The sequence below is a fragment of the Apium graveolens genome, chromosome 3, assembly GCF_009905375.1.
Source record: "Apium graveolens cultivar Ventura chromosome 3, ASM990537v1, whole genome shotgun sequence".
Taxonomy (NCBI): Eukaryota; Viridiplantae; Streptophyta; class Magnoliopsida; order Apiales; family Apiaceae; genus Apium; species Apium graveolens.
The window spans coordinates 261,150,162-261,222,250 of NC_133649.1; positions in this window are offsets into that span (position 1 = coordinate 261,150,162).

Consider the following 72,089-nt stretch of genomic DNA (forward strand, 5'->3'; position numbering starts at 1 on the left):
GTCAAAAATATGTCATAGATGTCAGTGAGAATTTCATCAGGCTTGGCCTCAAAGTGTTCATATTCTTGAATCAGAACAGCCCTTCTGTTGTTCTTGATGGCCATGGTTCCTTGACATTGAGTTTCAAGAGCATCCCAGATCTCTTTGGCAGGCTTGTAGGCTATAACCCTGTTTGACATCACAGAATCAAGACTGTTATGCAAAATATTTCTCACCTTTGCATCTTTCAGCACATCTACTTTCTCTTCTGGTGTCCATTCTGTCTTGTCCTTTAGTTGATAATGTTCAACAACCGTAGGAGTTACAGGCACCAGTTTTGTTGGCATGAAGGGTCTATCATTGATTACGTCTTGATAATCTGGATCTGTAGCTTCCAGGTACATGAGCATCTTCACCATCCATGTTGGATATTCAGTCTTTTTCGTAATGAGAATTTTAATGCTTTCATACTTGCTTAGAGACATGTTTAGATCGTTTCTGATTGTAAATTTATTAGTGTGCTCTGATACCAATTGTTGCCAAGTAAAGATACAATTGTTTAAGGGGGGTTGGATACAATTGTATAAATGTTTCGAACAAGTAATAAAATATAACAGCTTTTTATATTTCTGATAAAAACTGTTACAAAATCCTCTCAAAAAATACTGATGTTCTTGAGAGCTGCTAGGTCGAATAATCCTCGAGTGTGATCCCCTAAGTGATAACCTAAACTATGTTTATATACTACACAACTACAACAGATTAATCTAAGATATGTATTATCAAAAATTTACTGAAACTGATACATATCTTAAACTAAATAGATAAAGTCCTATAACTCAGACGTAACAGATATCTGCTCCACAGTATAAGGAACGGAACAAATCATCTAATGCTGACTGTCTTCAAATACTGATGTCATACAAATGCTGATGACATACCAAATCCGTACGGTACATCAGATCCCGAGGACACCCGAACAACCAAATCCTGAGCTTCTTCTGATCATTGAGAATTCAATATGTAACAGGAAATTAACTGAAATATGAACTATAAATATTTCAGAAAACTCTGCATATTTATTTTTTCAAAATTCTAAATTCAACTTGGAATTTTTTAAATTCTAAGTAAACTACTTAATTGCTAATTTACATCTTTAATATGTAAAATTAACACAAGGCAGAACTGTAATAATTAGAAGTATATAGAGAACTGAGTTCTCGGTAAGTCTAAGTGACTTCTCGACAAGTCATTTTAGGACTTCTCGAGTGAGTTCTCGAAAAGTCAATTTATTGACTTCTCGATTGACTTCTCGATAGGTTAAAAATGACTTATCGATAAGTCCTTATAGAGTTCTCTAGTAGTGTAACTAATGTTAATTCATAGAGTTCTCTACAAGTACAATGTTGACTTATCAATAACTCAGAACTGAAATAATTTAATTTAATAAATTATTTTGGTAAAATACTTTTGGAAAATTTATTCTAATTTTATTTTGAATTTATTCAAATAAAAGTTGGAATTAATTCAGTCCATTTTTGGACAAACTGGGTATTTATTTGATATCTCGATAAGTCAATTTTTAGTTTTCTATAAGAGTAATTTAAAATGACTTCTCGATATATATTTCATTTCTTAAAATGACTTCTCAATAGACAAACTCTATACGTCTATTTTTGAGTTCTCGACAAGTCATTTACTTTTACTATAAATACCCAGACTTCTCGATACATATACATACTTACAACTTTCGAGATCTTAAGTGACCTAGCTTTCAATCCAAAACCAATTTCTCTCTCGTTTTTTATCCTTTCTCAGAAATTTTTCTTCTCCACTCATTCTCATCAATCAGCAATGGCTCTAAATGTTGCAAGAACATTTATCCCAGAGAGAGGAACCAATTATCTTGCTTTTATTGATACAAACCAAGCCTTTGATAGGTTTCAAGGGGTTTGTGAAACTGTTGGCTGAATCCTATCTTGCAGGTACTTTGACTGCAAATCCAGTACTGTATCTAGATGTGTTGCATGAATTCTGGACTACATCTGTAGTGAGGACTGATGTAAACAACAACTATCTTTCTATGGTGGTGTCATGCACAATTAGAGGCCAACTAATAGAATTCAATGACAAAGATGTGAATAGAGCTTTGAGGCTGCCAACTGAGAATCTGGTGGAGGTACCAACTCCTGATGAGCTGACTGAGTTCATGGACTTCATCAACTATGGTGGAAGAATCAACCTGTCAAGCTTAAACATGACCAATATGAGGAAGGAGTGGTCTTTCATATTTGACTCTGTGGTAAGGGTCTTCACTTGCAGGAAAACAGGATATGACAACATTTCAAGTATTGTGCAAAAGCTGGTGTATTCAATTGCACACAACAGACACTTGAATGTTGGTCCATTGATCCTAGAAGAGCTTGCAACCAGGCTAACAATGCCCCTGTCAGCTAGAGGTAAGGAAATTTTCTTTCCTAGATTTATTATGACCACTTTAAATCATAAAGTAGCAAACATACACTTACTGAATGGAATAGATAGCACAAAAATAGGCAATTGTAAGCAAGTGTCCAAAATAATATTTGACTCACTTACTACAAAGAATAAGGTAAATGTAAGTCTGAAAATCACTCAATTTATGTTGGAGAGGTTTAGGACTTACCCCTATCCTATGCCTGACATGAGATCTAACATATAATCTAGCTCAGCTATGATCCTTGAACCTGTGGAAGTACAAGCACATGAACACCAACATGGATCCTCCCAAGCTGCAACCATTCCTCCAAAACCTTTAAAAGTTAGGCAACTAACCACCTCATCTTCTCAAAAGGATGAGGTGAGAGAAGAGAAAGGGGGCAACCTTAACTATAGTAACTGAGAGTAGTGAGGACATAGCTGAAAAAAGTCACCCTTGGTCAAGAAATCCAAAAGGAGTAAACAAACTGAGCTGACCACTCTAGCCACCTCTGCATCCTCCCAATAGAATGCAGTTATAAAACCAACCAGTAGTGAGTCTGCACAAGAAGCAATTCAAGTGTATGGTAGGAGAAACAAGGAAGGCACACACAGTGAGGGCACATCTCTTGAAGCTCCCTCATTCATTCAGGGGGGAGCTGCCAACACTCACAACTGAGCACCAAATTCTTACGACTCAAAATTCTTCTATTCCAATATTATTTGAATCCACTTCTCAAGTACAACAAAAATCAAGTGACTTAGCTCAAGAAGCTTTGCTCACTACCCAGACACTCCATTTAGATGGTGAGAGGCTACATGCTGGGGTAGACCTTGATGACACCATCACAAACATGGGGGATTCATCAGTTATTACTGAAGACCCCATGAATACTTCTAATGCACCTTCATGTGCAAAACAATATTCAAAGACTGAAATGTTTGAGGGTACTACTCCTGAGGGGGAGCTATCTAAATCCTCTCCAATTAAATTGGAGGCCCCTCATGTAGGAGCAACTCCCCTCACAACCCTAGCAGAAATTGCCTTGGCAGTTGAAGCTAGGAGTATAATTGCCCATGATTTTTTCATAGAGGAGGCAAGTATAGCACATTCAAGTGCCAGTGTGCTGCAAGACACACAAGGGTTGGAGGTTGGTGTACATGACAGTAACCCAGTTAAATCCCTCCCAATTCAATTGGAGGTTCCCACTACAAATGGAGGACACCACACTGTCAAAACCACAGAGCAATCTGTGAGTCAAACTGTGACTTCAGTTACAGGTATTTCTGAACCATCCTCCTCATAACCTCATATTCTCTCTTAGTGGCTGCAAGAATTTGGCTCTCAACCAACTTCTGTAGATGATCTATTAGTGGATCAGATTTCTGGACTGGCCAACATCTCTCAGCATCTTCTAACTTCCAACATGAGCAATCAAGATTATCAAGCTATCATGCTTATATATAATGAAGAAGTTGAGAAGCAGAAAGAGAAAATTGTAAATGATGTAGAGAAAGATGGAAATGTGGATGCATGGCTATCTGATGACTTTATGTTAGAAATGGATCAAGTCTTGGGCAGATTCAGGGAATAGTATGTTACTATCCTTGGAAGCAATGTAAAGGCCTTGACTCTACAAGAAGTGTATGATGCAGTCACAGAAGTGCACAAAGCTCAACTCAAGGCTTTTCACCTCTTTGGTAAAGCTCTTGAAGTCAAATTGACTAGTCATGAAGACAAGATCAGAAAGATGGTAAAGGAAAAGATGGATGAAATCATTCCCTCTCAAACTGAGATCAAAAATCAATTCAAACACTTCTCAGACCAAATGTCCAGATATGAACTCAGTGAGGTAGATAAAAGCATGACACAACTCAAGGACTCCTTTGTTGCCTTGCACAAGCAAGGTCAAAATCATATCATTAAATCTAATGACACAAGGTTGAAGCTAGATCAGATGCACACTACAAGATACACTGCTTCTCCCTTGGTCATGGATGAGATGTAAAAATTTGTGCACGCTACATTTGGGTCATCTACTGTTGTCTCTACATCAAGCTCCCATCAACCTGCATCTACTTCAACAAATCTTCAGATTCAATCTCTACAAGGTCAAGTCACAGCATTGCAAGACTCCAACTCTTCTCTCACTGCACAAGTTCAGGCCTTGACATCTCTTGTTAAGAGCCAACAAACAGATATCCAAACCCTGGTGGACTCCCACAAGCATCTTCAAATGTATAATTCTATAGCTTTGGGAGCCATCATGGGTAAACTCAACATACCACTAGCTTCTCTACCTGAACAGGTAAGGCCTGAAATTCCTACTCCCCTCCTCATGCCTGTCAACAAGACTAAGGGGGAGATAGAGACTATATTGGCATAATCAAGGTCATCTCAACAACAAGTCCAGGGTGCTGAAAAGAAATTATCTAAAAAAGTTAATCTTGACATGGAGAGACTTATTAGGGCTGCTGAAGGACCTAGTCTGAGCAGAGAGTTTGATGAACTACTCAAAGCCTTAAAAGCTTCTCTCAACAACAATCACTACACATACAAAAAGGCCCTGGAAAATAAAATTAATTTCATAAGAGTGATCATGGTCAATCAGGACAATGTTTTGCACAAGATAATAGTGATCAATGCAAATGACTCAGGGACAGACAGATGTATGCAGGTTTCCCTCAATTACCTTGTCTCAAGGAGGGCATCTAAGTTAGATATCTTCATCAGCAAAGTTAAAGTTATAACTCGTGAAGATACTGTTCTATTAACTGAATTGAGAGATTCTCAAGTGACTACCTTTCCTGAAGCATATCTACAGTTAAGCAAGGGTATAACATACATCTGTCCAAACACTAAACAATTCAAACATTTTAATATCCCAAAAAAGTGTGTCATGAGTAACAAGAAGCTTATCATGATCCTTGGAACTGGTTTAAAAACCAAGTAAAACAGAACAATGATGATATGGAAATGATAAAGCTACTGAGGAGATATCTGGATAATGTAGAAGCCAACTTGCCCTAAAACACGGATCAACAAGGATGATTTGGATGATGATGAGCAGAAGAAAGATGATCAAAATCCTTATGGCTCAAATCCAAGTCAATCCAGTAAGCCATCTGACAGCAAGAGTGGAGAGAAGAAGAAGGAGGATGACAAGATAGTTGAAGAAAAGAAGAGAAGAAATGAGAGGAGAAGCAAAAAGCTTTATGATGGCTCAGAACCACATCAAACCCTAAAAATCCAAACACAACTAACTTAAACCTCAGCTCAACCTAAAACAGCAACTATCTCAAACATCAAACCACCTCAAACCTCAAAGCCAAAGTTTCTGTACAAATAAACAGCCAACTCTTTCCTAAAAATTCCAATCACCTCAAGCCAAACTAACCTCAAGAAAATGACAACCCTACCTTTAGCCAAACCTTCACTAAAATTCAAGCACAAATCTGTTGGGAGAAAACCTAAGAAAGTCAAGTCTACAAAGAAAGAAGAAGCCACTGAAAGGGCCATCTGGAATTGATTTAAAGAGTTTGACTTTCTACCTCTAAATTGGTGCACCTCAAATGAAGACCATTTCCAACATCTAGCTGAGGAAATTGTTAGAGTCTGGGTTGTATCCCTGAGAGAAGTTAGAATTTATTTTGAAGATGGGACATTCACTTTTCTTGGCAATGACTTACTGGATTCCTTGTCTCCAACAAAAATTAAGAGGGTGATAAGCTTGTTAAAGGACAGGGATACTGCTACAAGGGCATGAAGATCAGTTCTAGCTGAATGGTTGATTGAAAAGGAGGAAACAAAGAAAAAATGAGGCTTAAGCTGAAGAAAGAAGAATAAGGTATGATGAAGAGATTGAGATGTACATAAAAAGATCTGAAGAGTTGAAAGCAAAAGAAATGAGCAGAATCTCCAAAGATGGAAGATTTCTAAACATCAAAACTGGTGGATTCTCAAGATTCTGCATATAATTTCTAGACAGTGGTTATCCTAAGGTATCAAGATAAAAACTTGTAGGAGCTCTAAGTGGAACACCTATTATAGAAGAACTTGAACTTCTTGACCACTTAAAGGATCAACTTAGAGAATAAGCAGACACAAAAATTGTCTTTACCTGATACTTGTAACCATTGAACCTTGTAAATCTTATGATATACAAAAATTGTAATTCTATTAAGCTTTGTGTATTAATTTTATTTTCCATCATTTTAAACTTGGGGTTAGTCTTGTTAACAGGTATGAATTTATGTTAAGCAATCTTCTCATAAATTGGGGGAGATTGTTGTATAAGACATGCATGTACCTTAACAAGACTAAGACAATTTGTCAACCCTAAGTAAGTTGTATTGTTATCTTAGTTTGTATTTGTACTTGTAACACTTAAAGTCTGTAAAAATGCAAAGGAGCAGACTGAAGTATTTTTCCTGAAAAAGTATCAAGCCTAAGGATTCTATCTGGAAGAAGATCAAGGGGATCATGCCTCAGAAATTTTTGAAGAAGCTTGGAGTTGAATAAATCTGTATGGTTAAAAATATTCTAAGTCAAGATCTCTACAAGTCACAGATTTAGTGTTATAGAGAAGTTTTTCGAGAACTCCAAATGACTTATCGAGAAGTCAGGAAAGCTACTAGAGAACTCAGAGAGATATCGACAAGTCAAGAAGACATGAAGGTTGGAGATATCGACAAGTCATTTCTTTACTAGAGGACTTAGAGTTATCGACAAGTCTACAATCATTAGAGAACTCTGAGTTATCGATAAATTAAAGTTCACTAGAGAACTCAGAGATATCGATAAGTCAAAATTCACTAGAGAACTCTAAGTTGTCGACAAGTCAAAGTGAAGACATGATGCTGAGAGATCTCGACAAGCCAAAATTTCATTCGAGAACTCAGAGACCTCTATAAGTCAAATTCACTAGAGCATTAGAGATCTTGATAAGTTATTATACTTATCGAAATGTCAAGATCTCTATATGCCTAATTGGAGATCTTGAGTGAAATTCTCAAAGTAAAAAATCACAGACCAGTTCAATATTCAAGATAACCAATCAACAAACAATCCAACCAGCTGGATTGACAAGTCTACAAAAAGCAGATTGAAGAATGTGCAAGATCAATGGTGAAGATTAAGTGATAGAGGAAGATCAAGATAATCACAGGATGCTAAAGATATGCTAAGCCAGAAATGGAAGAGTTACTTTTCTATAAATAGAAATGACAAGTGACAGTTTAGAAAAGCTAATAACATGTCTTATTGTACACTGTATAAACCGGCAGTTAACTGAATTATAAAGTTAACACTGGTCCTTTAGTCAGAAGTAACAATTTAGATAGAAATCTTGTAACTCTCTCAAGAAGAAGCTAAGCTCTTTATCAACAAAGAGCCTAAAATTTTTGTAGAAAAATATTCTTAATTTTAATATAAAATTAAGTGAGTTTTAAAGATTTGTGTTCTTTATTTTCTGCAAGCTTAATTTCTGCATGAACACATCTTACTACAAGATTTCATTTACTTTGTTCAACCATAAACATTCAAGAAAAGCTCAAAAATAGAAAAACACATTCACCCCCATCTGTGTGTTATTCATTTCTTAACAAGGGTTCTCAGATAGAATTCTCACAACTCTTAAGAAGATCAATCCAAACTTTGTATATCAAATGTCAAAATAGAATGACAAGGTTCTCGTTTAAGTTTTCTTATACCTTTAAAAAGTTTAATCAATACTATTCAATTTGAAATCCGAATGCAATGAACGATGCTCTTTGCATAAGTAAAAATCTTTCATATTTATTTTAACAACATAGAACCCTTGACTGGAATATCCATCTTTCAATTATTATATTGGTGATCAGCCCGTACTGACCTTCATCCGGTCATTAAGGTATTTATGACATTATTTCAGCCTATAATACTGGACTATCCCTGCTAGCCTCTTACGTGACCGGACTATCCCTGCTAGCCTCTTACGTCTCTATCCAATCTTTAGGAATTCATTGAAAACCTTTACATTGGAAAACATAGAAGTTTTAACTAAATTCTTTTGAACATTACCAGTATTTGAAATCATTTGGACTCTTTCAAGTCGAAAATCATTCTTAGGTTCAATTCAAGAATTCAAGAGGATTAAACAATTGGAAACGAAGGGAACGTAAGTTGGGAAATGATCAATCATTAGGAATAGGTATTAACAAGGCTATTATCTGGATAGATTTAAGGAACAATACATTAACAAGGCACAAGTTTACTATCATAAGAATCTAGGTTAACAAGGTATTGGGTAGGAAAGATACATTACATCACTTAGGGTCAAAGGATCGTAAGGATAACAAGGAATAAAAATAGGGAAAATATACTTAACACAACGATCTAATAACAGGATTTATCACAAGGTTCAATAACAGTATTAAGAAGATCTTTTACTTTCTCAATGCATAACATCAACATCTCTCTATGATCAAATTACAATAGAAGGCAGAGTTACTTGCCTCACAAAACTTTCCTTTTTTCACGAGATTTGAGGTACTGCCACCTAAGGCCTCTTTTCCTTTCCTAGCCTGAATGCCTTCGCTCTCCAAATCTACAATACAAAACGAACCCTAATTAGAAACCTTATCAAATCCTGACATTTCTCAGAACGCCTAACTTTCTACCCCAATCGTAATATCTTACTCCCTATAATAACTCATATCATACTTAACACAGACAAATAACCATTCTTATATTCTTTATACCTTCGATAAATCATGTACTTTACATTAACACGTAATCACAAATTCACATAACCTGACACATTCAATCATAACCAAGTCTTATTAAAACTTTACATTTATACTTCTCATATATATACTTTTTTTCCCCGAAAATAGGGTATGTCGTATTCGTAAATACGCTAACCCTTTATTCAAAAACAACAATCAACCACAACCTTTTTTCACTTATACTTAAAAATGTAACATGCAATTCACCTTATACGATTACTGCTAACGACCTAACATATCGATTTAAATTATTACACTAGACTCGAAATCAAGGACTCAATTCTCATTTTCTTTAAAACCTGAATATAACTTAGTAACCAACTTTCACAATGAAACCACATCTTATACATGCAAATCTAATTCACCTCATAAATCACAAAAATTACATATTCATACCCGATTATTTCAAAACTCGAATTCAACAACGATAATTCGATTTTTTAAAATTCTAAAATTATTTGCTAAGCAAAATACGATTGGTCACATATCAATTTTCCTAGCTTTTAAAATTATAACTCATCAACTCGAATCAAAACTTTCGAATTTAAACACAAATTTTGAACTAAAACAAGAATTTGAAAATCATATAATTCGAACTCCATTTAACTAACATGCATCCATTAATCGTTGATTTAAGATTTTAGAGCTCACGCATAGCATCACGGCTCACCATCGACTCATCAGAGTTCATCTCCGGTGGCGGAGACTCTTGGTGGTACCCTAAAATAGAGGGTTTCCTACCAAAAATCACCGATTTCTCAAGAACTCACATACTTTGTTTTCATAAAAATCGAAACCTAAAACCTTCAAATTCGAAGTTAAATTCGAAGTGGGTTTTCGTGTTTTTGAATTTTATCAACACGAAACCGACATGCAAACTTGGATCAAAAAAGTAGAAGCAAAACGAGTCTCCACAATTAAAGAAGGGGGTGGGGGAGTATGTGTGGCAGGGGCACTTCAGTCCTTTCACAATTAAAAACAAAATCTCATTTTCTTTTCTATTTCCTTTTTATGTAGAATTCTATATTTGCATTTGATTAATAATATGAAAGTTACTTTTTAAAAATCTAAAAGTTCCACAATTAAAATGTTAACTCAAAGAATATAAAATTATCTCTCTCCCCATATTTTTAAAATAATTTTTTAAGGCATACTTTATTTTTTACGATTTTTCTAAATAAAGCACTAATAATAGAAATAAACTTCTAAAAAATCATTTTAAAATACCAAAACGTCGAAATAAATCCAGCTCTTATTTTTAAAAAGTCTTTAGGACTATTCTAAAGATAATAAAACAGATTTCACACCTTGATCATATTCAGATAATTTTATAAAATATATAAAGGCCAATTAATCCCTATTTATACCAACTAAATTTCCTCAAAACTATTTATAGACTCCCGAATCACATATTTACATATGTAAATAGAAATAACATGTCTTCACATAATGACACCAATCACATCATATGATTATACACTTTTACACATAATTTTTCTTATATATATATATCAGCGTCGATACTCAATACCCGTTACTTTCTAAAATAACAAAACACTTCGCAATTCGAATCTAAACTATCACAAATACACAAAATACTCATTATTCCCATATCTTAACACAACCCACATATTACCTCATTCTTAATCATTTTCATTAAATCTATCTTTTGTATAACGGTTCTCGTTCTACCTGACGGCCCGACAACAACTAACTCAATTATGCTTTTCAAAACATAGGTTATGCCTTTTACCGAATCATCAAACTGGAACGAGACATTTTACATTCTCATTTACTATTTCACAGAAATTACACATAAACCACAAAATTATATACTTTATTTTTGTCCACAGAATTCACAATAGACCTCAAAATTATATTTTATTCATATAATTACATTGCAAAAATCCATGTCAGTCATAATCTACCCCCCTTAAAAGGATTTTGTCCTCAAAATCTGACCTAAACAAACAAATGGGGATATTTCTCACACATTTTGCCTTATAATTCCCAAGTTGATTCTTCGATCTTAGGATTTCTCCACAAAACTCTTACTAATGGTACAATCTTATTTCGAAGCGTTTTATCTTTACGATCTAGAATTTGAACCTGTCGTTCCACATAAGATAAATCTTGCTGAATTTCCATGGGTTCCAACTCAATTACATGACTAACATCTGCATTATACTTCTTTAAAAAAGATACGTGAAACACGTTATGGAGATGTTACATATGCGGAGGTAACGCTAACTCGTACGCCACTTTTCCGGCTTGCTTTAATACTTTGAATGGTCCAATATATCTGGGACTCAGCTTTCTTCTCTTCCCAAATCTAGATAAGCCCTTCCATGGAGATATCTTTATCAACACTTTGTCTCCGGGTTCGAACTTCATATCTTTTCTATTCTGATTTGCATACTTCCTTTGTCGATCTTGAGCATCTGTCAACCTTTTACGAATCAATTCCACTTTTTCCTTCATTTGCTGGACTAATTCTGGACCCAACAGTTTATGTTCACCAACTTCATCCCAATACGTAGGAGATCTACATTTCCTTCCATACAATGCTTCATAATGCGACATGCCAATACTTGTGTGGTAACTATTGTTATATGAAAATTCTATTAATGGCAAGTGGTTATCCCAATTTCCTATGAAATCCAATGCACAGGTTCTCAACATATCTTCGATCATTTGAATAGTCCTTTCGCTCTGTCCGTTTGTTTGCGGATGATATGTTGTACTCATTTTCAACTTTGTACCCAATGGTCATGAAATTGTCGCCAAAATCTTGAATTAAATCTTGGATCTCTATCAGACATGATAGATACTGGTACTCCATGACGCATTACAATTTCGTCTAGATACAACTTGACTAAATCTTACAATGAGAATCTTTCGTTGATTGGTAAAAAATGTGCGGACTTCGTTAGTCGATCAATAATCACCCAAATTACATCATGGTTATCCTTTGTATTTGGTAATCCTACCATAAAATCCATCACGATATGTTCCTACTTTCATTCAGGTATGTCTAGTGGCGAAAGCAATCCACTTGGTCATTGGTGTTCTGCTTTTACTCTTTGACAAGTATAACACTTATCTATCCATTTAGCGATTTCCTTTTTCAGGCTTGGCCACCAATAGTTCTCTTTCAAATATTTGTACATTTTCGTACTTCCAAATGAATCAAAAAACCTCAAATTATGCACTTCGTGTAAAATCTCATGCTTTAGCTCTGGAATATTAGGAATCCAAATATGTGAACAAACTATGTATATTCCCTTATCATACTTTTGAGCCTTAATCTCTTTTCCCAAAAGTTTATCCTTCTCATGATCCATTACTTGTTCCTGACAACGTCAAATCTTTTCCATAATCTCTGGCTGAAATGCCATTGTATAAATCACTTCATTTTCTAACTCCGAAATTTGTATCTATATTTCCAACTTCTCGAATTCTTTGATCAACTCTGCTGACGAAGTTAACATCTTGAACTTTTCTTTGCGGCTTAATGGATCTGCCACAATATTTGCTTTTTGGGATGATAACTTATCATGCAGTCGTAGTCCTTGATCAATTCCCACCATCTCCTTTATCTCATATTAAATTCTTTTTGTGTAAGGATGTACTTCAAGTTTTTGTGGTCTGTATAGATTTCACACTTTTCTTCGTACCAATAGTGTCTCCAAATTTTAAGGGCAAACATAATCGCTGTCAATTCCAAATCATGCGTAGGATATTTCTGCTCATGAGGCTTTAAATGACGACGATCATATGCTATCACCTTTCCGTGCTGCATCAATACGCAACCTAATCCCTCATACGAAGCATCACTGTAAATTACAAACTCGCCCTTCTCATCGGGTAGAACCAATACCGGTGTAGAGACTAGCCTACTCTTTAACTCCTGAAAACTTTCTTCACACTTATTCGTCCATATAAAATTCTCATTTTTTCTTGTCAAGTTAGTCAATGGAATTGCTATTTTAGAAAATTCTTGTACAAATTGTCAATAATATCCAGCCAATCCCAAAAAGCTTTTTACTTCCGTTGCAGTCTTTGGTCTTTCCCAATTCGTGACAGCTTCAATCTTTGCAGGATCTACTTTGATGCCTTCACTATTAACTACGTGTCCAAGAAACTGAACTTCTTTTAACCAAAAATCACATTTCAAAAATTTCGCATACAACTTTTCTTTCCTCAAGGTTTCCAAAGCACTTCTCAAATATTCCATATGTTCTGCTTCCGACATAGAGTAAATCAGAATGTCATCGATGAATACTATGAGGAACTTATCCAAGTATTTCTTAACCACTCGATCCATAAAATTCATAAAAGTAGTTGGCGCATTCGTCAATCCAAACGCCATTACCAAGAATTCATAATGTCCATATTTATTTTGTTCGAAACGCCATTTTGGGTATATCTTCTGCCTTAATCTTCAATTGATGATATCCCCATCTTAAATCAATCTTCGAGAAACAAGTAGCTCCTTGCAACTGATCAAACAAATCATCAATTCGCGGTAGAGGGTACATATTCTTGATAGTCAACTTATTGAGTTCATGATAATCGATACATAACCTCATACTTCCATCTTTCTTTTTCACGAACAGTACTGGTGCACCCCACGAGGATACACTCGGTCGAATAACTCCTTTATCTAATAATTCTTGCAATTGTGTGGCTAATTCCTTCATCTCTACATGCACCATCCGATAGGGAGCCTTTGAAACTGGTTCCGTTCCTGGAGCTAAATCAATCGTGAATTTGATTTCTTGATCCGGAGGTAGTCCAAGTTATTCATCGGGAAATACATCCGAGAATTTTTTTAACCATAGGAATTGTAATAACCCCAATTTTTCGAAATTTTTGAAACACTAATGAATAGTAACTTTTGCTGATGATGCTAATTAAGGAAAATTATCAGACCACGCTATATAGGAGTACTGTTATGGAAATTCTAAGATCATATTAGTATTCCATAAAGTAAATGAGTGTATGTAAAGGTCGTCAGAATTCAGATTCGAAAACTTTGATTTTTCCTGAAAATCCACCAGATACCGAAAGAATTGAGTATAAGGTAACATGATTAAAAGGATTTAAATTCAAGAATTATAAGAGAGGATCATAAAAGGAATATAAAATATTGATAAAGGTTAGGGGAACCCAAGTAATAAAATCACGGATACATTTCCTCGAACGACCAACGAGAACGAACGATAAGAGAATCGTATAACCATTAAGCGATTAAGAAATGCAAGAGAGATTAGTGCAAACATCAAGGCTATAAATCAAACACATAGGTAAGGAGTAAGCCAAGGATGCTTCCACCACCAAACATGGACAAGTGGCAAAGAAATAAGGCCATCATTGTGATACCAAGCTTAATTATAATCCACTCACTTAATCAAGCCATTAACCACACAAATATCAACCACACTTCATTTCTCACCACACAATCTACCAAGACAAGTCAAAATACTCTCTTCCCCCTTTTTAGCCAGCTCTCCCCCATCTTTTTTCAAGAAACCCGAGAGGAGAAAGAAATGAAAAATGTAGGAAGATAAAATGCTTGTATCTTGAGTTTCCCTTGGCCATTTTGCGCATTCTACCTATCAAATTGAAGCCCTCGAGAAGCTCTACACAATTAGGGTAACCAATATCCTCACCATCTTGATTTCCATACCCGTGTTTAACGTTTTACAGTTCAGGGAAATAGTGTTTCAAGAATTAACTTTGTGTTCTTGATTTTGTTTTTGAGGTTTTAATCATTATAAGGCTAGTTAAGGATCATCTAAGGTTGGTTAAGCATTACACACTCTCCAAGGAAGGTATCACCTCTTCCCCTCTCTGTCTTTAAGCCATACCATGAGTTTTAAACTTGTTTTTTAAGAGTTCCTCGATGTTTGTATGATTCTAGAGTAGTTATGAACTTTAAATGGAAGTTATGAGTTATTATGTAAATGGATGATTGTGAGGAACTTGTTTTGGTGTATGATGAAGTTGAGGGGCTTTTTGGAATGTTATAATGTAGTATGTTGATTGTTGGGTTGGTTTGGTATGGTTGTGGTCTTGTAATAAAATTTGGTAATCGCGTAAACATAGCCGTCGTAATGCCCGTTTTCATTCAACTGCTTGTTTTAGTATTCGGGAAAGAAAGTTAACTGAACAATCTGTAACTATGCCATGTTTAGTTATATTGTTCCGTAAGCTTCGTTTTGATATGTGGTTCTCTTGAATCCGATGTACGGTTTAGGGGAAACGACCGTTTTAAGTAACGGTGTTTCACGAATGTACCATTACCCCTCTCCTTACTTTGAAACCTTGGTTAAGGTTCTTAAATGACTAATTGGAGTATGAAAAAATTATTTAAGGTTAATGGGTCAGTTGATAGAGTATTCGCGAAGGCGTAGCCTTAAAATTCGTAACGGTTAATTTATTAAAAATGGCGGAGCCGAGGGTACTCGAGCGACTTATGTGAATCATTAAGCGCAAAAGCGACGTTAGGGTCCAATTGGTTAAAGTCTAGTTTCTTAAGTGACCGTGGTTTAATTCCAACTTATATGTTGTTTATAGGTTACCAGAATGGCCCCATGCCTTTTACCACCCCCAGTCGGTCAGGCAAGTTTTCTACCCGTATAATTGTTGTTGTGATGCATATGTGTATATGCATTATCTTGTGATAAGTGCATGATTGTTATCAGCAAATCTTGCGATATATTGGAGCATGTTGATATGATATATATGCATGCCTGTTTCGCAATCTTGATATTCTATTATCAATTCAAATGCTTATAAACTGATAATACCTATGCCAGTGATAAGCAGTAGTTGCGTATACCCCTAGTATAGGGGATCTGAAGGTGAACATTTTTCTAAATCGGGAGTCGATGTTCCCGAGTATAATATATAACTATTAATAGGATAAGTTATATTCGATAGTTTTGAATAATAATCAAACTTATTTTCGATTACTCAAATAATGATCGTACTTTCGTATAAGTATATCATTTGTTATTTATTATTCATTTCAAGTACGAGTTTTAAAACTTCTACTTCAATTATTTTTATAAAGATTATCCTTATGGGAATATTATTTAAATAATAATATTCAGATTTTTTCTAACATATCGGGAATGATTTATTTCATTAAATCATCATTACTCTAAACATTCTTTAAAATGTTTTCGAGTCTTCAAAATGATTTTAAAAGCTAGAGCGGATCCCAAAACTCATTTTCAGTTTTAAGATCTTCCTTTCGAAGGAGATTTAAATACTCGCTCAAAACCTAAGGGATCCGGCTCCATGGTGTATTTTTGGAGCAACGAAGTTTCTAACTTGATAAAAGAGTTGATTAATTGCCCAATATTCGGGAAGTAAGCCCAATCGAAATGTGTCGGCATAAACAACATGGGCTCAGCGGGGTCCATGAAAGTGTAAGTGGCTCAGTGGGAGTCCATCAATGCGTAAGTGGCTGACTGGCAGTCTAACATAGGTCCTAATGCGGCCAGGGTGATGACCAGTGGGGAATTCGTCCATCTACTAGTAGAAAAGGTGACTTAATTGGTATCTTTGCCTGATCAGCAAGATATCAGGTTTATGTCAAAGTTTCTTCTTTCCAAAATTCTTGGGAATGACAACTCTGCTTATACTTCCATAGCAGAAGGGTGTATGAAATGTATTTTATATATATATATATAGGTCTATATATATATCAAGACTTAATGAAGTATCTCGTAACTTCATTCTTTATAATGATATTTTAAAGATTGAATCTATTCAAGTCTTATCTTATAGTCTCATATATGTGATGAACTTTTGAAACTGATTATACCTTGAACAGTGGTAGTTCAAGTAGTATTCGGAAAAGATATAAGTATATTGGAGTATCTTGTAACTTCATCTTTTCAACTTATATATGGTTAATGATTATCTTATGCATGACAAAGATTTTCAGAAAAATGTTGAGACAAGGTTAGATATATGAGATCACCTAGCAACGATACTTTTATACAGTTATAAACTGGAACTCTGTGTATATTATGCATGGAAGAGGACTTCCAAGATTTTGAAAAGTATATATACATATATACTGAATATTTTGCGACTTTGTCGCATTAAGATATCAAACTTGGTTCATTTCTTCTTGACCAAGACTTTCATGAGTACTATGAGAATGTTCATATATTGTTAATTATTATACATATTATTTCGGTGGGATTGTTGCTCACCCTTGCTTTCTTCTTTCATCACACAACAACAGATAAACAAGATGAACAAGACCAAGCTCCCAATTCGGAAGCGGATAGGAAATGTTTCGCAGTTTCCTGTAAGCGTTAATGCCGCTGTAGCTGAGTTAAGATCTACTAATAGGCTAGGGTTTCAACTGTTGATTACCAGACTTATGTATATTTATGAATTGTAATAATGGCAAAGAATATGTAAATTTATTCAGAAACCCTTTTGAGGTGTAATGACTTATAGCTGTGGAATAAAATGACTTGTGTTATTTTTAGTATTCATTTCTGAGACTATAACTTGTGGTATGTTTGTATATTGTGGGGTCACAGTATGCAGTAGTTGGTTATTTATTAAGATTAAGTGTTAATAAGGGAAATGGAACTCGTGACAACCCGGATCTCCGACACCCGGATTTGGGGGTGTTACAGAAATGGTATCAGAGCTAAGCAATATAAATCTCAGAGATGATGTGACGTTAAAATAATAAGTTCACTAAGATAATCAGAACTCTTGCCAAGTTCATAGTCCGACTACCTAGCGTAGTATTGACAGTTAAAACCCTTACGAGAACCCTTATAAATATCGTGATAGAAGCGTAGTTCGTTACCGTATGTGGTAGTGGGACTCTGAACCCTGAAGTTCAAGAGCAATAATACGATGATGTTTTACTATATATTAGGGATCAGATTGTGGATCCGATGGAGCACCCTAACGAGGGACCAGATGATGTTCATATTAAGGATGTTATCCAAAATGGGATTGTTGCTGAGAAGGATCCCGTGGAGGATCCTGACAAGAATGAAGAAAAGACTGATGACTGTGGTTAGGGCGACTACCAGAGGTAGGATTGGCCGGTTATTACCGTAGGTTCGTTCAAGTTTGCAAAGATAGCAGCCCCTTTAACGCGGCTTACTTGTAAGACTGAGAAGTTTGAATGGGCATAGAAATGCGAGAACAGCTTTCAAGAACTGAAGCAAAGATTTATGATGACCCCTATATTGGCGTTGCCGGATGGAAAAAGAAATTTTGTGATTTGTAGTGACGCTTCGCATAAGGAATTAGGGTGCTTCGTATACAGCACAACAAGGTAATCGCGTATGCGTCAAGATAATTAAGGTAATATAAAATTCGATATCCCACCGATGAACTTGAGCTTACGGTAATAGTTTTTACCTAAATATTGGAGGCACTACTTGTATGGATTGAAGTACAAGATTTACACAAACCATAAGAGCTCAAGTATATTTCCACGCAGAAAGAGCTCAACATGCGCCAGAGGAGGTGATTAAAACTAATCAAGTATTACGATTATGAGATTCTTTATCATCCAGGGAAAACCAATATGGTTGCTAACGCCCTTAGTAGAAAGGAGAAACTTAAGATGATAATGTCTTTGGGAGAGTTGATAAGAGATTTTGAGAAAATAGAAATAGAAGTGAAGGTAACCGGAGCCGGTACCGAAAAGCTGTTAGAGATTGTAATGCAACCCAAATTATTGGAAAAGATCATATTGTGCTAAGAAAAAGTGATGAATGAAGGCAGAGAGCCAATAAATAGGGAAGAGATTAATAACGAGAAAGATGATAAGGGAATAATGAGGTATTCCTACAGAATTTGGGTTCCAAATGTTCAAAAGCTTATGGACGGGATCTTAGATGAAAGCCATAGTTCGAGGAATAAGATTTATGGCAAACCCTGAATATGATAGTTAGGGAGGTCACCATCAAGAAAGAAGGAACCCATAACATAATGAAGTGGTAAACAAGGATTTTAACGTATAAAATTACCTCGATTATGGGAGAAGGATGAAACATTTTATAATGAGAAAATAGAAGTCGAGAAAGATCGGAAGAACCAGGATGGGGACCTTCCTAAACAAAACTTATACTTTTATCCCCAAACACCACCCTGAGGAAACAATGTGGTGTGAAATTCTTTCAAGACCTTTAAGTCGCTAAAGCTCTCCGAGTTCCAAGGAACAAGTTGACCCAACGAGGCAAGAGCCTGGAAAAAGGGAATAGAGGAATCATTTGAGATTCTAAATGATTGACGAAGTACAAAAGACTGTTTTTTCCACTTACCTTCCTAAGAGAGAGGCCACTCGCTGGTGGAAGGCTAAGGAAGATAGAGAAATAGTGTAGAAGTTTTAAAACCAGGCCAGAGGCGGACAAGTATGATGAATCATGAATCTAGGTTGTGAAAGTCGTCAAGGTTCGTGTAAAGGACACGAATCCAGAATGACGAGATGTTTAAAATCAATGCTTATGTTCTGTTGGTTCATGAAATGGTTGTAATAGAAACAAAAATAAAAGACTGAAAGGGGAAGGAGTATAAAGGGATATAAAGAAAATAAAGTTGAGAAGCGATAAGGGAGTTAGGTATGTGAAACCCTAGCAATAAATATAGAGAAGTGTGTCATCATCAGCGTAATGGTGACTGATCATGAGATAAAGTCAAGGTTTGAAAGCGTAGGCAATACGTGTAATTGATCCCCTTTTAAGTTAAGAGTATTCGATGAAACTTTGAGATAGACCGATGAATTAATAAGGAAACACGAATGGACTGAGGAGACATGATAACAAGAAATTAGGAAAATGGGATGAAGGAAGTGACCTTCAAGAATGTGAAGTGTATGTAAGACCTGACTTGATGCCCAAAAAGGGAGACACCAAGTATAGAAGATATCTCAACATTGAGATGACTGTTGAGATGAACAACAAAAGTAAATGAGGATTTAGTAAAAAAGAAGTTCATGTTGAATACGACCAATATCTTCCAGAATATCCATGTTATCATTACCAAATCAGGAAAGAAAAGCGGATAACCATTTTTATCTTTTGGAGGGCATATGGTTTGACCTCAACTTGAATAAGGATGCTATTGTGAAATTTGGTATAGACTATCGAGGTGGAAATGATTGAATAAGATACCCTTATCAGGGATATATGACTTGATTTATCCATGGAAGGATGTAAGTACCTTTTTAAAGGTGGAATTAAGGATATAACCTCAATAACTTGAGATGAACCATGGGGGAATGCATAAAGGTTGGCATTTCACCCTTAATAGGGATATTATGAGTTTGGGTAATACATAATGAAGGATTAAGGCAACAACAACCTTTAAGGATCAGTGGAGAAATTTTTCAGAAGTACATAGATAATGGTTCTAGTATTAGTAAATGGTATTTTGATATGCCCTGTATCTAGGGAATACATGAGGGACGATTCAAGGATAACCTTATAGGTTTTACAAGGAGATAGGTAATATTCCAAGTTCTCAAGAATAGAAATTTTGATAAAGGAAATATGATGTAATTATAATAATGCCAGGTGGGGCACGTGTTGAACCAAAATAAATAAATATAGACCGACCCAATGAGGGTCAAGATTGGTGAAAACAAGAAGGACCCAAGATAAGAGACGTCCTAAGTATGATCGAGAGTTAGTCGTGACAATGTTCACATCTAAAGACCGAGGCAATAACTTATGAAAAAATGGTGATTTTTTTTTCTCACCAAAGCTTAAGGAAGAGCATTTGCACACAAGCAGTGATTGGAAATGAGGTAGAAAATTTAGATGGAGATTGTTCAAAAGACATTGATTATAAGGAACTATTACTATCAGGAAAGGCCAATGAGGTGGCCGACACTCTAAGTGTAAGAGAGCAATTATAGGCGCTCGTGCCAGAGGAATACAGTGATGATGGTTAAAGCCGTGAAGGTTGTATTATGTTGTGAAATATTGACATTCCTTCTGATGATTGTGCGATACTCAACCGTAATAGTAGTTTGGTAAAGATTTAATTCATATAATTTCCATGAGCGGGCTACCTATCTTAGAAGGTCCTATCTAAAGAATAAGCCAGGACCATGTTACGAAGGGACTAAATGAACCTTTGAGCTTCATGTCTCCTAATAAAGACATATGGTTAATAATGGTATTAACCTGCTATCGTTGCTTTCATTGAAACTCTTCTGTAATTTTATCTGCTTCATGTCATATGTACGTCAAGTTCAGGAGTGTTCTTCATGAATCATGAACGGTGATCACGTTTTCCTCTTTAGAAGAATTCGATACGATAGCTATGGACTTTGTATGGTTAGATATTAAGATTTCATGGAAAATGAATGACTATAGTAGGTCCGTGGTGGACTATAGTAATGCATCAACGATTCTTTGAATAATGAGCCGATTACAACCGTGAGAGTTGTATTGTAATGGATGTTGAGATTGGGTACCACTAATCGGGTTATGGTGATGTATAAGTTATCATTGATAGACTAATTAAGTCGATTATCTACCTATTGAATATTTATTCCTTCTTATGAATAGAGAGCCGTATTACTATACGAGGAAGGTTGCAGTGTAAGCATAGAATTCTAGTAACGATGATGTCTAGAATGAAATCCAGATTCAATTTTCGCTGTCGAGGGAGTTTCAACGGTGATTTTTTATAAGCTCGAGCAAGAGCATGGGTCCATAGAATGATAGACGGAATAGTGAAAGATTCAGGAACACGAATTGCGATGCTATAATACTTGATGTTGAGATATATACATATATATATTTTTTTGTTCTCCTGTGATAAACCTCTATAGTTCAGAGGTAGATTCCAAGCCAGATATTTTGTGGCAGTATATTTTTTATATAATGCTCTTAAATTCATTCTTTTCTCTCCTTTTTATTTTGTATAAGCTGAGAAGAACAACCCTTCTAGAAGGGGAGGTATTGCCGAATGACTATCTATCTATGTGATAGAAGCCTAGTAGGATACCATCTATTGTTTAATTGCTTGTCAAGTACTAAAGGATGGCTACCTTCTATACTAACTATGCGATGTAACAAGTGTTCATGATCATAGTGATCTCTCAATAAAATCTTTTACTTCGATACGATGGATCAAGCTTTCGAAGATGGAAGCAACTAAAGGAAGTAGTATCAGTGCGGTGGTATTCCGAATCTAACGCATTCGTGATACTAAGGTTGACACAATTATTAAAAGGTTATAGAATACTAACGAGCAAAAGTGTAACTAATATAGTATTATGTACGGAAGATAGTAATGACTACGAACTGGAAAAGAGTGGGTATTGAGAAGCAAAACCTATAGTGCAATAATCTATGATGAGAGTCTGTGCGATAGACTTGAAAGAATTTGGAATGATCACTTATCACGTATCAAATTTTCTTACGATGATGGATGATATGACAGTGTCGAAATGTTGCCTTACGAGGCCCTATACAGAAGAGATGTCGATCTCTCTTGTATCGGAATGGAGTTGGAGAGCGCTAGATGCTCGGACCAGCAGTGGTCCAAAGTACCAAGGATATAATAAATCTAATCAGAGGACGGCTACGACTAGCCCAAGATTGACATAAGAAGTATGCTGATTTGATAGCGAAAGGACAAAGAGTATGAAGTAGGGGACCTATTGTTGTTAAAGGTATCCCCTTGAAAAGCCTTGGAAGGGAATGATAAGGTTCGGAAAAAAAAAGGAAAGCTAAGTCCACCATTTGTTGGACCATTGGATGTATTAAGACGTATTGGGAAGTTAGCATATGAGCTAGCCCAACCCCCGAACCTGTAGCAAGTTCATAACGGGTTCCACGTATCAATGTTAAGGAAGTATAATCCGGATGCCAGACAAATAGGGGTGTATGAGCGCATAGACATGAAAACAGACTTAACCTATGTGGAGCAACAAGTGAGGCTTACGAATCAAAAAGGAATATGGTGATCAAGCTAGTCAGAGTTTTGTAATAGAATCACAATGTGGGAAAATTGACTTGATTTAGAAAGTGCAATGCTAGAAAAGTATCCCCAACTGTTTTCTATCTGATTCCGGGACGGAATCCTTTTAAGGAGGGGAGACTGTAATAACCCCAATTTTTGGAATTTTTGAAACACTAATGAATAGTAACTTTTGTTGATGATTCTGATTAAGGAAAATTATCAGACCACGCTATATAGGAGTACTGTTATGGAAATTCTAAGATCATATTAGTATTCCATAAAGTAAATAAGTGTATGTAAAGGTCGTCAGAATTCGGATTTGAAAACTTTGATTTTTCCCAAAAATCCACCAGATACCGAAAGAATTGAGTATAAGGTAACATGATTAAAAAGATTTAAATTCAAGGATTATAAGAGAGGATCACAAAAGGAATATAATATATTGATAAAGGTTAGGGGAACCCAAGTAATAAAATCATGGATACATTTCCTCGAACGACTAACAAGAACGAACGATAAGCGAATCGTATAACCATTAAGCGATTAAGAAATGCAAGAGAGATTAGTGCAAAGATCAAGGCTATAAATCAAACACATAGGCAAGGAGTAAGCCAAGGATGCTTCCACCACCAAACATGGACAAGTGGCAAAGAAATGAGGCCATCATTGTGACACCAAGCGTAATTATCATCCACTCACTTAATCAAGCCATTAACCACACTTCATTTCTCACCACACAATCAACCAAGACAAGTCAAAATACACTCTTCCCCCTTTTTAGCAAGCTCTCCCCCATCTTTTTTCAAGAAACCCGAGAGGAGAAAGAAATGAAAATGGAGGAAGATAAAATGCTTGTATCTTGAGTTTCCCTTGGCCGTTTTGCACGTTCTACATATCAAATTGAAGCCCTCGAGAAGCTCTACACAATTAGGGTAACCACTATCCTCACCATCTTGATTTACATACCCGTTTCGAACATTTTATAGTTTAGGGGAATAGTGTTTCAAGAATTAACTTTGTGTTCTTGATTTTGTTTTGAGGTTTTAATCATTATAAGGCTAGTTAAGGATCATCTAATGTTTGTTAAGCATTAAAAACTCTCCAAGGAAAGTATAACCTCTTCCCCTCTTTGTGTTTAAGCCATACCATGAGTTTTAAACTTGTTCTTTAAGAGTTCCTGGATGTTTGTATGATTTTAGAGTAGTTATGAACTTTAAATGGAAGTTATGAGTTATTATGTAAATGGATGATTGTGAGGAACTTGTTCTGGTGTATGATGAAGTTGAGGGGCTGTTTGGAATGTTATAATGTAGTCTGTTGATTGTTGGGTTGGTTTGGTATGGTTGTGGTCTTGTAATAAAATTTGGTAATCGCGTAAACATAGCCGTCGTAATGCCCGTTTTCATTCAACTGCTTGTTTTAGTGTTCGGGACAGAAAGCTCACTGACCAATCTGTAACCTTTCCATGTAGCTAGATCGTGTCGTAAGCTTCATTTTGATATGTGGTTCGCTTGAATTCAATGTACGGTTTAGGAGAAACGACCGTTTTAAGTAACATCGTTTCACGAACGAACCATTACCCCTCGCCTTACTTTGAAACCTTGGTTAAGGTCCTTAAATGACTAATTGGAGTATCAAACAATTATTAAGGTTAATGGGTCAGTTGGTAGAGTATTCGCGAAAGCGTTGCCTTAAAATTCATAAAGGTTAATTTATTAAAAATGGTGGAGCCGAGGGTACTCGAGCGACTTATGTGAATCGTTAAGCACAAAAGCGAACGTTAGGGTCAATTGGTTAAAGTTTAGTTTCTTAAGCGACCGTGGTTTAATTACAACTTATATGTTGTTTATAGGTTACCAGACTCTCCCCAGGTCTTTTACCACCCCCATTCGCTCAGGCAAGTTTTCTACCCGTATAACTGTTGTTGTGATGTATATGTGTATATGCATTCTCTTATGATAAGTGCATGATTGTTATTAGCAAATCTTGCGATATATTGGAGCATCTTGATATGATATATATGCATGTCTGTTTCGTAATCTTGATATTCTATTACCAATTCAAATGCTGATAAACTGTATAATACCTATGCAAGAGATAAGTAGTAGTTGCGTATACCCTTAGTATAGGGGACCCGAATGTGAACATTTTTCTAAACCGGGAGTCGATGTTCCCAAGTATAATATATATTTATATATATATATATATAGTTTCTATAACTACTAATCAGATAAGGTATATTCGATAGTTTTGAATAATAATCAAACTTATTTTCGATTACTCAAATAAAGATCGTACTTTCGTATAAATATATCTTTTGTTATTTATTATTCATTTCAAGTATGAGTTTTAAAACTTCTACTTCAATTAGTTTTATAAAGATTATACTTATGGGAATATTATTTAAATAATAATATTCAGATATTTTCTAACATATCGGGAATTATTTGTTTTATTAAATCATCATTACTCTAAACATTCTTTAAAATGTTTTCGAGTCTTCAAAATGATTTTAAAAGCTAAAGCGGATCCCAAAACTCATTTTCAGATTTAAGATCTTCCTTTCGAAGGGGATTTAAATACTCGCTCAAAACCTAAGGGATCCGGCTCCGTGGTGTATTTTTGGAACAACGAAGTTGCTAACTTGATAAAAGAATTGATTACTTGCCCAATATTCGGGAAGTAAGCCCAATCGAAATGCGTCGGCATGAACAACATGGTAAGTGGCTCAGTGGGAGTCCATCAATGCGTAAGTGGCTGAGTAGCAGTCCAACATAGGTCCTAATGCGGCCAGGGTGATGACCAGTGGGGAATTCGTCCATCTACCAGTAAAAAAGGTGACTTAATTGGTATATTTTCCTGATCAGCAAGATATCAGGTTTATGCCAAAGTTTCTTCTTTCCAAAATTCTTGGAAATGACAACTCTGCTTATACTTCCATAGCAGAAGGATGTATGAAATGTATATATATAGGTGTATATATATATATCGGGACTTAATGAAGTATCTTGTAACTTCATTCTTTATAATTATATTTCAAAGATTGAATCTATTCAAGTCTTATCTTGTAGTCTTATCTATGTGATGAACTTTTGAAACTGATTATACCTTGAACGGTGGTAGTTCAAGTAGTATTCGGAAAAGATATAAGTATATTGGAGTATCTTGTAACTTCATCTTTTCAACTTATATTAGGTTAATTATTATCTTATGCATGACAAAGATTTTCAGAAAAATGTTGAAACAAGGTTAGATATATGAGATCACCTTGCAACGATACTTTTATACAGTTATAAACTGGAACTCTGTGTATATTATGCATGGAAGAGGACTTCCAAGATTTTGAAAAGTATATATACATATATACTGAATATTTTGTGACTTGGTCGCATTAAGATATCAAACTTGGTTCATTTCTTCTTGACCAAGATTTTCATGACTACTATGAGAATGCTCATATACTGTTAATTATTATACATATTAGTTCAGTGGGCTTGTTGCTCACCCTTGCTTTATTCTTTCATCACACAACAACAGATAGACAAGATGAACATGACCAAGCTCCCAATTCGGAAGTGGATAGGAAACATTCCACAGTTTCCTGTAGGCGTTGATGCCGCTATAGCTGAGGTAGGATCTACCAATAGGCTAGGGTTTCAACTGTTGATGTACCAGACTTATGTATATTTATGAATTGTAATAATAGCAAAGAATATGTAAATTTATTTAGAAACCCTTTTGAGGTGTAATGACTTATAATTGTGGAATAAAATGACTTGTGTTATTTTTGGTATTCATCTCTGAGACTATAACTTATGGTATGTGTGTATATTATGGGGTTATAGTACACTATAGTTGGTAGTTTATTAAGATTAAGTGTTAATAAGGGAAATAGAACTCGTAACAACCCGGATCTCCGACCTCGGATTTGGGGGTGTTACAGGAATATCTTCGATCTTAAGGGGTTCTCAACATCCTTTACATGAGCCAAATAAGCTTCACATCCATGTCGCAATAATTCCTTGTCTGAATCGCTGTAAGAAACTTCCTATCTTGCTTCTTCCCTTTAAATATCACCTCAGTACCATCCTTGGATCTCAATTTTACTTTCTTACTTCTACAATCGATCTGTGTATCATGGTTCGCCAACCAATCCATTCCGAGTATGACGTCGAATTCTCCTAACTTAAATGGTATTTAGTTAGCAGAAAAGTTGTGACGCCCTCAATCTCGAGGTTAGGAAATGAGGACCCACACACCAATAAACTAACAATAAATAAGCATAAACCCCGATTAACTATTAATAGGATCTATACAGGATTAAGTTTGAGACAAGATTACAACTACCAACCAGATAATATATATTACAACCCAAAATAATCTTTAATTTACACAATCGATTCCGACTTGGAACCGACATATAACCCATTGTATCCTTATAACTTCCCAACTAAAACGCTTGCTCACACATCCTGTACTACGTGCTCTGGCATCTGAAAGCCTACGACACGGTAGGGGCCACCAGGTACGCTCTTACAAGTAGTGCGCCTAAGTCTAGCTATCTTCTCGCTTAACTACGATGGTTAGAGCAAAGCAAATATATATGAGCACAAAAGCTCAGCAAGTAACTACATAGAAGTTCTATAAAGCAATAACAAAAGCAAAATCTGAGGCATTCTACTTTTAAATCTCTAGGTGGCAGATTTCTATCTTTGGCTATACCAATGTTATGAAGAAAGGTTTGGGCTTTCAAGAATCAAGGATTAAGATAGGGTGAAAGCCGACATTCATCACAATATAATAGCAGGAGAATCATATCATAAAGGCATAATAACACCATGGACAAGATATATGGCATCATGGCATCATGTTATAAACATTTATAATCAAAACAACTTCAAAAAAAACTTTATTTTAGAACACTACGGATTACAGCCGGTGATTAGCCATGAAGTAATCCTGAACCTCACTGGGTTCTCAAATATAATGGGATCGCTAGGTAACTTTTAAGCCTATCAATTGGTATGAAAAAGGACTTGTGTTTGAGTCCAATCCACTAAATCAAGAAAACATTCTTTTGTTAAAGAGCAATTATCTTTTATAAAACTGATGCTAGGGAGAAATTACAAGGATTCTAAACAATAGGATTTAAATTATCAGTCGAGGATTGGAGTTATGGGACTCTTATCAGAAATTGAATTATCTTCTCACAAACGGGATCATCAAGGATGAGTACCAATGATTCAACAACTAAGGAAGAAAGTATTGAAAAAGAGTTATAACAATAATCAACAAAGGTAGGAGTGTCTGATGTCAAGTGTAGTACATGGCGTACATCTAGTTATAAAGTTTGGATATGGAAATAAAGGATAGTTATCAAATAAAGATAGTTCAAGGAATTCGAATTAGAAGCAATGGTCAAATTAGGGAATTATTGAAGCTATACTAGGAATCAAGTTCGAGGTATACAAGGGAATTAATTAACAAGGCACATATATTCAAGTTAATGAAGAACTCGGGTTAATAAAAATATTTCACAAGGAAATTCATAAAGGTTCTATTAGGATTTACGAGATCATAGGGTGATAAAGGGAATAGGAAATGTAATAGGGTATGAATCAATCAAATTCTATTTCCAAATTAAACAATAACCCAATTAACAACAAAACAACTTGTAGAATTGACATGCAATCAATCAACTCAACATGCAATACTCTAAATCACAAATCCAACTTAATTAAACTCATGATCTAATCATTTAACCCATCTTCTTTCCAAACCAAACAAAATATAACTTGATTAAACTTAGGACATTACATGCATGCAAGGAAAACAACTTAAAACAAAGGTTTTATATATATATATATGTATATATATCATCAAAACCAATTAAACATTAAAAAACCTTTTGCAAAACTCATTTATTCGAACCAAAAACCAAATCTTTGAACCAAAACCCTTTGTAAAATTTAAATAAAAATCAAAATCCCTTTTTAATAGCAAAAAGTCGAACCTACCTCCAAAACAAATCCAAGAAAATCACACAACTTATGTGTTATACTCTCTCTTAAGATCATACACTAAGAAATTGTGTTTTCTTAGATATAACCAAGAGATGTTGATGCAAAATCTTTCTTAAACACTTGCATGCAAAGAATATATGAATAGGGGATTGAAAATGATGAAGATTAATGGCAAGATCTTCAGATTCTAAATAGATTTTGGTGTTGCATGTAGGAGAGAGAGAGAGAGAGAGAGAGAGAGAGAGAGAGAGAGAGAAAGAGCTCGGTGAGAGAGAGAAGAAGAGAGGGAGAGAAAGCCGAGAGAGAAGAAGGAGAGGGGAGAGATGAAAAATGATGTGAAGGAAGTGGTGGTAGAAATGACAAGCCTTTTTCTTGATTCTCCCATGCGCTTATATTAGTGGAATTGTAAAATTACCAACCTACCCTTCGCTCACTACTAACATAAAATGCATGCAATGATGATATGGTAATTTGGTTAGGTTGAAATGAGATAGTGGGGTGGTTAATGACACAACTACCCTTCTCTGATATTGCGAGTGGAAATGCATGCAAGGGCAATTAGGTAATCTAATAATTATTAATCTAATTAATTACAAAGAATACATTTTATAAATAAAACCATAAATCTATAAATTACAAGAGTGACATCATAAAATAGCTTAGAATTTTAGGAATTTAATAAAATCAAATTCGAAAGTTATAAATAAAATAATTTTAAAAACTATTTTTATTAAAGAATTAAGATGCATTTATAACCTATATAAATAGAAATTAATGCACTTTTTATTTCCTAAAATTCCAAATAATATCATACAAGTATATAATCACATAATCATGCACCTTAACATAGATTCACATATCACGTATCGTAATGAAATATACTTAATCATAAAATTTTCCTTTTTACTAATATTCATTCTTCGCATAACCGGTCGCGTCCTGACTGACAGCCCGACGCTGAGCATTTTCAACTACGCTTCACAATCATTCACTTTATACCAGCTGACACGTTAAACTGGAATATAATATTTATTAATATATTTCCATTCTCACATAATAACACATAATTCACATATTTACACTTTACTCGCATAATTAATTCACGAAAATTTCCAGTCGTTATATAAGTTCCGACCTTTTATAACAATATCGCAATTATGACAAATTTTATTGGTAGTAACTCTTTCCTGATTTTCTACTTCGATAACCAAACTAGATTCTAAAGGGTACGCAACACACAATCTATCAACAATATTTTCAGAGATAAAAGATCTAGTAGCTCCAGAATCCATTAACACACTAACTTCTACTGAATTTATAGCAAGTGTACCTGCTACCACATCCGTATCTTGCACTGCGTCTTTTATTGTCATATCGAATGTTCGTGCCCTTGGCTTAATTGATTGTGTTGGTGGAGGCGGTGGTCCGGCAATCCTAAGATGGTCTTCTGAATAGATTCCTTAAAATTTCTTGCCATATGTCCAACCTTTCCGCACTTGAAACAAGTCATCTCTGGTTTCCCCGAAACACTCGTGCATTCTGATGAGTAATAACCTTTTTGGTTGCACTTAAAATGAGTCACATTGAGTTTGTTACACTTTCCAAGATGTCTCTTTCTATAGAATTTGCATTCCGAGATTGAAGACCTATTATCCCTCGTCGATTGCCCAACTTTCTGAAAGCGATTCTTTTGATTCCCATTTCCAGGTTTTAACTTCTGGAATTTCTGACTGGCATTGCTCATATTCTTCCCAAACTATCTCCTAAACTTGGAACTTCCTTGATCCTGGTCTGAATCCTTAAACTTCCTTTTCTTTCCCTCATTTTCTCTTTTAGTTGCTTCTCTTTCTCTTTCCACAATCATTGCCTTCTGTACAACAACATACGTTCTTATCTCAAGAAGAGCCACTTGACTCCGAATCCACGATTTAAGTCCTTGTTGAAATCTTTTAGCTTTCTTAGCTTCTATATTCACGTTTTCTGGCACAAATCTCTAACTCTGAAAACTTCACCTCATATTCTGCCACAGTCATATTCTCTTACTTCAACTCCATAAATCTCATCTCCAATTGATCTTGCATATAGCTCGGTAAATAATTCTCTAAGAACAATTCTGTAAACTTCTGTCAAGAGATAGTTTCCTCTTCTTTCAATGCTTTGGTAGATTCCCAACAATAGCTAGCCTCATCATTAAGATATTAGCTCACATATTTTGTCTTCTTCTCGTCCTTAACCTCATCTAGTTCAAAAGCTTTATCCATTTCTCTTTACCAGGACTGTGCTTTAATCTGATCGGGAAATCCTATAAATTCTGGGGGATGGATATATTGGAAGTGTTTAAAATTTCCAATTCTCGAGGGTGGAGGTTGTTGTAAAAGTTGAAGAAGTCGGTTCATCACAGGGGTGTCTTGGTTTTGTTCTTGGTTTTGAGTTTACATTTCTTCTTCAGGGTGATTTGTTGATGTGGCTATATTTATAAACCCGATGAGTAATTATTTAGCAATACGATAGCATGGCATGTATATCAACAATAATTCTTTAAGAATAGCGGGTTACAACATTTTTTAAGTTTTACCCATTTGCACATGCAATCCTATTACTACATAATTTGCTCACTGGTTAGGGTTCTCACATGACAAGAGATCGGTTCTCACAAAGGTGTTAAATAAGAATGCTAGGTTAACATGTTATGCAAATAGTTTTTGAAATTTAAGGAACCACAATAAAGGTACGTAGATAAATAGTTCAAGTATAACAAGTTTTGGAATCAAAGTACAATAACAGAGCAGGGTTAAACAGAGGAAAACTAGAAAATATCCCCTATCTACCCTTAACTTCTACATAACTCTTACCGCTACATCCGACACTAAGATAGATCATAATACAACATAAGGGAAACCCAACATCTGACCAAGCATCCCAAGCCTAGCGATGATGAGAAAATAACAACAACAACATAATACGGGCTCTAAAAAATGTCCCCTCTGAACTCACAACCACAACTAGACATGGCGATCAAGAACCTCCCTCAACACTGACAGCATCCATCGCAATAGCTTATGAACTCTACGGGCCTTGGCATCAGCATCACTACAAGAAGGACCCTCATTCAAACATCTACGGATAACCTGATCAACCATCTCGATACGAACACGCCACTCGGGCTCCGACACAAACATCTAAAGTCGGGATTCACGGGCCAACTTATCTACCAAGGCTCTCAACTCAGGTATACGAGAAAACACAAAGTCACAGTCCCAAGCCAAATCATCACTAACATGGGCAGGTACATGTACAACAGAAACCCTATCAGGAAATGGGGACTCAAGCATGGGAGCTGGGGAATCTTTCCTAACAACTAGGGAATCAAATTCTGGCAACAGGGGAAAAATAGGCATAAGGGTCACAGTATTCTCATATGGATCCTCCTCGGTATCTGAACTAATGTACTGAGGCTCTTCAGATGCAGGTAAAAGGGTAGCCATGAAAGAACCAAGAGGGCTAATAAGAGGAGTCGTATCAACATCACTACCACTATCAGGATCCTAAGATAAAACATAAAATAGCAACCAAGAAATAACATTAGATTAGTTCAAATCTCTGACCCGATCAACTCCCTAATCTTCTCACTTCCCCAATCTACTCAATACATCAGATTATACCTAATAGTCTTAACTCAACTCTATATGACTCGAACACTCTCGCATCTATCAAACCTATTCTAATACCCTTTTTACATCCTAACTTGTCTCAGGGAAAAAGTATCTAAACCAACTATTATAATTCCCACTAACTATCGTCGCTTACTCACACAACATCTGCCTGATCTGGCACCTGAAATCCGATGGTACGGAAAGGACTGTCAGGAACACTCTTACGAGCGGTGCGCCTAAGTCTGGCCATCTTCTTGCTTAACTGTCATGGTTAGATCAACACAAATAAATGAGCAAAAAGCTCAGCAAGTAACTATTTAAACAATTCTAAATATCAAGATAGGATAGGCATTCTTATTCTTAATAAACTAGGTGGCGGTATTATAACAATATCTAGGAGAGGGCTTCAAAAGAGGGTTTGAAGGCTTTCAAGATTCAAGCTTTGTATATCAATATTTCTTAAGAATAACTGATAGGGTTCTCAAATAGATTCTCACAACTCTTAAGAATATCAATCCAAACTTTGTATATCAAATGTCAAAATAGAATGACAGGGTTCTCGTTTAAGTTTTCTCGTAACTTTAAGAAGTTTAATCAATACTATTCAATTTGAAATCAGAATGTAATAAATGATGCTCATTGCATAAGTAAAAATCTTTCATATTTATTTAAAAAATATAGAATCCTTGATTGGAATATCCATCTTTTAATTATAATATGGGTGATCAGCCCGTACTGACCTCCATCTGGTCATTAAGGTACTTATGGCATTATTTCAACCTATAATACTGGACTAGCCTTGCTAGCCTCTTACATGACAGGACTAGCCCCTCTAGCCTCTTACGTCTCTATCCAATCTTTAGGAATTCATTGAAAACCTTTACATTGGAAAATATAGAAGTTTTAAGTAAATTCCTTTTAACATTACCAGTATTTGAAATTGTAACACCCCCAAATCCGGGGCCGGGGATCCGGGTTGTCACGAGTTCCGTTTCCCTTAATAATACTCAATCTTAATAAACAAACAACTACTGCGTACTGTGACCCCACAATATACACACATACCACAAGTTATAGTCTCAGGGATGAATACCAAAAATAACATAAGTCATTTTATTCCACAATTATAAGTCATTACACCTCAAAAGGGTTTCTGAATAGATTTACTTAATCTTTGCCATTACTAAAATTCGTAAATATACATAAGTCTGGTACATCAAAAGTTGAAAGCCTAGCCTATTGGTAGTTCCTACCTCAGCTACAGAGGCATCAACGCCTACAGGAAACTGCGGAACATTTCCAATCCACTCACGAGCTGTGACCTTGGTCCTGTTCATCTTGTCTATCTGTTGTTGTGTGATGAAAGAAGAAAGCAAAGGTGAGAAACAAGCCAACCAAAATAATATGTATAATACTTTACAATAAATGAGCATTCTCATAGTACTCATGAAAGTCTTGGTCAAGCAAAAATGAACAAAGTTTGATATCTTAACGCAACCAAGTCGCAAAATAATCAGTATATATGTATATATACTTTTCAAAATATTTGAAATCCACTTCCATGCATAATATACACAAAGTTCCAGTCTATAACTGTATAAAAATATCGTTGCAAGGTGATCTCATATATCTAACCTTGTCTCAACGTTTTTCTGAAAATCTTTGTCATACATAAGATAATCATTTACTAGATATAAGTTAAAAGATAAAGTTATAAGATACTCCAATATACTTATATCTTTTCCGAATACTACTTGAACTACCACCGTTCAAGGTATAATCAGTTTCAAAAGTTCATCACATAGATGAGACTACGAGATAAGACTTGAATAGATTCAATATTTGAAATATCATTTAAAGAAATGAAGTTACTAGATACTTCATTAATTCTCGATATATATATACACCTATATATATATATCTCATACATTCCTTGAAACCCTCTGTTATGAAAAGTATAAACAAATTTATAATACCCAATGAATTTGGAACGAAGAGAATTTTGGCATAAACCCTATATCTCAGAGATCAGGCAAATATACCCATTAAGCAACCTTTTCTATTGTAGATGGATGAATTCATCGCCGGTCATCACCCTGGCCATATTATGACCTCGCGCTAGACCATTACCCGGCCACTCACGCGTTGATGGACTGTCACCCAGCCACTTACACCTTCATAGACCGTACCCCGGCCTGTCGCTTATGCTGACTCAATTAGATGGACTTACTTCCCGAACATTGGGAAAGTAATCAAATTGTTTTCTCAAAACAGCAACCTCGTTGCGAATATAAAATACACTACAGAGCCGGATCCCTTAGATTTTTGAGCGAGTATTCAATTGCCCTTCGAAAGGAAGATCTTAAATTTGAAAACAAGTTTTGGGATCCGCTCCAACTTTTAAAATCATTTTAAAGACTCGAAAACATTTTTAAGAATGTTTGGAGTAATGCTGATTTAATAAAATAAATCAGTCCAAATATGTTGGAAAATATATGAATATTATTATTTAAATAATATTCCCATAAAGGATAATCTTTATAAAAATAAACGAAGTAGAAGTTTTAAATACTCATACTTGAAAAAAATAATAATAACAAAGATATACTTATACGAAAGTACGATCTTTATTTAAATAATCGAAAATAAGTTTGATTATTATTCAAAAATATTGAATAATCCTTATTCGATTAATAGTTATAGAAAACTATATATATATAGATATATAAATATATATATATATATATATATATTATACTCGGGAACATCGACTCCCGGTTTAGAAAAATATTCACATTTGGGTCCCCGATACTAAGGGTATACGCGACTACTGCTTATCTCTAGCATAGGTATTATGCAGTTTAAAAGAATTTGAATTAATAATAGAATATCAAGATTTCACAACATGCATATATATATATACCATATCAACATGCTCCAATATATTGCAAGATTTGCTAATAGTTGTCATGCACTTATCTCAAGATAATACATCAATATATTTACATCACAACAACAGTATAATGGGTAGAAAACTTGCCTGAGCGTTCCAGGGTAGACTTAAGCTTAGAGTGGGTCCGGTAACCTGTGTACAACAACATAAGTCCTGGAGTTAGATAGAAAATAGTTGGGGATTCATTTCTAGCATTGAACTTTCTAACTCTCAAGTCAATTTTCCCACATTGTGGTTCTACCACCAAACTCTAACTAGTTTGATAACCATGTTCCTAAGCACTTGTTATTTTTTGTGATTCATAACCCTCACTGGTTGCTCCATATAGGTCAAGCCTGGTTGCATGTCTATGCGCTCATATTCCCCTATATGTCTGACATTCAGATTATACTTCCTTAACATTGATACATGGAACACGTTATGAACTTGCTACAGGTTCGGGGGTAGGGCTAGCTCATATGCTAACTTCTCAATATGTCTTAATATATCTAAGGGTCCGACAAATTGTGGACTTAGCTTTCCTTTCTTTCCGAACCTCATCAATCCTTTCCAAGGGTTTCCAAGGGGATACCTTTAACAACACTAGGTCCCCTATTTCATACTCTTGGTCCTTTCGAGTCAAATCAACATACTTCTTCCATCCATCCTGGGGTTTCTACCAGTCGTCCTCTGATTAGATCCATTATATCTTTGGTCCTTTGGACCACTTCAGGTCCGAGCATCTTGCGCTCTCCAACTTCCTCCTAACATAAGGAAGATCGACATTGTCTTCCCTCAAGGATCTCATAAGGCAACATCTCGATGCTGACATACGATCTCTTATCGTAAGAAAACTTAATCTGTGTTAAATGATCATTTTAAATTTCTTTCAAGTCTATTGCACAGACTCTCATCATAGCTTCTAGAACTATAACTTTTGCTTCTCAATACCCACTCTTTTCCACTCGGTAAGCGTTACTATCTTCCCTTCATAATACCATTCTGGCTATACTGTTACTCTCTAGCGTTCTATAACCTTCTATTAATTTCGTCGACCTTGGTACCAGGAACCGTTTCGAATTCGGATACAACGCACTTAGAGTACTCCTTTTCTAGCTGCTTCTATCTTTGGAAGCTTGATCAATCATATAGAAGTAAAAGAATCTATTGAGAGATCACTATGATCACGAACACTTGTTATATCGCATAGTTAGTACAGAAGGTGGCCAGCCTCTAGTACTTGACAAGCAATTAAACAACATGTGGTATCCTACTAGGTATCTATCACACAGATAGATAGTCATTCAGCAATACCTCCCCTTCTAGAAGGATTTTTCTTCTCAGCTTATACAAAATGAAAAGGAGAGAAAAGAACGAATTTAAGAGCATTATATAAAAAAATATTGCCACAAAATATCTGGCTTGGAATCTACCTCTGAACTATAGAGGTTTGTCAGAGGAGAACAAAACATATATGTATATATATCAACATTAAGTATTATAGCATCGCATTTCACATGCCTAAAATTCCGTCCATCATTCTATGGACCCATGCTCTTTCTCGAGCTTATACACAATCACCCTTGAAACTCCCTCGACAGCGAAAATCGAATCTGGGATTTCATTCTAGACCTCATCGTTATTATAATCCATTTCTATACCACAACCTTCTTCGTATAGTAATACTACTCTTTATCGATAAGAAGGAATAAATATATCATAGGTAAATGTTCGGCTTAGTTTGTCTATCATTAATAACTTATAAATCACCACGATCCGATTAGTTGTACTCAATCTCAACATCCATTCCAATACAACTCTCACGATTGTAATCGGCTCATTACTCACAGAATCACTGCTGCATTACTATGGTCCACCACTGACCTACTATAGTCATTAATTTTCCTTGGAATCTTAATAGCTAATCATACGGAGTTCATACCTGCCGTATCAAAATCTTCTAAGGAGGTAGCATAATCACCATTTATGATCCATGAAGAACACTCCTGATCCTGACGTACATACATGCCATGAAGCAGAAAAAATTGCAGAAGAGTTTCAATGAAAGCAACGATAGTAGGCTAATACCATTATTAACCATATGTCTTTATTAGGATACATGAAGCTCAAAAGTTCATTTAGTCCTTTCGTAACATGGTCCTGGATTATCTCAAGATAGGACCTTCTAAGATAGGTAGCCCGCTCACAGCGCTACATGAATTAAATCTTTACCAAACTATTATTACGGTTGAGTATCGCACGATCATCAGAAAGAATGTCAATCTTTCACACCATAATACAACCTTCATGGCTTTAACCATCATTACTGTATTCCTCTGGCACGAGCGCCTATAATTATTCTCTTACAGTTAGAGTGTCGGCCACCTCATTGGCCTTTCCTGATAGTAATAGTTCCTTATAATCAATGTCTTTTGAACGATCTCCAACTAAATTTTCTACCTCATTTCCAATCACTGCTTGTGTGAAGATATTTTTCCTTAAAATCTGGTGAGTAAAAAAATCACCATTTTTCCATAAGTTATTTCCTCGGTCTTTAGAGGTTAACATTGCCACGGCTGACTCTCGATCATACTTAGGACGTCTCTTATCTTGGGTCCTTCTTGTTTTCACCAATCTCAACCTTCATTGGGTTGATCCATACTTTCTTATGGTTCATCACGTGCCCACCTGGCATTATTATAATTATGTCATATTTCCTTTATTAGAATTTCTATTCTTCAGAACTTTGAATATTATCTTTCTCCTTGTAAGACCTCTAAGGTTATCCTTGAATCCTTCATCATGTACACCCTAGGTACAGGGCATATCAAGAAACCATTTACTAATACTAGAACCATTATCTATAAAGTTCTGAAAACTTTCTCCACTGATCTTTAAAGGTTGTTATTTCCTTAGTCCTTCATTCCATACTACCCAAACTCATAATGTCCGTATTAAGGGTAAAATGTCAACCTTTATGCATTCTCCCATGGTTCATCTCACGTTATCGAGGTTCTATCCTTAATTCCACTTTTAAAAGTTAATTGCATCATTCCATAAATAAATCAAGTCATATATCCCTGATAAGGGTATCTTATTCAATCATTTTCACCTCGATAGTCTATGCCTAATTTCACAATAACATCCTTATTCAAAATGAGGTCAATCTATATGGCCTCCAAAAGATAACATGGCTATCCACTTTTCTTACTCGATTTGGTAATGATAGGAGGGACGTTCTGGAAGATATTGGTCATGTTCAACGTGAACTTTTTAGTTCTAATTACTCATTTACCTTTGTTATTTATCTTAATAGACATCTCAATGTTGGGATATCTTTTGTACCTGGTGTCTCCTTTTGGGTATCTAGTCACTGGTGTTACATACACCTCATATTCTTGAAGGTCACTTCCTTCATCCAATTTCCTAATTTCTTGCTTTCCTGTCTCCTCCGTCCATCCGTGTTTTCTTATTATCCCATCGATCTATCTCGAAGTGTCTTCGAATACTCCCAACTTAAAGGGGATAAAGTATATATATATAATTTATGCCTTCAACCATCAACTTTAACTCATGGTGAATCACCCTCATCCTGATGATCACACACTTTTCTATTTCTATTACTATGAGTCTTTATAGTTTCCTCATACCCAACTCCCTTATCATTCCTCAAACTCTATTGCCTTTATATTCCTTTCCACTTCATTTCATGAACCCATTAATCATTGACTTCAAACATCATGTTGTTCTGGGATTCGTGTCCTTAGGATGAATCTTGCCAACTTTTATAACTTAGATTCATAATTCATCATACTTGTCCGCCTCTGGCCTGGTTTTAAAACTTTTACACTTTCTCTCTATCTTCCTTAGCCTTCCACCAGCGGGTGGCCTCTCTCTTAGGAAGGTAAGTGGAAAAAATAGTCTTTTGCGCTTCGTCGATCATATAAAATCTTAAATGATTCCTCTATTTCCTTTAGCCAGGATCTTGTCTGGACTGGGTCAGCTTGTTCCTTGGAACTCTGAGAGCTTAGTGACTTAAAGTCTTGAAAGAATTTCCCACCACATTATTTCCTCAGGGTGGTAGTTGGCGATAAAAGTATAAGTTTTGTTTAGGCAGGTCCATGAATTTCCCCATAGGAGTACCGTCCTGGTTCTCCCTATCTTGCTCGACTTCTATTTTCTCAATATGAAATGTTTCATCCTTCTCCAATAATTGGGGTTATCTTATACGTTAAAATCCTTGTTTTCCATCTCATTATGTTATGGGTTCCTTCTTTCTTGATGGCGACCTCCCTGACTATCATATTCAGGGTTTGCCCTAAATCTTATTCCTCGAACTATGACTTTCATCTAAGATCCCGTCCTTAAGTTTTTGAACATTTGGAACCCAAATTCTGTAGGAATACCTCATCATTCCCTTATCATCTTTCTCAGTATTAATCTCTTCTCTATTCATTGGCTCTCTGCCTTTATTCATCACTTTTTCTTGGCACCATATGATCTTTTCTAATAATTCGGGATGCATTACAATCTCAAACAGCTTTTCAGTACCGGCTCCGGTTACCTTCACTTCTATTTCCATTTTCTCAAAATCTCTTATCAACTCTCCCAAAGACATTATCATCTTGAGTCTCTCCTTTCTACTAAGGGCGTTAGCCACCATATTGACTTTCCCTGGATGATAAAGATTCTCATAATCATAATCCTTGATTAGCTCTAACCACCTACTCTGGCGTATGTTGAGCTCTTTCTGCGTGGAAATATACTTGAGCTCTTATGGTTTGTGTAAATCTCGCACTTCTCTCCATACAAGTAGTGCCTCCAATCTTTAGGGGAAAAAAACTATTTTCGTGAGCCCAAGATCATGGGTGGGATATCGAATTTCATATTCCCTTAATTGTCTTGACGTGTACGCGATTACCTTGACGTGCTATATAAGAATGCACCCTAATTCCTTATGCGAAGCGTCAATACAAATCACAAAATCTCCTTTTCCATCCGGCAACGCCAACATAGGGGCCGTCACCAATCTTTGCTTCAGTTCTTGAAAGTTGTTCTCGCATTTCTCTGTCCATTCGAACTTCTCAGTCTTACGAGTAAGCCCCGTTAAAGGGGCTACTATCTTTACAAACATGAGCGAACCTCCGATAGTAACCGGCCAATCCTACTTCTGGTAGTCGCCCTGGCCATGGTCATCAATTCCTCAGTGATCCTCTTTTTTTTGTCAGGATCCTCCACTGGATCCTCCTCAGTAACAATCCCTTCTGGGACAATATCCTCAACCGCTACACCCTCAATATGAACATCATCCGGTCCCTCATTATGGTACTCCATCGGATCCATGATCTGATCTCCAATATGTAATAAAACAACATCGCGCTGTTGCTCCTCAACCTCAGGGTTCGGTGCCCCGCTACATCGATCTATGTTACTATCATGATATTTATAAGGGTTCCCATAAGGGTTTTAACTGTCAATACTACATTAGGTAGTTCGACTATGAACTTGGCAAGAGTTCTTATTATCTCAGTGAACTTATCATTTTAACGACGCATCATATCTGAGGTTTATACACTTAGCTCTGATACCATTTCTGTAACACCCCCAAATCTGGGGTCGGGGATCCGGGTTGTCACGAGTTCCATTTCCCTTAATAATACTCAATCTTAATAAACAAACAACTACTGTATACTGTGACCCCACCATATACACACACACCACAAGTTATAGTCTCAAAGATGAATACCAAAAATAACACAAGTCATTTATTCCACAATTATAAGTCATTACACCTCAAAAGGGTTTCTGAATATATTTACATAATCTTTGCCATTACTAAAATTCGTAAATATACATAAGTCTGGTACATCAAAAGTTGAAAGCCTAGCCTATTGGTAGTTCTTACCTCAGCTACAGCGGCATCAACGCCTACAGGAAACTGCGAAACATTTCCTATCCGCTCACGAGATGGGAGCTTGGTCTTGTTCATCTTGTCTATCTGTTGTTGTGTGATGAAAGAAGAAAGCAAGGGTGAGCAACAAGCCCACCGAAATAATATGTATAATACTTTGCAATATATGAGCATTCTCATAGTACTCATGAAAGTCTTGGTCAAGCAAAAATGAACCAAATTTCATATCTTAATGTGTCCAAGTCGCAAAATAATCAGTATATATGTATACATACTTTTCAAAATCTTTGAAATCCTCTTCCATGCATAATATACACAGAGTTCCAGTCTATAACTGTATAAAAATATCGTTGCAAGGTGATCTCATATATCTAACCTTGTCTCAACATTTTTCTGAAAATCTTTGTCATACATAAGATAATCATTTACTAGATATAAGTTAAAAGATGAAGTTACAAGATACTACAATATACTTATATCTTTTCCGAATACTCCTTGAACTACCACCGTTCAAGGTATAATCACTTTCAAAAGTTCATCACATAGATGATACTACGAGATAAGACTTGAATAGATTCGATCTTTGAAATATCATTTAAAGAAATGAAGTTACAAGATACTTCATTAATTCTCGATATATATATACACCTATATATATATATCATACATTCCTTGAAACCCTCTGTTATGAAAAGTATAAACAGAGTTATAATATCCAATGAATTTGGAACGAAGAGAATTTTGGCATAAACCCGATATCTCGCTGATCAGGCAAAGATACCCATTAAGTAACCTTTTCTACTGTAGATGGATGAATTCCTTGCCGGTCATCACCCTGGCCGCATTAGGACCTCGTGTTAGACCGTTACCCAGCCACTCACGCATGGATGGACTGTCACCCAGCCTCTTACACCTTCATAGACCGTACCCCGGCCTGTCGCTTATGCCGACTCAATTAGATGGACTTACTTCCCGAACATTGGGAAAGTAATCAAATTGTTTTCTCAAAACAGCAACCCCGTTGCGAATATAAAATACACTACAGAGCTGGATCCCTTAGATTTTTGAGCGAGTATTCAAGTCCCCTTCGAAAGGAAGATCTTAAATTTGAAAACAAGTTTTGAGATCCGCTCTAACTTTTAAAATCATTTTGAAGACTCGAAAATATTTTTAAGAATGTTTGGAGTAATGTTGATTTAATAAAATAAATCAGTCCCAATATGTTGGAAAATATATGAATATTATTATTTAAATAATATTCCCATAAAGGATAATCTTTATAAAAATAAATGAAGTAGAAGTTTTAAAAACTCATACTTGAAACAAATAATAATAACAAAGATATACTTATATGAAAGTACGATCTTTATTTGAATAATCGAAAATAAGTTTGATTATTATTCAAAACTATCGAATATACCTTATTCGATTAATAGTTATAGAAAAATATGTATATATATATAGATATATATAAATATATATATATATATATATTATACTCGGGAACATCGACTCCCGGTTTAGAAAATTGTTCGCATTTGGGTCCCCTATACTAAGGGTATACGCGACTACTGCTTATCTCTGGCATAGGTATTATACAGTTTAAAAGAATTTGAATTGATAATAGAATATCAAGATTTCACAACATGCATATATATATATACCATATCAACATGCTCTAATATATCGCAAGATTTGCTAATAGTAGTCATGCACTTATCTCAAGATAATACATCAATATATTTACATCACAACAACAGTATAACGGGTAGAAAACTTGCCTGAGCGTTCCGGGGTAGACTTAAGCTTAGAGGGGATCCGGTAACCTATGAAAAACAACATAAGTCTGAATTAAACCACGGTCGCTTAAGAAACTAGACTTTAACCATTTGAACCCTAACGTTCGCTTTTGCGCTTAATGATTCACATAAGTCACTCGAGTAACCTCGGCTCCACCATTTTTATAAAATTAACCGTTACGAATTTTAAGGCAACGCTTTCGCGAATACTCTACCAACTGACCCATTAACCTTACATAATTGTTTCATACTCCAATTAGTCACTTAAGGACCTTAACCAAGGTTTCAAAGTAAGGCGAGGGGTAATAGTTTGTTGGTGAAACGCCGTTATTTAAAACGGTCGTTTCTCCTAAACCGTACATCGGATTCAAGAGAACCACATACCAAAACGAAGCTTACGACACGATTTAGCTAAACATGGCAAAGTTACAGATTACTCAGTTGGATTTCTGTCCCGAACACTAAAACAAGAAATTGAATGAAAAAGGGCATTATGACGGCTTTGTTTATGCGATTATCCATGTTCATACCACTCTAGTTAACCACCAACCAACTCATAACCATCAATATAACAAAACTTCACCTAAACCATACCACATCAGTCCATAACCTCCAAGTTTTTCAACTCAAACAACCACAATCAAGACCTATGAACTATAATCAAGCTTCAATTACCAAAACACCTCTAAATCAAACCAAACTACTAATAATCACAATCCATGCTTCTCATTTCACAAAACCAACCATTAAACTTAATAACAAATAAAGTAAAGGGTAGGGTTTGAAGTTTATACCTTCCTTGGTAGGTGTTAATTTGTTAGGAAGCCTTAGGGAGCCTTAATCTAACCTCCTACAAGCTTGATCTTTCCAAAGAAATCAAAAATACAAAGTTAGGTTTTGAAGTTTCTAAAAGTCCTATTGAAAGAACTGTAAAAATGAGGGTCTTACCATGATTATTTGGACAAGAGTTGTAGGCCATCTCAATACCTTTCCAACGAGCTATAGAACACAATATTTGCGTGAGTATTGAAGGAGATATGGTAGTTTGAAGTTGCTGGTATTGTTTTGGCCGAGAGCTTTTGTTCTTGGAAGCAAAAGTCAACTTCTAATTTTTGTGTTTTATGATTTATGGTGGTTGCTTCTATTTCTTTTAGCTTGGCTACTTTTAGATTTTTACCATGGCAAGTTTTACTTGGCTATAAATCAACCAACAAATCAAAACTCCTTGTCATGCTTATGTCACCATGCTTGTGTCATCTTGTTAACACATGTCTTCTCCTTGTTGGTGTGATAACATCATCATCAACTAACCTCTTTGATTAACCCATAATTACTTGGCTAATGACCGCTTATCTGTTATACGGTTCGCTTAATTTTCATTCCAATTTGTTGTTTGAGAGATCATATCCGGGATCTTATTACTTGGGTTCCCCTAAACCTTTCTTAATATTTAATATTCCTTTTATGATCCTCTCTTATAATCCTTGAATTTAAATCCTTTTAATCTTGTTACTTATACTTAATTCTTTCGGTATCTGGTGGATTTTTGAGAAAAATCATACTGTCCGGATTCGAATTCTAACGACCTTTACATACACTCATTTACTTTATGGAATACTAATACGATCTTAGAACTTCCATAACAGTATTCCTATATAGTGTAGTTTGATAATTTTCCTTAATCAGCATCATCAACAAAAGTTACTATTCATCCGTGTTTCAAAAATTCCAAAAATTGGGGTTATTACAGAAATCATTTGGACTCATTCAAGTTGAAAATTATTCTTAGGTTCAATTCAAGAATTCAAAAGGAATAAGCAATTGGAAACAAAGGGAACATAAGTTGGAAAATGATCAATCATCATGCATATGTAGTAACAAGGCTGTTATCAGGATAGATTTAAGGAATGGTACATTAACAGGGCACAAGTTTACTGTCATTAGAATCTAGGTGAACAAGGTATTAGGTAGGAAAGATTCATTACGTCATTTAGGGTCAAAGGATCATAAGGATAACAATGAATAAGAACAAGGTAAATGCATCTGAAACAATTGAAAGGCATATGTCATAGCCTATTTGTTTATTCGAGGATTTAACTCAACTCAAATAAGAATGTAACAAGTAAATAGTGGATCTACCATCAAAGACATCTCACAAAGTAACATCTGTTAAAGGATTCAGAAACAATGTTCATCTACAGACTTGAGGAATTAATTCATTGGAAGAAGTTCAAGAAATTGATCAAGCCTCAGTGATATAAATCAAGATTGTGGATTTAATCAAGTGACAGAGATCTTGCCAGGGTATCAGATAATTACAGGGATTTAATCTGAAGAAAATCAAGTTATCAAAGTCAAGTCATGAAGAAACGTCACGGAAGTTAGTCACTCACTAACCAGACAGTACATCGAGTGTCAACATTGAAGTGGTGGAATTGAGTCATAATTTTCAGTGATTTTCAGAAGATCTTCAGAAGAGTGGTTGCTGTTCAAGAGTAGTATTAATTCTCTATTAATTAATTAAGTCATATAATTTAATTAAGAAAATAAATTATATCTGCAAAGATTAATTTATTGATTAACTGAATTAATTGATTAATTAATTTTGAATTAATATTATTGATTTTCAGAAGTGTAATTGAATTAAAATCAGTTTTAATTCAATAAGACAATTAAACTTGAATTGGCATGACAATCTAGATTGTCATACCGATTGTCATGCTAGGTCATTTCTAATTGTCTCACAAAAAGTTCTACTAGCTGTGGAATTCTCTTACTAGTTCAGGAGATTGTCATACCGAAAGTTCTACTGGCTAGTGGGATTGTCTTGATAGCTCAAGTGATTGTCTCACCGATTGTCATGCTAGTTCAAAAGATTGTCTCACCGAAAGTCATGCCAATTCTCAGATAGTCATGCTAGTTTAATTGATTCTGTTTATTGAATTATTAAAAGAAAAGCAGCAGAAGACATTCAATTTTCAACCAACCAAGAACACAGCAGCCGTAGAAGAAATATTTTATCTCTCAACTGCACTTAAAGATTATCAATTTCTAGTTTTAAGGTTAAATCCAAACCACTAGAAATCATTCTCTTGTTCTTGTGTAACTATCTAGCAGATCAAAATCCCTAGAACTTAATCTCAAATTGCTTTTAGCATTTGATCTTTTTATTGCAAAAATAGAAAAAGTTCATGTCAAATTTATTCTAGATTTGTGATAATTTATTTGAGATTAATCCCTTGTAAATGATACCGTTGTTGTAACACCTTTCAAGTTTAATAATAGTTTTATTTAACTTGAATTTTGTTTCAATTTTTATTCCGCATTAAATTCGATTAAACGGTATAGTTTGTATTCAACCCCCCCTTCTACAAACATATTGGGACCTAACAATTGGTATCAGAGCCCTATGATTAACGAACAAATCAAGATCCTAGAGTTTTGTGAATTTTCAACTCCTTGAATTTTTATTTATTCAAAAATTCATAATGACTTCACAAAAAGTTGGAACCGTTAAAATTCCACTGTTCGATAAAGAAAATTATATTATGTGGAAGAAGAAGATGCTATTGTTTTTACAAGTTGCAAATCCCAAATATCTGGACGTGTTAAATAAGGGTCCAAAAATTCCGATGGTTATTGAACTAGAGGTTATAGAAGATAATGTTGTAATTATCAAAGCTAGAACCTATGCAAAAGATCCTCAGGATTTTACTCCTGCTGAACAGGAAGAAGCCTCCTTGGATGCCATCCTTCAATTAATTTTAGTTGATTTCCTCGATCCCTTGATGAACAGACATGTGATGAACTGTAAAAAGTCCAAACACATCTGGGAAACTATTAAGGTGATTAACGAAGGCACATAGGAAGTTAGGGAGAACAAGTTAGAGATCCTAACCTCCGAGTATGAACATTTTAAATCCAATCCAGGAGAAGGAATTACTGAAGTGTTTGAGAGGTACAATGCATTGATCAACAACCTGAACATAAATGGAAAATATTATTCAATCAGGGAGGTCAATAAAAAGTTCCTTTTAGCACTGCCAACTCATCTTGAACATAGAATCACTGCCATAAGAGAAGCGAGAGATCTAAGTGAGATTTCTTTGGAAAGGCTCTATGGTGTGTTAAAAACCTATGAGTTGGAGCAGATTCAGTAGAAGGAAGTCTACGGAAAGGTAGAATGGTCAGCATGTCTACTACTCTAGTAGCTGAAGGTCAATAACAACAACAATAATCTCAACAGTCAGAGAGAATGGTACAGTCTTCCAATGCTGAGGAAAATATGATAGTAGTTGAATATGATCCTCCTACTACAAATCAATTCGGTGATGATTTTTACTCCTTGGAAGAGCTGGAGCAATTGGAAGATGAGTCAATGGCCCAGATTGTCAAGAGATTCTCCAATGTCAGATTCAAGAGAAATCCCAAGTTCAAGTACAAGTCCAACTACAACAGATTCCAGAAAGGTGGATCTTCAGCCTCTAACCCCAACAGTGGTGGATACAAAATAGGGATGGTTGATCGGAGCACCATTCGATGCTTTAACTGCAATGAGTTGGGACACTTTGCCACAGAATGCAAGAAGCCAAAGCAAGTAAGGAAGAACTCTTATTATTCACATCAGAAGAGTAACTCTGAAAGGGCTTATCTGGCAAAGAGAAGAAGCTGGGATGATACTGATAGTGAAGATGAAGAAGTTGGGAATCTTGCTCTTATGGCTATTGATGGAAATACTTCATCGTCAAGAAAAGAGGTAAAATTTACTGATGCTGAATTAGTTTATCATCTAGGAGGTTCCTTAGATTGTGCTCATCGTGATAATGAACTGTTAAGTCAGCGGATTAAAGACCTTGAAAAAGAGGTCAATGAACTAAGACTTGTGCACATTAATCAAGACAAATTAAAAGAACAAGTATCTTTTCTAGAGAATAGAGTTAACTGTTATAGACAACTCGAAACTATTCTCAAAGACAAGATCATCGGTCTTGAGACTAAGGTTAAAGCTTACTTTAATTCTTGTTCCAAGGCTAAAGAGTTTGTTAGTCCCTTAACAATATAGCAAGAATTACAGAAGGGGGGTTGAATGGAATTCTTAAACCTTTTTCTTAAAATAAAAATGTTCAAACTCGAATACAAATATAAGTGTTTTGATTAGCACAATGCAGAATAAAAACTTAAGTGAATCAAAACATAAGTAATTAAAAACAAGAGTCTTTAAAAACTTTCCGGTGGATTTAAACAATTCCACCAGAGATATATATTATATCGAGAGGACTCTGTGTGTAAGGATGCTCACAGCTGCTTACAAATTTGAACTACTGAGAATACAGAGAAATGCTAATAATTCTGCTTACAAATGTTTCTCACTTTTTTTATCTCAGATCTTAGTTTCTATTTGCTACTTCTTGGTTTATATATTACCAAGATTACAAAGTCAAAAGATAGAATCATTATAAAAACTATCAGTTTTAATGCTTTGTTACTTTGTTCTCTATTACCCAGTTAATAGGCTTCCTCATTCCATTTGCATACATCCCGACGCATGTGACCAGTTGTCACTGTCAACTGATGTTTGAATTCTTTATCCGTTGGGTTCATGATCATCCGTCAGATTGTTGATCATCCGTCGGGTTGTTGATCATCCAGTCGGGTGCTTTGTAGTTTATCCGTCGGGTAGCAATCAGGCACTTAACTTCATTTCACTTATGCAGAATTACAAGACATCATCTATGTACAATTTATCAACCTATTCTGCATATCTAGTTATAAAGTCCACATGACTTATGTGCTACTACAGACTCTATACAAAGGTGTATGCAGAAATGTGCTACAGACTCATTATTACATAAGCTACTAACTCGATGGATGATAAATCATTATCCGTCGGGACGATAGATTTATCCGTCGAGTGCTACATTATTTCACTAAGTAAAATCTACTTAGGTGTTTTGTTTGTGAAATCATCAAGTACACAACATATGCACAACAATCTCCCCCAATTTATGTCTACTGGAATTGTAGCCATAAATTAAGAGATACTTGATGATAACAAAACATCCTAAACATACAGCTTTAAAGAAAAGTAGATTATACTAAAAGTGCTTCAACTAATCAAAATGTACAAAGTTTGGCTCACAGTCATTTTCAAGATGCTCCTCTAGCCTGAACAGATTTATCTAGTTCCTTGAAGGTCTGGATCTTCTTCCAAGCTTTCTGTTGTTTTCATCAATCTGATTTTGGAGCTGCCTGTGGAATTCCAGTTCATCAGATACTGAGAGATTTAGCTTTTCTTGCATTTCCAAGAGAGTCTCATTGCTGGAGATGCTCAGTTGGTCTTCTAATCTGAAGAATCTTCTCACACCTTTGTCATCCATGAACTCCATCAGCCAGTAGGGCCTTAGATGCACTCTTCTCCCTGTGTATGGGATGATTAGAGTCTTTGGGAGTGCATCTTTAGCTCTAACACTCCTTAGTTCTTCAATCTTCTTCAATACTACTCTTCTAGCAGTGACATTGAACCCAAAGTTCTTCTTGAAGGATGAATAAATCAGTACAGCTTGGCTCTCTTGAAGAATCCTGTGAAGTGGCCACTGAATCTCCTTTCCTCCTTTGTACTTGAACACTAACCTTTTAGGTAGGTTTCTGTATGCATCAATTCCCCTCACTTCATCTAGTTCATCCAGATAGAGGTTTAGATCAGAAAATTCTTTGATGTCATACAAGTACAAGTAGTCTCCCTTATTGACTTTGGGCTGAGCTTTGACTACAGATTTGGATTTGAGGGGTGACAGCTTTACTTTCTTGACTGCCCTTGACTTTGTCCTTTTTGGCTTGCTAAGGATTGGTAGACTGAAGTCAGGAATTGGTATGTTATCCCATTCTATTGGCTCATCCTTGGGCACAATAGGTTCACCATAAATATTCCTGTAGGGATCCACCACCCTTATATCTTCAAATACCACAGAGGGCTTTGATGCTTGAGTTGTAGCTGGTGTGGGTTCCTTAGGAAATTGATCTCCCAATTCCTTGTCAACAATATCCAGTTTCCTTTTTGTTCTTTTAGCCAATTCTTTCTTCCTTGGAGATTTCTTCTGTTCTTCAACTTGCTCCCTTGATTCAGTAGCTTCAGATGGTTGAGAGGGAATTTGTTGGGATGAACTCACAACCTGTAGCTTGGCTAAGATAGCAATCTGCTCTTTCTTTTGTTTAGCCTTCTTTATATCTAGAATAGCTTGCTTCTTTTCCTGCTTCAATCTGGCTTTTTCTTCTCTCTTTGCTTGAGCAAATTCAGGATATCCAGCTACCACACAAATTTCCTTTCCATTTCTGAATATCTTAGCAATTCTCCTTTTTAAAGATAAATCAGTTGGATCTTTGTAGAAAATAATTGATCTTGACGGAAGCTTCTTCTCATCAGGCTTGGTTGTCTCATACACAGTATCCAAGGGGTTCTTCAAGGATGATTTTGAATAGTTTGCCCTTGGTTTAAGAATCATTTCAGCCTTTGGATACTTGATGCAGGAAGATTGTCCTCTTTCCAGATAATTCATGCTCATCTCATTCACACTGATTTGATTGACTTGAGAGTGATGGATGGCTGACTTAACTGGCTCTTTTACAAGTTGGAACTTCTCCTGTATCTTCTCATCAATCTTCTCCCAGTTGATCAAACTCAACTTTTCTTTCTCAGCAACTTTCAAGTTTGTTGCTGCTGCCTGAATCAGATCTATACCATCTGCAACTGGTGCCTTTGTGATAGTAATTGATGGCACAATTACCTTAGTGATTTATATCTGAAGCTTCTCCCCCTCACTTGGTCCTTTCTCCCCCTTTTTGTTATCATCAAGTTGATGAGTCAGGCCTTGTGCTTTAGCCAGTTGTATGAGAAGATTGGTCTGAGACTGTTGACTTTGAAGAATAGTGGCCACAGAATTTTCAATAACTTGAACTCTGTCTTTCAACTTGGCCGGCTTCTTTTCAGCATCTGATTCTCTTCTCAGTCTCAGTAATAGATCCTGCATGGTACCATATGGCATGACTGAATCCAGCTTCTCAGAATTGTATGTCTTCAAGTCAGCTATATCCTTTTTGAGTTCATCTACACTCAGATTATATCTTAATTGCTGTAGCTTCATTAGATGTAGAGAATCTAGGTGAGCTTGAAGAATATCCTTGGTACCAGCATTTGAGCTCCTCTGAATGGCCTTTTGGATAAACATAATTTGTTTGACCAAGGATACATTAAATTGTCCTGGTGTGGACTCCTTTGTCAAGGCCCATTCAGGTAAATCGGGAATAGAACTTGGGCCTTTTTCCAATCCCTTTTTCCAATCCTGAATAAATGGATTGCTGATTTTCACGCATTTCCTCTCCTTTTTCCTGGGAACAACCCAGACTCTCACTCATAGCACTCTGCTCTCTCAATCCTAGGAGTGACTGTACAACCATTAGGTCCTTGCACTTGAAATAATTGAAGTTTGAAGTTGTGCAGAGATACTCGACGGATGAGTGATATCCATCGAGGGAGTGGTAGTGCTATCCGACGGATAACTGCTGTTAGGCTTATCCGTCGGGATACAATCACTACTCAACGGATGAGCAATATCCGTCGAGAGAGTAGAAATGAATGAGTTGGGAAGAGAAACTATTGTTGACTCTGTGCTGATTGAAGATATTTTGGGCACAGATGTCACAATAGTTTCCGAAAGAATTGGCAAGTGAGCCAACAAATCATCTAACAGATGATGCTCACTTGTACTAGATTTCAGCTTTCCCAACAGAGTTAAAGAAGGGGAATCAGGAATTGATGTGTTTATCATATCCACATCCAGAGAGTTTGTTGGTGAGTATGGTGTATGAGGTGCTTCTATAACTAAAGATTTTGACTGTGACTCCATATTTATTGGAGTCACATCAAACTGAATTTGAGAGAGTGCAGGGACTGTGTCTTTAGCACGAGTTTACACTGTGTGTGTGCCCTGTGCATCCCCAGAGGTTTTAGATTTCTTCTTTCTTGTATAAGTTTGGGGTGAGCTTGTGTCCCTAACCCTTTTGGCCTGTGCTCTTGGCTGAGAGCTTTGTTCAATAACTACATCCTTTTGGGAGGATGTAGCTAGAAGAGAGCTTTTGTCCTTTTTAAGCACTGTAGTTTGTTGGGAAACTGCAGTGCGGCTAGGCTGGGATTCACTCAACTCTCCAACCTTATTCTTGGGGTTTCTTTGATGTTCACCCCTTCCCTCACCTGACTTTCCCTCCTTCACACTCCCCTCTTTTGCTTTTGTAGATTTTTTCAACTGGTATCTTTTGAGAGGTACCAGAGGGGGTTTTATTTGATTTGGATTTGGAAATGGTAGTAGGTTTGGAGGCTTTGGTAGGCAACTATTTGGTCATTGACACAGTTGCCATAGCTACTCCTGAATTCAAAGAAATAGTGGAGGTTGGAATAGTTGTAGGAATGGATGAACTTACCTCACTTACCTGAGGTGCTTGCATTATAGGAAAGTAGAACATTGGCACATCCTTGTGATGATTGGCCCTGTTCAAATCTGCAATGAGTCTTCTCTCTTGAACCCAACAATCCCGTTTGTTGTTAGGGTTCTCAAGCACAATCTCTTCACAGAGGTGGTTAGCCAATAACATGAAAAATCTAGCATAATACACATTTTTACCTCTTTTAGCTAACTCACCCAATTTAAAACCTAACTCAAATAGGACAAGGTCACTGAAATTGTAAAATTTATCTATAACTAGCATGTATATCATGTTAAGCATGAAAATATTCACTGAATCAAAATTACTAATTTTTCCAGAGAAAACCTTAGTAACTACATCACACATGAAACTCCACTCCTTCCTAAGACCCATTCTCCTAATATCACTCAGTTTAGAAGTAGGAAGTGCATAATGCATGGAATTAATCATATTGATAATATTAGTGTCATTGTGTGGTGAAGTCACATTGTTATCAAAAATTTTGAAACATGCTTTTATCACATCACTATTGATATAAAATTCATTACCTTTAATGGTTAGAGTGATGGTCTTATCTATAGAGTTGTAGGTAGCTGTAGTCCACATCTCTTCAACAACTTCACAGAAGATTGTGGGTGATTCTAGCATGGCATAATTGAGCTTGCAATTCTTCACAAAGTCCATCATCTTGTGGTAGTCCTCTGATTGCTGAATACCCTTATTGACCAATGCAGTGAAATTGTTCTTCTCATAATTGAACCCAGTTTGAGACATAATCTTTACTATAGGTGCCATTGTTAGAGAATGAAAGCTTGAAGAGAAAAAGAGTATTTGCTTGAGAGAGAATGAAATTAGAGCAGTTGAATTTGAGAATGATAAAAGAAAACAATTGCAATGCAATAAGCTTTTATACTATCTCAAAAATAATTGATGAAAATAATAAAGCAAAGTAAATTAACCAATAGAAAATTGCCTAAAATAGCCGTTTAAAAAATAAACTGTAAAAATTCCACCCATTATCCGTCGTGTAATGCTTACAGACTGTAAGTATACTCGATGGATAATGTAGAAGGAATTAACGGCTAAGATTAAGACAATTCGACGGATGAGGTTACACTATTATCCGTCGAGTTTTAAAAGATTCCAGAAAAGTGATTGATTTTTAATTAGCAAATAGTATATCGACGGATGACTAAACTCGATGGATAAGGGTCATCCGTCGAGATGTAGATATTGACTTAGCCAAAATTTCATCCAAGACTGAAAAATCAATTAAATTTCTGGCTGCGTAATAATTTGTAAAATAACTCAGATAAATTTAAGAGAAATTAAGCATACCTAACTCACTTACCAACCTTGAAAAGGTGGATTCATCCAGTGGCTTGGTAAAGATATCTGCAAGTTGCTTCTCACTTGGAACAAAATGTAGTTCCATAGTACCATTCATTACATGTTCCCTTATGAAATGGTACTTGATATCTATGTGCTGTGTCCTTGAATGTTGCACTGGATTTTCAGTGATGGCAATTGCACTTGTGTTATCACAGAAAATAGGAATTCTCTCAACTTGTAAACCATAGTCTAACAATTGATTTTTCATGCATAAAATCTGTGCACAGCAACTTCCAGCAGTAATATATTTAGCTTCAGCTGTAGAAGTAGAAACTGAATTTTGCTTTTTACTGAACCAGGACAAAAGCTTGTTTCCTAGAAATTGACAGGTTCCTGTTGTACTCTTTCTATCAATTCTACAACCAGCATAATCTGCATCTGAATAACCAGTTAGATCAAAACCAGAATCTCTAGGGTACCAAATGCCAAGGTTTGGTGTTCCCTTGAGATATTTGAAAATTCACTTAATAGCTATCAAGTGAGATTCTCTAGGATCAGCCTGAAATCTGGCACATAAACATGTAGCAAACATTATATCTGGCCTACTAGCTGTTAAGTACAGAAGTGAGCCAACCATGCCTCTATAACTTGAAATATCCACAGACTTTTCAGTAGTGTTTAATTCAAGCTTAGTTGCAGTGGCTATGGGGGTTATTGCAGATGTGCAATCCATTAGATCAAACTTCTTTAAAAGATAAAAAATATATTTAGTTTGACTAATGAATATTCCATCACTAACTTGCTTAACTTGTAAACCAAGAAAGTAAGTTAGTTCTCCCATCATACTCATTTCATACTTACTTTGCATCAATTTGGTAAACTTTTTGCAAAGTTTCTCATCTGTAGAGCCAAAAATAATATCATCTACATAAATTTGAACAAGTATACTAGAGCCATTAACATTTCTGAAAAATAAAGTTTTATCTACAGTACCTCTTGTGAAGTGATTCTCCAAAAGGAACTTTGATAAAGTGTCATACCAGGCTCTAGGTGCTTGCTTCAGTCCATAAAGTGCTTTCAGAAGATAATAGACATACTCTGGAAAATTTGGATCTTCAAAACCAGGAGGTTGACTGACATAAACTTCTTTCTCCAAATCTCCATTCAGAAAGGCACTTTTGACATCCACTTGATAGACCTTGAAATTGGCATGGGCTGCATAGGCTAAAAAAATTCTAATGGCTTCAAGTATTGCAACAGGAGCAAATGTTTTATCAAAATCAATTCCCTCTTGCTGACAATAGCCCTTAGCAACCAATCTAGCTTTGTTCCTGACTACTATGCCATTTTTATCCATCTTGTTTCTGAATACCCACTTGGTGTCTATTGGATTCTTTCCTTTAGGCTTGGGTACCAGCTTCCATACATTATTCCTTTCAAATTGGTTTAGCTCCTCCTGCATAGCTAAAATCCAATCAAGATCCAACAAAGCTTCTTCTACCTTCTTTGGTTCTTCCTTTGACAGAAAGCTGCTGTATAGACATTCTTCCTGAGTTGCTCTTCTTGTTTGAACTCTAGAAGAAACATCACCAATGATGAGCTCAAAGGGGTGATCTTTTGTCCATTTCCTTTGTTGAGGTAGATTAGCTCTAGATGAAGAGACCTCATAGTTGTCTTGATGTGTGATTGAGTTTTGATTGCTAGAAACTCCCCCTGAGTTTATGGATCTTTGATTTGAGAAAGGGGAACTTTCTGTAGGTGATCTGTCTTGACTTCCTGCACCTTTTGATTACCCGACGGATGGTGAATTTTGAGTACTGACGGATGAGGCAAGTTGTCTCCCGACAGATAACGCAGATTGCCTTCCGACGGATGAAGCATTATACAACTCGAAAGATGTTGAGTTTTGTGCTTCATTGGTATTAGATTTGTCTGCATTATCCTTAGACACTGTTTCTTGATCACTTTCATCATCACTGTCATCACTAACTATCTCCATATTGTCGAATTTGAGGCTCTCATGGTAATCTCCATCTTTCAGTCCTTCAATCTTTTTATCATCAAACACAACATGTATAGATTCCACAACAATGTTGGTTCTTAGATTGTAGACTCTATATGCTTTACCAACAGCATATCCAACGAAAATTCCTTCATCTGCTTTAGCATCAAACTTCCTATTTTAATCAGTTTGATTTCTTAGGATATAACATTTGCAGCCAAAGACATGAAGAAAGTTTAGAGTTGGCTTCTTGTTCTTGAAAATTGATAGGGAGTCATGCATCTTGCTTGATTAACCAGAGAAATATTCTGAGTTTAGCATGCAGTATTTACAGCTTCAGCCCAGAAATATGTTGGTAGTTTAGATTCTTCAAGCATTATCCTTGCAGCTTCAATAAGGGATCTGTTCTTCCTTTCCACTACTCCATTCTGTTGTGGAGTCCTTGCTGCTGAAAACTCATGCAGAATCCCATTTTCTTCACAAAATGCTCTCATGACAGAATTCTTGAACTCAGTTCCATTGTCACTCCTGATTCTTCTAACTTTGAAATCAGGGTGATTGTTGACTTGCCTTATATGATTGATAATGATTTCACTAGCCTCATCTTTAGACTTTGGGAAGAATGTCCAAGAGAACTTTGAGAAATCATCTACAATTACTAGGCAAAATCGTTTCCTTGACATGGACAATACATTGACTGGTCCAAACAAATCCATGTGAAGCAGTTGCAAAGGTTCTTCAATTGTTGAATCAAGTTTCTTCCTGAATGATGCTTTGATCTGCTTCCCTTTTTTGGCAGGCATCACATGGTCCATCCTTTGAAAACTCCACTAGAGGAATGCCTCTTACCAGTTCTTTCTTTACCAGCTCATTCATGGTCTTGAAGTTTAAATGGGATAGCTTCTTGTGCCATAGCCAACTTTCATCCTGACTTGCTTTATTGAGAAGACAAGTTACAGATTCTGCTTTAGTTGAGTTGAAATCAGCTAGGTACACATTTCCTCTTCTCACACCAGTGAGAACCACTTTGTTGCTTCTTTTATTAGTCACAACACAGGCTTCTGAGTTGAAGGTTACTGAATTGCCTTTGTCACAAAGCTGGCTGATACTCAACAGATTGTGTTTGAGACCATCCACTAAAGCAACCTCCTCAAGGATGACATTGTCCTTTGAAATCAAGCCATATCCCACAGTGTAACCCTTGCTGTCATCTCCAAAAGTAATACTTGGGCCAACTCTCTCCTTAAACTCTGTGAGCAGGGTAGAATCACCAGTCATGTGTCTTGAACAACCACTATCCAAGTACCAAAGATTCTTTCTGTTTTTCGGCACACATCAAAATCAAATCAACTTGATTTTGGTACCCAAGTTTCCTTGGGTCCTGCCTTGTTAGATTTCTTTATCTGTTTCTTAGGTCTTATCTCATTTGACTTAGGAATTTTAGATTCATCCTTAGTCATTTGGATTGGACCTTTGAAACCATTCATTGCAACAGAATTATCATCCATATTATGATTAATAGGAAATGGCATGCTTGGTGTAAACATGTTATTCCAGTAAGGCATGCTAAATGGCATTTGTGGCATACTATATGCAGCATAATAAGGATTAGGTGCAAATGGCATATTAGCAAAGTGTGCATTCATGTTCTGTGTAGGCATAGCATTAACAGGCATGAGAGGCATGGCAATCATGTTAGGAAATTGAGACTGAACAGACATGGGAGTAGGCATGGCAGATTTGCAATTAACAGACAAATGATTTATACTACCACACTTGACATAGATTTTTCTAGGAGCATATTTATCAGGTGTGTAGTTATTGTGTTTGTTAATCCCTACTTTACCATTCCTATTGTTTTTCCTTTTAGTCTATGTTTTTACCTCAATTTTCTCAAGTCTGTCACTTAACTGTTTGACAGTCATGTGACCAACATTAGCCTTTTTCCCTTTCTTAACTTGACTTGACTCTCCTGAAATAAAGTTCTTGGAAACAGACCCATACTTCTCATTCAGCTTGATTAGTTTGGCTTTGCTAATGGGCTTGCTCACAGCCGACGGATGAGGATTTTCATCATTCGACGGATAACATTTTTTGTTATCCGACGGATAGTCCTCATCATTCGTCGAGTCTACATCTGTTAGCAGTCCATCTACCAAATTAGGTTCTAGTTTCTCTTTGTTCTTTTTCCAGGATTCATCACAGAAAGACTCAATTCCTTGAACTTTGGTGATTTGAGCATGGACATCCCTGGATATTTTCCATGCTTTAATCACCTCTTCTTCACGCTCGAGCTGCTTCTTTAAAATCTCTTCCTTTTTCAAGGACTCGGTTAATTCCTCCTTGGCAATCTTACACTCAATTCTTAATTTCTCAAAATCAATAAACTGAGACTCAAGAACATTATTCCTCTCACTTAAAAACAAATTGTTTTCTTTGATTTTAGCATTTTCTTTAGTAAGAGACTTAAGTGTAACACGCAAATGATATAATTCTATAGACATGTCATTTATGGCATCATTACACTCAGCAGCATAGTCATTCTTATTAATATTATTTTTCAACAAACAATGTTGTTGATTATAATTTTATTAAGATAGATTATGGAGCTTTTGACATGAATGAGAATTACTTAGACTTTACCCTAAGTGATCAATGCTTTAACAAAAACTCATTCATATTGAAAGTCAAAATCTTTCTTTCTCTTCTTAATACTGCTAGGTCATCAGTCTGTGTCTTATCAAATCATTTATCTTTTTAGGCATAAAAACAGCCTTGTACACTCGAACAGTTTTAGGAGAAAATCAAACTTCTTTTAACATTAGTAATTTCTTATTTCATTTAAAATCTTTTGAAGTCAGTATTGTACATCATCTCTCTCAAAAGATTAAATGTATAATTTTCATTCATTATAGATCTTAAGTACATTTTATCTCTATATTGCCATATGTTCTGTGATACAGGTTCAGTCTCCAATGGCTTTCTTTCATTGACAGTCATGAGGTTGAAAACTCACAACTTCTATCCCAGACTGTAAAGATAAACACATAAACAGAACCAACCAACACTCTCTTACCACTAAAATGTAATATGAATGAGCGTGAGGGAGATAGTGCCTTAGTGCACCACATAAGGAAGGTTCTGAAGTCAACCCAACAGCTCTGCCTCCTACAAAGATGAGTTGTATCTAAACTGAGATAACTGATAGCCCTCATACATCTTCTCAAAAATATGTAATGGGTGAAAATGCACAAAAACAGTTACTAGATTCATTCTCTCAACAGGGTGCGTCTATTAAAATTTTCCTGTCAACCAAGGCATTCGATGTAGTGTCACCACCTCAAACATAAACAATATTTAATACATAAGGAAAGGTCAAACACAAAGGATGAGTTGACAGAAACAAGAGTTTCGACCATTTTAAGGTCAGATTCGATTGTTCAAGGTTCTTTGATGGACCAATTGCCTTTACAGGTGTTAGGAGAGGATACTGATCCAAAAGCCATATGTCAGTGGTCAGTGTCTACCTCGCCAGGCTTAAATCCCCTGGATGCATCTGCGGATAGTGGATCTGACATAGGCGCAGATCGGCAACTTGTTGACAATGATTCAAATATTACCTGATGAGTCACAAGGAAATTTCTTCACAGACATTAGAAGGGAACCTTGATCTTTATGCTAAATTCTTTGGATCATTGTTTACCTTCCCAGAGTTCAAATCTGGAACCCTAAAAGGTAAACTAGAAACTTGTAGATTATGACGCAGATTCATCTGACGAGTTTAACAAGGATGGGGATTTGCGAACTTCCATTGCACCATCTGTGACCTCCTTAAGGATGGCTAAGGTGAGTTTCCTTGCAGGTACATCTGAATTTTGGAGCTATGAGAGGAGTGATACACTTGTGAGAATGAGTGTAAACACGAGTGGAGAGAAGAGTGAAACACATGTGAGGTACACTAAACAGAATCACACACTCACAGTGAGGAAAAAAGAGAAACTACTTGTTATTTCTTTTACAACCAAGTGGAATATGAGAACTCCTTCAGACAACGGCATACATTCCTTCTCTAAGGGGGAGATAAAAAGTTAAGTAATAGTTTTGAGGATTTCTCAACTAAGGGGGAGAAATAGCAGGGAGGAAAGAAAAAGTTGATTCTCATAGGGGGAGAAGCAAGAGAGATATGCGCTTCTCACCAGGAAATGTGGTTGTACAAAAGAAGATGAAACTACTTGAAGATATGTTCAGTCTAGAGGAACATCTATTTGGAATCTGGAAAATGTTAAATATTATCCAGAACTTTTCTGCTATTTACCTTGCATTTCTGTTTACATCTTTTTCTTATTTGTTAGTTGTGTATCCTCTAGGTATTTGTTGTTATTGTCTAACAAACAAATAGGGGGAGATTGAAAGGCATATGTCATAGCCTATTTGTTTATTCGAGGATTTAACTCAACTCAAATAAGAATGTAACAAGTAAATAGTGGACCTATCGTCAAAGAGACCTCACAAAGTAACATATGTCAAAGGATTCAGAAACAATGTTCATCTACATACTTGAGGAATTAATTCACTGGAAGAAGTTCAAGAAATTGATCAAGCCATAGTGATATAAATCAAGATTGTGGATTTAATCAAGTGACAGAGATCTTGTCAGGGTATCAGATAATTACGGGGATTTAAAATGAAAAAAATCAAGTTATCAAAGTCAAGTCATGAAGAAACGTCACGGAAGTTAGTCACTCATGAACCAGACAGTACATCGAGTGTCAACATTGAAGTGGTGGAATTGATTCATAATTTTCAGTGATTTTCAGAAGATCTTCAAAAGAGTGGTTGTTGTTCAAGAGTAGTATTAATTCTCTATTAGTTAATTAAGTCATATAATTTAATTAAGAAAATAAATTATATCCGCAAAGATTAATTTATTGATTAATTAAATTAATTGATTAATTAATTTCGAATTAATATTATTGATTTTCAGAAGTGTAATTGAATTAAAATCAGTTTTAATTCAATAAGACAATTAAACTTGAACTGGCATGACAATCCAGATTGTCATACCGATTGTCATGCCAGGTCATTTCTAATTGTCTCACCGAAAGTTCTACTGGCTGTGGAATTATCTTGCTAGTTCAGGAGATTGTCATACCGAAAGTTCTACTGGCTGTGGGATTGTCTTGCTAGCTCAAGTGATTGTCTCACCGATTGTCATGCTAGTTCAAAAGACTGTCTCACCGAAAGTCATGTCAATTCTCAGATAGTCATGCTAGTTCAATTGATTCTGTTGATTGAATTATTAAAAGAAAAGCAGCAGAAGACATTCAATTTTCAACCAACCAAGAACACAGCAGCCACAGAAGAAATATTTTATCTTTCAACTGCACTTCAAGATTATCAATTTCTAGTTTTAAAGTTAAATCCAAACCACTAGAAATCATTCTCTTGTTCTTGTGTAACTATCTAGTGGATCAAAATCCTTAGAACTTAATCTCAAATTGATTTTAACATTTGATTTTTTTATTGCAAAAATAGAAAAAGTTCATGTCGAATTTATTCTAGATTTGTGATAATTTATTTGAGATTAATCCCTTGTAAACGATACCGTTGTTGTAACACCTTTCAAGTTTAATAATAGTTTTATTTAACTTAAATTTTGTTTCAATTTTTAATCCGCATTAAATTCGATTAAACGGTATAGTTTGTATTCAACCCCCCTCCCTTCTACAAATATATTGGGACCTAATAACAATAATCTGATAACAGGGTTTATCATAAGGTTCAATAACAGTATTAATAAGATCTTTTACTTTCTCAATGCATATCATCAATATTTCTCTATGATCAAATTACAATAGAAGGCAGAGTTACTTGCCTCACAAAGCTTTCCTTTTCACGGGATTTGAGCTACCTCCACCTAAGAGCTCTTTTCCTTTCCTAGCATGAATGCCTTCACTTTCCAAATCTATAATACAAAAAGAACCCTAATTAGAAACCTTATCAAATCCTGCAGTTTCTCAGAACGTCTAACTTTCTACCCCAATCATAATATCTTACTCCCTACAATAACTCATATCATACTTAACACACAAAGATAACCATTCTTATATTCTTCATACCTTCAATAAATCATTTACTTTACATATAACACGTAATCACGAATTCACATAACCTGACACATTCATTCATAACCAAGTCTTATTAAAACTTTACTTTTATATTTCTTATATATATACACTTTCTTTTCGAAAATCGGGCATGACGTATTCGTAAATACGCTAACCCTTTATTCGAAAACAAGAATCAACCACAACCTTTATTCACTTATACTTAAAATGTAACATGCAATTCACCTTGTCAGATTACCTCTAATGACCTAACATATTGATTCAAATTATAACACTAGACTCGAATTCAAGGACTCGAGTCTCATTTTCTTTAAAACCGAATATAACTTAGTAACTGACTTTCACAATCGAAATTGCATCTTATACATGCAAATCTAATTCGCCTCATAAATCACAAAAATCACATATTCATGCCCTATTATTTCAAAACTCGAATTTAACAATGATAATTCGACTCTTTAAAATTCAGAAATTATTTGCTAAGCAAAATAAGATTAATCACATATAACTTTTCCTAGCTATTCGAATTATAACATATCAATTCGAATCAAAACTTCGAATTTCAGCACAAAATTTAAAATAAAATAAGAATTTGAAAATTTAATAATTCGAACTCCATTTAACTAACACATAACCATTCAAAATCAATGATTTAAGATTCTCAAGCTCAGACATAGCATCACGGCTCACCACCGACTCACCGGAGTTCATCGCCGGTGGCGGCAACTCTTGGTGGTGCCCTCGAATCGAAGGTTTTCTACCTAAAATCACTGTTTGCTCAAGAACTATACTCACATACCTTATATTCATAAAAATCGAAACCAAAACCTTCAAATTCGAAGAGGGTTTTTGGGTTTTCAAATTTCATCAACACGAAATCGACATGCAAACTTGAATAAAGAAACTAGAAGCAAAACGAGACTCAACTATGGTCTCAAATCCGAAAAAGAATGGAAAACGAGAGAGAACGACAAGAGATTATTAAGAACCGAGAGAAAGAGAGAGTCGAGAGTGAAAGAGAGAGCGGGGGGTAAGGGAGTATATATGTGTGGCAGGGGCACTTCAGTCCTTTTATAATTAAAAGTAAAATCTGATTTTCTTTTGTATTTCCTTTTTATGCAAAATTCTATATTTACATTTGAATAATAATATGAAAATTACTTTTTAAAAATCTAAAAATGCCATAATTTAAATGTTAACTCAAAGAATATAAAATTATCTCTCTCCCCATATTTTGAAAATAATTTTTGAGCGCACACTTTATTTTCTACGAATTTTAGAAATAAAGCATTAATAATAGAAATAAACTTCTGGAAAATTATTTTAAAATACCAGAACATCGAAATAAATCTAACTCTTATTTTTAAAAAGTCTCTAAGACTATTCTGGAGATAATAAAATAAATTTCACACTTTGATCATATTCAGATAATGTTATAAAAATATATAAATGCCAATTAATCCCTATTTATACCAAATAAATTCCTTCAAAACTATTTATAAACTCCCGAATCACAAATTTACATATGTAAATAGAAATAAAATATCTTCAAATAATGATACCAATCACATCTTATGATTATACATTTTTACACATAATTTCTATTTTATATATATTAGCGTCGATACTCAATACCCGTTACTTTCTAAAATAACGAAATGCTTTGCAACTCGAATTTAAACAATCATAAATACACGAAATACTCATTATTCCCATTTCTTAACACAACCCACGTATTATCTTATTCTTAATCCTTTTTATTAAATCCATCTTTTGTATAACGGGTCCCATTCTACCTGACAGCCCGACAACAACTGATTCAATTATGATTTTCAAAACATAGCTTATGCCTTTTACTGACTCATCAAACTAAAATGAGATATTTTATGTTCTCTTTTAGTATTTCACAGAAATTACACATAAGCTACACAATTATATACTTTATTTTTATCCACATTATTCATAATAGACCTTGGAATTATATTTTATTCATATAATTACATTGCGAAAATCCCAGTCGTCACATTAGAAGAATGATATCTAGATATCAATGTCATTTAAGCAATCCCAATAAGACATCTGAATCGAATTTTCAAGAAATAATGAACTCTAAATACAAAGAGCCGCAAAAGTCAAAAGTTATGAATTGACAGAGAAAGAATATATTAAGAATTATTTTCCCATGTCTTTAGAATTTTATATCATGATACTATAGAGAATATTACTCCAAGGCAATAATTGCTTGGATATAAACCCAATTAGGGTGGTCTTTGTAAGATTTTTACATCAGAAAATTAGTTTTCCTCTTGAAAAATAAAAGCAAAAATGTTGAATGACCTCTCTGATTAGAGTCAACCAATAAATACTCGTAAAGAATGATTATTTGAGAAATGAATTATACTTCATGGTAAATAAAGAATGAAGTAGTTTATTGTTTAATGACTTTATGAATTCGAACGAACACTTATTACATATACGAATAAATAGAATATTCAAGCGATATAAGTTTGATAAAACTGGGTATGGATGCTAGTTGAGTGGGCGACCTACTTAGGCCTCAATTAAATTATTTTTTGAATATTTCTTCATACATTTTTGCATATAAAATGCATAGGGAATTTGCTTAAACAATTTGATTGAAAGTTTGAACTAGTGAAACAATAACTAGTCCATCTCAAGGAACATTAACAACTGTCTTAGCAAAATGACTAGCTCAATTAATTTGGCACATAACAACTAGCGAGAATGATTAGCTAGACTTTCATTATATCATTTTAAAATTCCAACTAGTCTTTCACGAGGACATATGCAACTAAGCAGATTCAGTTTACTTGTATAAAATCTCATCATCAAATTTGTGGCTACCTAGATAACAAGTTTGAAATAAAGAGTTATTAGGTTGGAACAAAAGGCAAATATAAACTCTGAATATAATGTTCTTGGTATCGGAATAATCGATAGACTCTTATCAAGTATTTCTTATTAATGAAACTGGTTCACCAAAAGGTGCCTCCATATATATAATTTATCAAATTATTTAACCTAATTAAATTCAGACTACCAATATCAAATTGACATCCTTACTTTGATTTCAATGTTCAATCTACAGCATCAACTTGAATTGAATAAGAATTTCACAAGGAATTTCTGGATATCAGATGATCAATGTCCTTAAATATATAATAAATACAAGCTTGAGTGAAGATTGTAAGTATGAACAAAAATCAAATTTTAATATTCATTAAGGAATATTCGTCTATTACTCAAGGAATTATTTATCAAAAATTCCTTGGATAATTTGAATGAAAGTACATCAGGTCTGAGCTTGAACAAGATAATCATAAACTCTAAATATAATTTCATGGAATATTCGTCATATCAGAAGTTCAAAGTAGAGAATAAAAAGAATTGCCCGATAAGACTTATCAAGGCAATACGAATGATAAACAATTTGGAGGGAGTCGCGTGATGGCATGTAGATACCAAAGTAAGTCACTGACTGCCCTAATTCTCATCATTACCCATCTAAGGATGATCCCATCGCCTCTTCTTCATAATTTCATATACTAAATAGTGTGTCTCTTAACATCATTTAAAAGTCGCTCATAAATTTGATTTCATAAATATATATGTCATTTTAGTGCTTTATCCTCGAAGACCTTACTCCGCATTATTCTAGAAGCATTTGTTAAGTCGATAGGGGTCTGCTACATGCATTCGTTACTATTAACAAGTGGCTAGTTTCCCCTGGGAACAAATCAAAGAGATCTCTCACGGATCTCAATGTAATCCATAAGTTTAGTGGCATGTGTGTGTAAGTAAACATATGTTATTGATTATATAGAGGTCTACGAGTATATATAAGTATCCTCCGATAATATTTCTATTAGAGAATGCCACTCTAGACTCACTGGCCTCTCCGTATTCTTTGTAGTAGGTTCTAAGATCGAACCATCACTCGTTGTAATCATACGCCATTTAATTGCAGACATGCCATCGATTCTCGACACTCTTGATCCATGAGCTAAACCATCATAGCCTTACACATTAAGCATACTTATAATATCATGTAGTGTGCTCACATTATGATAAAGTTCTTATATCACGTTCAAAATTTTCTTAACGGAAATAAAATCCTCAAAGGTATGTTAGGCACTATCTCTAGTGAACTCGTTGTTCATGGGGTGTTTGAATCCTAATAGGTAAAATGATACCTTCAACTAGTTTAGGTAACTCATTGACCCTAACTGTGTAATTATAGTTAGACTTCCTGGTTCTCACAAATGATGCCCCCTCACGGGAAACCTATAAACAACTATGAGTAACAAGGTTTGTGTTATTTAAATCATCATATGGTATTGGTAATATCGTTTTTACCTCAAATGCTCTGGATACTCAGCTCCAAATTCTATATCAAAATATTTTCCAAATCATATAAGATTATAAATTTTCTTCTCATAATTCTGATAGTCTCCAATGATTCTATTGGTCATAGTTTTAATAGCTTCAAATATGCATTTATCCTAACCTACTCATGGGTACTACATCTGGTAGTCCAATGATGAACTCTATATGAGATCTTATACAATATCGCATCTAGACCAAACTCCTAACACTCTAGTTTCTGAGTACTATAACTTATAGCTCTGATACCATTTTTGTAATGCCCCCAAATCCGGGGTTAGGAATCAGGGTCATCGCACAATCATCCAATCAACTGAAGCCTGCATTACCTTAATAATCCAACAATTCATATCATAATCCCCCAATATATCATACACATAAGTTATTTCTTTAGAAATCATGTACAAAATTTAACAACAGTTATTACCATTCAAATATACTTTACAGGATCTCAAACTATTATTCATAATCTCTACATGAAGTTACAACAATTCTTATTAATTTCTTATACCTATCTGTGTTACGACCGGACATTTTCGTGTAATATTATTTGTAGATTTGGTATAATATTAAAGCCGAATAAATATATATTCAATAATTGTACGATTGTGTAAGCGAGAAATTCTGCATTATAAAATTGTTATGTGTTGTACATAATTTTTCAAAGCAAAAGTTTATTTATTTCCTTTATTTTTGATTTATAAGGAATATTTTAAGCCTTGAAGAAATTTTCTTTTAAAAGATAGTTTGTTTACAAATTTTGAAAGTGATTTTATAAAATCTCTAAAAATCCAAGTTATTTTATGGTATAAATTTTATAATTTTTGAACTTTTATTTTATTATATAAAAATAAATCTTTGAAAATTAGTTGCTTAATAATTATCAAATTACATGGTTACCCTTGCATGCAAATTCTCTTCTATTCAACCAAGGGGCAAGGAAGGCATTTCCAACCCCACTCACTTTCATTCTACTAGCCACATTACCATTTTGTCCTTGCATGCAAATCTACCTAACTATGTTGGAAGGTTATTCTTGTAATTTCTCTCATCCACTCACTTGTGGGCAAATAAAAACCAAACAAACACGATGATCACTCCACCATTTCCACACTCCTCCTCCCTCCTCCCACCTCTCCTCTCGGCCCTTCCCCCTCTCCTCTCGGTTTTTTGGCCGAAACCCTACTCCCTCCCCTTTTCTTCATTCTTCATTCAAGCTCCCACCTCCCATTCAAGTAAATATTACTTCCTATATCATGATCATGTATAATTCAAAGAGTTTTGAGTGAAAAGTTTAAGTTTTGAGTTTGCATGTCAAAGTTTTAGTTGGAACTCAAAGTACAATCTTGATTCTTATGGATTTAAGGTTATTTTTGAGAGAACTACAAGGAATGGTGAAATACCAAGTCATGAGAAAGAGACTCTTGATGTTAAATGGTCATTTTCCTTCCACTTCATTCGGCCATGACCTTGAGGGAGCCGAATGAATGGTTCTTGAGATTATTCTTGTTGCTTTGTTCCATTTCTATGTGTTTTTGGTAGTGATAACATAAATTTTGTATCAAAAACTTGATAAACCCTTTTGCATGCTAATTGATCATCTAGTTATAACTTATGCTAGGCTTGCATGTCAATTTCATGGTAAAATATATTTTGAAAGTATGTTGTTTTGATTTATAAGACTCGAAGTCATGCATGCATGTAGATTTCTCTTGGAACTTTGGAAGTTTTTGATCATTTGGAATGATTTTGTTAGTAAGCTTTAAATTTCAGTAGGGATAAGATATTAATCTTGATTAGTGCTCCTTGATATATGATAATAATTCGTATATATTTTATAAAAAAATATACAACTTGTTGTTTTCAAAAAAAACTTGATGACTTGTAAATTGTGTAATGTGATTTCCTTTGTTTTGCTATGTTGCACCTTAGGTAAGGATGATCTCCACCAAGATTATTTTGAGTGTAAGGGAGTTATTTCATTAGAACACCTTAGTTAAGGTTTGGGTTGGGTTTTTGGTTGTTGTTGGTTGAGTTTGTTAAGTAAAAACCTTGGAGAAAGGAGAGTATTAGTTTCTGCAGAAAATCAGTTTAGTACCCTGAGGTTTAGAGTGAGTTTTGACCACGTCATTGTTGTGCACTTTGAGGACCAAGCCACCAGAAGCTAGAATTAGGAGTATATAAAAGGTTTTAGGTATTGGTTGGAGGTTTGCTAGTCGTTTGGTTAGGTGCACAAGTGGAATCACAAAATCTGTCCAGCAGGGGACAGTTTTGTTGCAACTTAGAAATAGGATGTTTTGACCATGTCATGGGTATGCCCTCATTAGGCCCTGTTGGGCCTTAGTTAGAGGGAGTGTCAGAGGAGTTTTTCCAACCATATTCCATAGGATTTGAGTTAGAACCATGTGTCAAAAGTTAATTCAAGTCGGGGCGTTTTCTACCCAGAAAAATAGGGGAAACCATGGACTTTAAGCTTAGGCCCAAGGAGGACCCAAGCTAGGCCCTTGAGCCACATAAATTTTGGGAGATGCCTTATGGTCAGAAGAGTCTAGTGTAGAAGTTTTGGAGGAAAACTTGTAGTTTAAGGGTGTCTAATGCACTCAAGAAGCCATAGATGTCATTCTGAAATTTACTCTAGTGAGCACTTTCACTTATCACAAAGTTTTAGAATACTTAGGAGTGAGATCTAGGTTGACCACTATGGTTGTAAGATAGTATAAAGCCATTAGAGTGGAAGGTCCAAGTGAGGGTCAATATGTTTTGGATAGTTTAGTAAAGGCACATTGAGCAAGAAAGCCAAAATTTGGGAACTTTGTCTAGTCTAGCGACCAAGTGACTTAAGTTGGAGATCAAGATCATCCAAGCCTAGTGTTGCATTATGGTGTATGTGATATTATTTGGTATTAACAGATGATATGTGAGTATATGTGACTATGTGTACAATTATATTTATAAGGTGAATATAAATCGTGTGTATATAGGCCTAAGTGCCATTTATGTTGTAAATAGGTTAAGTTGGTGATAATATATTATAATAAGGTTATTATTATTTATGTAGGATCTCGAGACGAGGGTAAACTTACCATAAAGGTCGAGTAAAGCTTCCAGTTGCTCCTACCTGCCAGACCATACCAGCCTTTCTCAATGTAAGTGATTCAACCTGTCTTTCGTATTCACTATGTGTAATATTTAAGTCATATATATTGATGCGATTATCCAGAGTCATTTTCTTATACTTGAACCAAGCGATTCTTAAGTCTATCTTTGAATTATATAGAAATGCCATGAACTCTCAAGTACGTATTGCAAGTAGATCAAAAGTCTTATCACGATAGTACAGTAAAGTAATTGGAATGCCTTGATAAAATAAGGAGTTGTTATAATACTTGATCGATCCTCCTGATTAACATGCTAATGATTCCTAAAGTATTGATATCTCACCCTGCTGCATGAACTCCTATAAAAACTTTACCTTGTTACCTAAAACCCAGATATCCATTAAAGTTGTTCCTAATTGCTTGATACCCTCTTTCTTACCCTAAAGTTTGACATCCTGATATACCTTAAGCTAATGATCAATTTCTTTGTACATTAACACCTCTGGTATTCTTGTAACCCTTGATGCTTATCTTCTTGATGTTACAATACCTATACCTTGTCTATAATCCTTTCTTTAAGCCTAGTTCGGCATTTACTCTTTCTTATTATCCAATATCCTTGCTAGAACACCTTGTCAAAGTTCTTGTATATGGAAACTTTTCAATTGCCCTAATAAGTAAAGTCTAGTGGATCATGGCCCTGAGATTTAGTATCATATTTCCAGTGTTTCAAGTTGATCTATAATCCCTTGATAAAAATGTTTACTGTTTAAAGAGATTTTGTTATAAATCGGCATCAATTTTTGAAATGATTAAAATGTGGATTTTCAGTCCCAAAGGGGGATAAATGTTTTCTCTGAATAGTGGATCTGGACTGAGACGCGAGTCCTTTCCACACTTATATTGTAGGCTTAAAAGTTGCCTAGGGATCCCATTAATGTTTTAGAACCCAGCGAGATTCGGGATTACTTCGCGGCTGATCACCGGCTGTAATCCGTAGCGTCATAAAATGATTTTGATTAAGATATGATTTTGAAAATGTTTTGATACAAGCAAAATGATGCCATCACCCAAAGTTTTATCTCTTGTTATTATTGGTTATGTCTTCACATTGTCATTCTTTAATATATATCTCGATTTATGTTTTGTATCGTATCGTTTAACACTTTTTGAGCATTTGGCTCACTCCTTGCTTTACCCTGATATTACAGCTAGTAGCTATGGTTAGATTCAAGCAGACAACACGTAAGACCTGTGACGTTGATGCGTATGTTCGAGCTCAGGTAGAATAAGAGATAGTTTTGTGTGAGGACTCGATATTAAAATCAGTTGTAATAGATGGTAGTGTTGGGCTGTTCCAAACCCTAAACTATAAGATCTTGGATTCGGTTATGTTTACTTCCTTTTGTTGTTAAGTTGGGGGTGTGACAAGTTTTGGTATCAGAGCTACGATTTAGAGTCCCTGGACAGCCCAAATAGGTTATAGGATTTATGTATAGGCTATAGATAATATGCGAGAGAGTAGGTTAAGTAAATTTATTATTAATACTCCTCTTATTGGTTTGTCAGCAAAGGGCGCATTCCTTGGCACCCTCTGGGTCGGACGACACTATTTCTTTCTACGTGTATGCTGAGTTGAGGCGCGAGTTTGACATGCTTCAGGGCAAGTACGACCGACTGATAGACCGACTAAAGAACGTGTACCCGAACAGCCGAAACTATGAAGGGAAGCCTAAGGAGCAGATGAATGCAAGACTTGAGACCTTGGTTCAGTACGTCAACTACTAAGCTTGAGGAGATGCCATCACACCGAGACCGCACCAGCCAATATATCATCCAGATGGTGGCGGATGAGCTCCAGAGCATTGTGAAGACGCTTCGAGAGGAGAAGACTACCAAGCCCCGTTCTGATGGAGTGGAGCCATAGTTCTTTCCATTATCTACCTTCCATGTTATTGAATTATCAGACTTCGTAAAATTCCCAGTTGTTTCCTTTAAATACGCATGTTATTCCTAGAATCAGACTTTGTCCTAATCCTGATGTATTGTGACCTTTAAATTTCAATAATTACGCACTATCGTTCCATTTGCTCTCAACTGTTATTTTACGCTTTTATATGCATCACCATATCTACTTAATTTAAAA